This window comes from Lepisosteus platostomus, chromosome 7, assembly GCF_059453375.1.
Source record: "Lepisosteus platostomus isolate fLepPlt1 chromosome 7, fLepPlt1.hap1, whole genome shotgun sequence".
Taxonomy (NCBI): domain Eukaryota; kingdom Metazoa; phylum Chordata; class Actinopteri; order Semionotiformes; family Lepisosteidae; genus Lepisosteus; species Lepisosteus platostomus.
The window spans coordinates 57,126,753-57,198,841 of NC_142617.1; the positions used below are offsets into that span (position 1 = coordinate 57,126,753).

Consider the following 72,089-nt stretch of genomic DNA (forward strand, 5'->3'; position numbering starts at 1 on the left):
GTATTCATAGTCTTTAGAACTATCAGAGATGAAATGACACTGACGATTTACTGTGCTTAAAAGCGTGAATGTACTACCTGTCGGTAAAACATAACTACCCAGAAACTATTCTTTCCACAGATGACATCAAGTCCTGTAGTAGCAAATGGATCACATGATCTTCTGTAACCGTATTTTTTTTCAAATAACAGACTTTTATTTGTGAAGAAAACACAAAACGCTGTTTTTGAAACAGTTTTCTGAAACAGTGGTGTAATTTTTATAAATTGTTAATGTTAATACGTGGCTTTAGAACATTATAAATGTATCTGAACCGGATCATGTTTAAAAAAAACAAAACAAAAGCAAAACAATATAGACAAATATGTGCTTAAGATTCGGAAGAATCTAAACCGATGGGAATCAAAATCTGCTTAAATTATCCTCGAGAGTCAATATTCCGTCATGGGTCTTCTCTCTGTTTCCTGAATTAGCCTCATTAGAGCCGAAAGCCACAAACTATACCACTTCATTCCGTACCTACTTTGCAATAATTTATCTGCGCAGGTGCTTATTTGCTTTTGTTGATGGGAAGTGACAGCCCAGAAATGGACAGCTTTTAAAAGTAATAAATGAAGTCAGATGAGGTTTTAACCTGTACCACAGCAATAAATTAACTTAAGAAAAAAGCATAAAAAAATGAAAATTGGAGTTAGACCGCACGGAAGGAAGGGGGGGGGGGCTAATCGCCACTGGCAGTAATGAAGAGAGAAACTTAAAATGAAAGAAGTGGCGCAATAAAAACCGTTTTCGATAGATTTTGTAGCAGATAAGTAAGGGGCAATGGCTTAAAAATAAGATACAAGAGAAATATCGAAAATGCATTTTCCACGTAAGGTAAATCTTGACCATGCGGAGTCTTTCCGCGCTGTAATGTGGAGGTAAAGGGCGGGTTATTGTGAGCGTTTCAGCTGACGAATTGATACCACCGCGTGTGCGTCCACATTGCGCTGGACTCCACAAACTCCTGCTCGCCATGTTTCTTGTCTGCGGTGAGCCTTTCCGCCTTCTTCATGAGTTCCTCTTCCTAAACTGGTTAAAGGTATGGCATTTCCACTAGCTGAGATCAAATGAATTGAAGGTACACCTTCACCACAGGGCCCCTGCAATAATAAATCAAATCAGAGAGAATAACTCCCAGCTCTGCCCAGCGGTACCTGCCCCGACAGCCCCCCGTCCCCCGTGTGGTACTCTGCTCTGTATTGGCTTTGGAGTATCCGGCTTCACCGGCTGCTTCTTCAAAAGAGATTTTATTTAACGTAGACCTGTTCAGATAAAATCACGAATAAAATGAATTTTATTTGTTTGTTGTTTTTCTTTTCAGGTTTATAAACAAAAGAAGAATGGAAATCATTAAACAAACCTGATTATTATTATTATTATTATTATTATTACTACTACTACTAATGTTGTTGTTAAATTGCTCATTTATTGTGCGTGAATATTTTCAGATGAAAAGGACTTCAAATTAATTTTAAACGTTTCTCTGCTGTAGTATGTTTTCGTTTTAGTGTGACAATAAATGTGAAAACGACCACTTATTACAAAAAGAAGAACAACGCTATAACAAAAATCTGAGCACATGAGTTTTCTGTGGAATCAGATATTACACTGGCAGTGTTGATGTGAAGGAGGCGGGGATTTTTAGTTATTTTTTATAGGGAAATGAATGTTTTTTTTTTTGTTGCTCTCGAGTAAATTCATTACGCTTCAGAAACACAAGGCTTCAAACTTCTGCTTTTTTACATTTCAAATCAATCTTTTACCTTTCTTATTAAGCTTTGTTATTCTTAAAGTGTTTATCAACGTTCTGTACTTGTATGACGTATTATCATGTAGGCGTAATTCAAGGTAGCGCCTGGCACGTACTTTAACTTCTGATGTAATAGTACAAAATAAAGGCAGAGAACGAATATACCTCTATCTCTTTAAGTTTAAGGGTCTTTTTTCACTGACTTGAAGAAATTCCGTCTCCGAACAGTATGTTGTCCTAAACAAAAAATGGAAAAACCAACACACGGTGTGTGAAACACCTATCAGGGACCAAAACCATGTATATTTTAAGACTAGGCTCTCCTTAAATTATCGTTAAACGGGTTTTTATGCGGTCCCACTGTCAGATGTATTTATACAAAAATGTATAACGGTGTAAAACAAAATTAAATATCACATGATTATTAAATTAATGTAATTATTATTTAAAAATTTGCCAGTTTTGCGTCAATGGACTTTAGTGAGAAACGAAAAAAATCAGTATTTGATGGGATTAGAGACAATGAGGTGAGTAGGAGTGCACTGATAAAAAGAAAGCTGTTGAACATATGATAAGAGAGGTCTATTAAATACATAAAGAACGTTACAGAAACTCATTTTCTGCATATAAATGGACAAACCAGATACCTTGGGTATAAGGAAGGCGAAAAAAATGTTTCGAAGGGTTAGGCCTTTATTGTATTTATTAAAATAATCTTAATATCATTATTGTGTACACTGTTTATTTCTTTATAGTGATTAGGCCTACTGATCAGTAAGGGCTGAAGTGATTTTTTCAACCAGCGCTTAGCTGTTGATAGAAGCACAATACACTGCAATCAAAGCCAATATTGGCGACGCAAATGGAATTTGCTCGTCCCGTATAATAAACGTCTCTCATATACATTCACTTCCACTGAAATAAATCGATTGTTTTACTCAATGTTTACAATCTAGTCTCAGCCGAAGACTGATCTATAATAAATGCAATAATTTCTTGCAAATCCTTAAGTAAGTGATAGGCGACGAAACCAAAAGCTCTCCTTTCTTTGACCCTATATAGAACAATTTGAAGCTGTCAAAATCTATTACCGCAAACGGGCTCTGAATACAACTCAATCACTCTGCGAAACTTTGAGCAGCTTTCTCAATGAGATTCCCCGTGGATGTCAAAATATGGATTTTTTTTTTTTACCGGAGCATCGTTCTATACAGCAGTCCTTTTCATTTGCGATGCAATTTATTTTTAGTACAATTGCATGGTCATAAAACGTCTTAACAAGCTTCTACGCATAATTAATATTATAAACGCATAGATGCCAATCACCCACGCAGAAAAAAAACATATTGACTTTGTATCTAAAGCATTCTTACATTTCACTTTACCTCAGGATTCGATGCTCTGCTGCTGTTACTTCTATTGATACCATGAGCCACTCTTTCATTACAACTTGATATGAAATATGTAGTGCATATATTTCATATTTCGTATATATGAAACGTGCTATTTTAAAGAATATAGCCGGTACTTTCTACTAAATTAGACGGATTGCATTTTAAGTTAGAGCACACCTGTCTCCCCGTGCGTATTCCTTTATGACACAGTAACAGAAGCGCGCCTTTACTGCTGAATGATTGCAATTGAATGTTCTTCTACCTGTCTGCCCCAATGTTTATAGCAACTGTAAGTGACCTGTTCGAAGTAGCCGAAGTACCTGCAGCTTTATTTCCGTCAAGTTGAGGATGGGCGAACCTGAAGCTCTGTTATTTCAAAATTCGTGCGCGATGGTTATCTGCAGTTCTGTTTTTCCCTATTCTGTTGTGTTTAGTTTAGTGGCAGCGCGCACGTACACACACGCTCATATATATATAACATCGTACAATATATAAATGGGAAGTCACCTTACAGAAATAGAAATTAGCAATTCGAAGATAGTCATAAAAAGGCCCTATACAGTACTTTGAATAATTCATGTGGAGAGTCTGCAGGCCATGCGAGGATATTACCGTCCTATTTTTTATTAATGCATGTTATAACGTTACCAGTGCTGAGAGGAAATTAATATAATTCAGTGTTATTTATATATATATTATATAATTTGCTTTTCGCACTATATGCCTGTGGCTACACTTTATAGCTCAAGAGATAAGCCCATTTGGCAAATTGTAAGAGACACCCCCTCCCTTTATTAATATTATTATTTACTGTAGTGGCAGCGGTAGTAAAGTTGAGCATCTTTTTTGAGCAACACTTAGTATTGATTTCTACCGATAAATGAAATGTATTTTATTTCATCGCAGTAGCTTACATATTACTTGAGAAAGAAACGAGAACACTGATGAGCTTTTCTGAACACGAATTTCTCTCCTACTGTGCCGAGGCCGGTGCACAATGGACCGGCGACATTACTTTGAAGCCTCATTAGAGAGTAATACTACAGGTACTCACCACTTACATTAAGTACTCTGCTAAGGGTATTTCTCTGTAACACGTGACGTAGGTCAAAATGTGACACAGGTATCAAAGAGCCACACATCGCGGCATATTTTTAACAAACAAGTGTTAAAACAGAAAAGCCATGAAAGAGGCGAAGTTGTTTTAAGAAATTTCACCTGGAAATAAATGAAATTATATCAAAATTGTATTTAAAGTGTCGCATTATCGCTCTTGTCCGTTAACGACAGGCCCTCTGACGATGACGCCCTCCGTACGGGTGAAATCCTACACGCTTCGTTTCGTAAAGCAAATAAAATGAAGTTAAAAAATGGGAAAGGAAGGGAAAGACGCAATGTGTATTTGTACTGAATATGAGCTTGAATTTAAATCGATTTCAAAAGAAGTGTGGGAAAGGGCGAGGTACCAGAGAGGGGATAGGTTTGGAACCAGGGATTATGGCTTGAATTTCAAGAACCGGTGTCCAGCTCTGCTGACACTCACGAAAGAAGGTTCGTTCCCAATATGTTTAAAAAAGTAATTTATACCCCGAAATGGTTGTCCGAAGAGATTTGGATCATTTGGTGATGTGGATCACACTTATTAGTTTTTCTCAAAGACGTTGTTCAAAAAAGAGGGTATTTGTGCTAAATTGCTCAGTGGTGCTGTGATAACTGTCAAAAGTCTGACATCAAAGAGAGGACAGGCTAATATTATTCAGTTACCAGAGGAGCTGTCTGTCCAAATAAGAATATCTTAATTACTGAAACACAAAGGTAGAAAAGAAAACCCTGCACTGAAAAGCAGAGGAATTCAATCTATTCTTTTCGATGGGACGTTTTATTATGTTGAACTGCAGCTTCTAATCGCGTCCCCTAAAAAATCTCGGCCAGTCCTCTGAACTTTATAACTATATGTAAACAAGTTGTCAGTTTGAAAATAATCTTCTTTGCTTTTTACCAGAAAGAAAATTCAATCTCCCAGCCTTAGATTAGGCAGACTAGATTTTTTTTTCACTTGTCGTTGGTGGGGCTGGAGTTTGGTGGACAATAATGTAGCAATTGTTGATGGTTTGTGACCCATAAAATATGAGGGAGGCTATTCTAGCTTTGGTATGTAATTATGCAAAACACTTTCTATAAAGACTTGCCATCCGATCTAATGATAGAACCCGCGGTCTAATTTCAAAAGTGGGAGGGTCCTTGTACAGTCTCGGCAGAGGGAGGAGAAAGTGACATTAGTAAAATTCAAGACAAATAAACATGTCCGTCATTACATCATCGTCAGTGTGGGCCCGTAAAAATTCGTCATTCCCACAAAAAGCACAAATATCTACAATGTCACAAAACAAATATTTAAAAAATAACTCAAAATATAAAAAAATAACATGTTCTTCACTTGAGATACAGATATCGTCCTCGGAACTTATATAAATATCACTGATATTTTAATAATAATTGTAATAATGGCTACATATAGCGTAAAAAGAAAAATGTAGGGGTCAGTGATATTAAAATGTATTGTGTAGTTATTCCGAAGTGAGAAAACGTTAAGTATCCCGTGCTATTTAGGGAAACCGCGTTTTACTTCAACTGCTATTTTTGTGTTTTAATCGAGTAATTTTTCTATACAGACGCATTCAAACAGAAATGCTTTGATTTGGCTCCACTTTCGTTTTGTGTCTCTCTTCAATTACATATATCTGCCTTTGTAGACACTCAGCTGAAGGACACATCATATGATGAAAACTTCAAACGCCTCTGACAGATCTGGAAAATAAACTCAGGGTGGAGGTCAAGACTCGCAGGTCATGCGACCACTAGCCCCATGTTTTACATACATTGCCAAATTGCTTAATGAAAAAATAGCTACAAAAATGTTGCCAAGTGTGTAAATAAGATTTCGGTAACTGTCAATTAGGCATACCTAATTTGTTCAGAAAAATATACATATAATCATCTCTATAATGTGTAATGAAGTACAGGGCACTGCTACTATTAATAAAAGCTGTTTGATCGAGGAAGGGGTTAACAATTTCTCATCACAAACCTCTCTTGTTTGGTTTTCGCCAGCTCCTTGAGATTTGTCTCCTATGATTTGATTTCTATATATTGTCTGGGTTTGCAGGAGATTTGGAGGAGGATTAGAGGTAAAAACCGCCTAGGACAGGTGCAACGAGACCCCAGCACTCAATTAGATATGTCCAGAAAAGTTCTGACTATATTAAATCAAAGCTGAGGTACCTGCATTCAGATCATTTCGCCTTCTCTCAGTTTGACGCAGCAAAAAACGCTTCACCTTTTCCCTCTTTCCTTGGGGGTCTGGGGAGAGAGGAACCTGTTCCTTATAAACAGGCTACATCTAAAAGAGTGTTCATATGAGCACATGTACATTCTTGAAACTCTGCAGGTCCCCCGTTATTCTTCAGCTTCTCGAACTTGTCGGATCCTTGATATGGACATGCGCGCTGTGCTCCATCACAAAATGTCACAAGAGGATATTTAACACGAGAGTGAACCCCGCCACCCGTTTGTGCAAAGGCTGGTAACGCAGTCTGTTAAGACACTTTGAACATAATTTATCGAAATGAAACGTTAGAAATGCAAAAGCTTGGAGGAACACACAACAATTAAAAGACAACCGGACAGGGACAGACAGTTCTAAAAAGGCTGGCTTCGAATGAATACGTGTTTCTGTACTATGAGATATTTTGTCTATATGCACATAATAAACACTTGTGCTCTGAGGCAGAGGTGCGAATCTGAAAGATATTTTCACCAAATGAAGTGCCGGCAGAGAGAAAAATAAAGAGATCTGCAGCTGTCAGGGGTCAGGCAGACTGAGATTGCTTCCAGAGATCTTTTGAAAAATTCACACGTTTGAAGGCTTAGGGCTTTACTGCCTTCGCATTTCAAGCTCAGATCAGTGGAATCACAAATCAAAAAAAAAAAATAGAGGGGTTCGGGGAATTCTGATGCACGGATGGTCATTGGGTTGAATAGTTTCGGAAGACCGACACTCTGACATCGCTCTGATCCTTACAAAGAGTTGTCACACAAGACAGGCAGAATCGCATCTCCTCCTGTTATCTCCCAACAACACATACACAGGCGTATGTGTGTGTCTGGAAACATGTATTCATACCCCAAACCTTAACTTTTCATTCACTGTAATATCGTGGCTGCCACCTGATAGGATGAATCAATGTTCGATAAATCGAAGAGCAGCGTCAGTAGGTGCACCTGAATTAACCACATTCACAGCACTAAATTATTTAAGAACTGTTCCGTCTACGGTGCCGCATATACGAACCATACGCTTTTTTTCACCTTTGTTGACTAGAAACGGTTTAGACAGGAAAACAAAAAGGGACGGGCATGACAGCCGACAGACAGACAGACAGATTTAACTCTTTCGTTTTACTTCGGAACAACATTTCATCAAAACAATTCGACTCGGGAAAATCGACCGTCATTGTTTAAAATTGTTCACCGTTCGTCCTACAGTTTGAGTATGCTTTGGTAAGGCAGAGAATCCGGTAAAGAGGAAGAAGTATTAAAAACAGTGTAGCTATTCTTAATTAGCCGCACCTGCACGGAAGGTCAGCAAAGAACCTCCCAGGAGCAAAGTAACTATTAATCGACAGAAGGTCTTGTGTTTCAGAAGAATGATAAATGAATGAATGAACGAAGTCTGAGAAGTAAAACTTCTGACTTGAGGTTTATGAACTTATTGCATAAAATCATATAACCGCACAAATTGTACAAGGAATGGAACGAAACAATTTTGTTTTAATAAAACCTAGAATAGCAACACAACAATATTACTCCGTGCAAACAAATAAGCTACGCTGTCTCTGAACACACAAAATTCTGTTTTTTAACACGTTTGAATGCGTGAACCTAATTTACTGTACATTTAGCATGTCACATTCTGAAACAAATTACTTTTAATTCCTCCAAAGAATCACTAAAGACTGGTGTTAGATTCCCAAACGCGGGACAAAAAAAATGTCAATTTTGTATGATGCGATATTTTGCATTATTCGCAGAGTGAAGGGCTGAAATACAAAGGAATTGTTTTTTTTTTAATGCAGGCATACCGCACATTAAATTGATATTAAATATCACATACATACAAGAGGTTAATAGAAGAAAAATGTGTTTCAAAGGAGAAAAAAATGAAAGAACTGAAACAGAGGACGGGAGCAGAAAAGAAAACGCTGCCAACGGGGCGATCCCTGCAGGGAAATTGCATAAGAACAAGGAAAATTGAGAAGCGAGATAAAGAGACCAGAGGCAATGAATTAAAACCTCTTGGTTTGATTTATGACCGGTTTTCGTGGTTGACACTGCCATTACGGTCCCACCACATTTATTTGTGTTATCTGTAACAAACCCACGCGCCAAAACCAAACGGATTAATACAACTTGGTGCTTTCTCCCCAGCGCGCGCTGGATAGGTTGCTCAAAGGAAACGCACACCGCGGCGCCCGCATTAACACGGAAACAGCTGTAATTTATCACATTTTAATTATTCATTTAGTGAGCACCTGATCTTTTAAAGACTGTTTATTGCAGGCTTCTATAAATTCTTACACGAGGCTCAAGTTCTACAGAAATCACGTCTGAGATTAAACGAATTTACCCCCCCGCCCCTTTTGCCTATGAAGAAGAAAAGTTTATAGATCTTTTGTTCTCTAGTCATGTTTTCGAACTTAAGAGACATGGGGAGACTGTCCCCAAAGAAGTGGCGCACTTCGGGGAGCTCAATTTGTAAACTAATTACACATCATTTCGCAAAGGCAGCGGTTGTTGCCATTTTGAACATACTGTCAGTATTAGGATGATGGATCCCGCACCTGTTTACTTACATTAGTCTCACACGAATAAAAAAAAAAAGGACACTAGCTCGGATTGAGGATCTCACGGTCTGTGTAAAATCCGAACAAAGCTAGACAGTCTGAGATGTAACAGGGATGACGATAAATTAATAGGGCGAATATAGTATTAATCACTGAAAGGTGTTTTTTTTTTGTATTCGCCACCCACGTATTTTCCAGTCAACTAAAAATGTAAAACCCTAAATACATGCCAGAAACGTAACAGCTGGGAGATGTCTCTTTAAACTACTGACAGTTTTATGTTCTGTAAAGCAAGTAGTGGGGCTCTTGAAATTAACAGAAAATCCAGTTGGCACAAACAGATGAAAGCGCATTAATAGTAGCACTGAATAACCAAACTAATTACATAACATATAGTAGCGTTTTATCATCCGTCTGCATTTCCTACAATACAGCATACACAGTGTGTATATTTATAAAAAATGAAATTAGAGAACGCACAACTATGAACATCAGCGTGTGATGTTTATATTTTAAAATACACGCATGTTCCACAACGCATTGAAGTGCGCCTGTGTATTATATTGTTAAAGCTGTATCCCCCCTTCCTGAAGTGGAATCTGAACTAAATAAAGCGGGTTTATTTCACAACAGGCAGCTTATGATCCTCCTCATTCCTTAGCGAACCATGCTCAAAAAGACGCCCGTGACTACACCAAAACGGTACTAATAAGGTAGATCCGAAGGCCAACTATTAATGTCACTTCACAACAGCGAACAGTTTAGATATTTCCTCCTATATATTATGGTCTCGTAAGGTCCTGAGTATTAAACAAAATAGTATTCATAAGACCAAACACAAAGCAGCATTCTAACACTAAACCTAAAGAACTAAACAAGATGCACTTATCCTAACAAGTGTAATAATATGCATCATTTATAATCACACATATATAATGAAGACATTTAATCCTGATGGACACCTTGATCCACACAGGATTTTACTTTCTCGTGTTGTTGCTCTTTGCAGTGTTTAATCTGAAGATCTCCACCCACTGCAATGTTGCTGCATGCAAACTGAAAAAAGGTCTAAGTGCACGTGGTGATGCCGTCCCCGAGCCACTGTCTTTACTATTTGTGACATAACAGACGTCACCTTTTGGCATTGCTTTTTCGGCAGAGATGCAAAGTCAAAGTCAAGCAGACAGGCGTGTCAATAAAATGTCCCTGTCTCAGGGAAATCTCCGTTTACCTTCCCGGTTGGCTGGTAGTGATCTCTGTATCCTGTTGGGTTCTAGGGCATTAATCCTTACCTGCAGAGGAAAATTCACAGTTTCGAGGAAAATCATTAACTGCGTACTTACTGGAGTAAGTAAGAGCACTAAAGTCAACACATTATTTAATCCACAGTGAGGACTCGTAAAAAACAGAACAATTCGTGACGAAAACAGTTAAAACAAAACAGACGCAAATTTCGATAAACGTTCGCTTCGGGTCTTTTTTGGCAATAATAATAATAAAGGAGTCACACTATAAATGGTCACTGTATTATTCAGAGACAAACATTCAGCGGAAGGAGGGACTGATTTGAATAATATCACTTTTCGTGCATGGCCGTACAGTACCTCAGAATTCAGTCTGAACAAAGCCTAATTATATCTCTCAGGACAAAGGAGGACTTGAATCAAAATTGCCGCTTGTTCAAACTTTTGCGTCACTCATAAGTATGTTTTGTCAGATAGGCACAGTATCCTGAAGAGGTTTCAGTGATTCAGACACTTAAACCAGTTTCAAATTCTCCCACGCAATTTTTGTTTATGTTCATAAAAGGGGGGCAAGTCGCTACCTACGTGTGATTAACAACAGTGTAATATGTTCATGTTCCAAGCCACTGTCACGAAATCGAATAGGACAGTGTACAGCCTTAACGGGACATTGAACTCTACTCAGGATTGCAGCACAGTCCTTGGGCCAGAGTGAGACTCAAATGCGTCACTCTCTCGCGTCTTAAGTGAATCTCAGGTGTTTCCAACACGCAAAGGACAGCCTTACTGAGGTATATTGCTGAACGCTACGCACTACCCCCACTACAGCCCTGAAACTGATGTTTCAAGGATCCTGACCAAAATGAGCATAAAATTTAATAAAAAGCAGAACTGCTACACCATTATTTTACTGTAAGTTACCAACCGACTCAAAAAAAAAAACAGCAAAAAACACAAGTACACAAGAAAGGTTAAAGGCGACGGGAGACCATTCATCCTCCAAGAACGTATGGTTTCTATTAGCAAATGCTACACTAAAATAACGGACCATTTTAGCAATTTTAGGTCTGCATAATGGTCCTAGAGTCCATTATGCATTGCTATAATGCATCCTACAGTCTGTGCATCATTCAAGCAATTTCCATTAATATTCAATATTTTTACTTAAGAAGAAAGTTGGGGACAGAATTGGTCGCCCTTTATATAGAGCACGGAATATCACATTAACACATAATTAAATTCTGATGGGCTCAGTAAATGTGGCGGGTGCGATAGGTACCTCGCACTTACAAGACTTTCAAACCAGTTTGTCTCCTGAACTATGGCGAATACTATAATAGTTGCAGACACACACGGAAGAGTTGGTGGTTCCATATCCATCTTGGAAAAACACGGTGATACCCAAAAGGACATACAGCACTACATAGCAGTTCGTTTTATTTTGGTGAGGGCTTGAACTTTTAGATCGAAACGTGTATTGAATGCAACAGAAGCTGGTTTTAAGAGGTTTTTTTTTTCCAATGTTCCCGAGCTGGCACTTATCTTTCTGAACTGCTGTAAATATGAAGTGGTCTGTGTTGCTCATATTTTGTGTGAAGATGTGCTCTTTCCAATTTTAATGGCAGCAAGAGGCGCGCTATTCTGTCGGGTGACCTCGGGTTCATTGTTTAGTCCACTCGTCATTGCGCACGACAGTGGGACACCAACTCTCCACTGAGCGCCTCAGCATTTAATACTGTACTAGGCAGCCGCTCGCAAATTTTAACAACCTATAGAGTTTTGTATTCTTATATCAAAACAGTTACATAAGCAAGAAAGCGCTCGTCATACTACATATGTCCCAGTGGTCACTTACAGTAAGTCAACAGCAACTCATCTCGACAGCAACCTCTCTGAGCTACAGACTAATGTTCGTTTTGTCCTTAGATGACGTTTGTTTTTTAAAGCTAATGAAACAGCATTTTACTACACGTTTTTATGAATTGTTTTCTATTTCAAAGAAAACCACGCTACACGTGCACTGCATTTCCAACAGAGACTCAAGTCTGTCCAGAAGCTATGCGCGGCACTGTTACCTTAGAGCGCGGAGTGTAATTCGGAATCACCTCTCTTTCGCAACAGAATCGAAGACCCTCTCAAACATTTAATTCAACACGGCTACTCCTATCGAACACAAAGTTCAGGTCAGAGCCCTTGCACTCTCCCTATATCCTACTCTCACAAAGCCACCCCTCTCTTTACTCAAACTGAGGTCGACAGGCCATCACAGCGCAGTCTACGGAAAGCCCACTGTCCAAGCACATCGGCCAAGAGAAAAAGAGCGACTGAAATTGGAGCGGGCATTATTTTTTACAGCGCGGTTTTATGTTCTTTTGCATGTAAACGTACATACAAATCGCCAATTTATCATTAAATCAACAAGTCTGAATACTCCGATGTTTGTTAAGTGTTCAGGAAAATAATCTGTTTGCCATTCTACAGGAGTTTACCTTTAAGATTAAGTTCACAAGTATCTCTTTGCGTAAAACATTTCTGAAGAAAATAACCACGACGTACATTTTCTACCTTGCATTGCAATCGATTTTCATTTTTAAATCCGAGCTTTTTTCTTTTGTCTCAAAACCTTTATGGTACCTTAGATCACTTAGAACGTGGCGCATGCTATATTTCTGAAAACCTTTATTCGCTCGACACCTCAGTAGAAGTTTTCAGACTCCGAAAGAGTCTGCTACCCCCGTTGAGCAAGATTGTAACGTCCATGTGACTGTAACCTCAAGAATTCAAACGGCTGAAACCCTAAAGCTCTCCTTATCGCTGCAGTTAAGCATAAGGCAGATGGTGACGTCATGAAGACGGCACGGCTGTTTGGAGAACAAACAAGAAAACTTTCGATTTTCTTTTAAAAAATCCTCATAGATTTTGTAAGAACTCCAACACCTCCCTAGTTCTGTAGTAAAGACACAAGGAAGCCCAAAGCTTCCTGTTCTTAAGAGAAGTGGTGGCATCGTTTGACAAATCTATTAGCAGGATAACACGCCGAAGGCCCCATTCACACAAACTTCTGCTTAGACATATCCTGGCACATGTCAAGAAAGAGACATGGACTCTGATCTCTGTCCAAGTTTTCAAGATGCCTGCTTTGAGTCTGGTTACCCATGGCATTAGATTCCTTTGGTTAGCAAGTCTGATAACGCATCGCTGTGCATTTCTTTCTGAAGTGAAATAGACAGGATCCCTTTATTTTTTTAGAATATCTTTCTCCAAAAACCCTTTGCTCACATTTAAAAAGGGGAAGAAGACTTTAGTTAAGAGGTCTAAAACAGGATGAATATATGATATGCTATGGATGTGATGAGCTTAAACTGCAAACTGTACATTAGTGATCATTGGCTGCTATTACTGATTTCCTTAACCGTAATTCAATAGCATTGCCCTATAACTCAAAATGTGGGCTTTAAATCTCCCGATACTCTTTGGCAGGCACATTATGCCTGCCTGTGTTTTTGCACACTGTTTGTTACATTGTGTTTCTGCCTGCCCCTCACTGTCTTTCGTGGGAGAAGTACAACACATGAACTGCATCAGAATAATTTGGAAATAAGCAGTTTGGGATGTTAAAATTCATCTATTGGGTTATTAGTTTCTATATTTCTTGGCAGGAAAGCAACACAGGGAGTAGAAGTTATTTTTCAACATGACAAAAATACTTTTCTTTGCTTCTAGTTCAAAGAGCAGAAAGAGGACAGTGATGACATTGTAGATCACGAACAAATTGCAAGACGGGGAAGTTGCTTCATTTGACAGAGTCTGGAGCCAAAAAAGTGATAAGCTTAATATTTATTAGTAGCAATGGGAGTACTGGAAGGCTTTGTAGTGACAGCCACTCTGTTAATTTTTCACATTAAATTACAGGACCCAGGGCTGCAGAATGTTACATTAACAAGTTTGCACAAACAAACCAATGGAATGTACCACTCAGATTAATTGTACAGTTGAAAAGTTTTCCTGTGCTGTGGACTAAAAATAAAACTCTCCAAGAGATGCATGGCAAAAGGCCTTCTAGCTGAATTGAAAAAGTTTAAAGAATTATGAAGTCTCTGCTCTTTTCATTTCCTTAAGATTCTGACCTATCCCATACTCTCTTTGTGAAAGAAGCATGCACAAATCAAGACTGTCACATTGAAAGAACGAAAAAGAAGTGGGTGAAACAAACAAATGACACATTTAAGCATGGTAGCGCCGAGCATTCCTCATAAAAAGAATGACTATGATTCTGGGAAGAGTATGAAGAATTCCGGTAACTTTCTTCTAAGTTCAGATAATAGTCTCCAAGAGACAATGAACAGCTGAGACCGATGAAGAGGAACTGCTGTATGTCCAGGAATGCCACCAGGACCACTCACTCTACTCTTTGGTCAATAATCCAATCACACTGAAAATGTTTAATAGTGAAAAAATAAAAACAAATGGTCCAATCTATATGTGACGTGACACAAGCAAGAGTTTTTTTTTTTTGTATTGAGCTGCATGGCCTGTAGATTGGTCAGGCTAGTGTGCCAAGATAAGAGTAGTCTCCTCTTAAGCAACACACCCTCTAATTTCTGCCCTCACAGCAGAAAAAAAGAGCTAAGGAATCTTCAGTCTGGCACTCTTTCCCAATTGATGCACAGAGACCCTATATGTTTACTAGTGGGTCAGTGCCTTACTTTGTTCTTTCTCTAGGCAAGTATAAGTTCTGGAGCCAAAACACTGGGACCCTTGGAGACAGTCGGTGGCTTGGAGCTGTGATCTGTGCCATGACAGGGCACTCTAACAATATCAGTCTGTTGGACATGCTGGCTAGGCTGTCACTTTCAATTTGCACATGACCTCCTGGCCAAAAAATGGGAAAGAAGTGGCAGAACACGGAACTGAAAGCTGGTATTATTGGTTTGACAGCTTCACTCATCTGGAAGTAATGCAAAATGCAATTTATATTTATACTCTATGACCTTGTGCTCAGAGAGGGAAACTATCTAAAGACAGGCCACCAAGGCAAAAGATAGAAGCAGATTATTTTTCAGATGGAATTTGTCGGAATTCCTGTTCCTCAACAGTCTAATTACGCTTGCGATGCAAATTGAATGAGGAACATGAGGTAGTCTGCAGCTGATGGCTTCGGCTCCCCTCAAGTAGGTCAAGGCAGTCCTAACCGGGAGCATAAAAAGAGTTTGACATTGCTGCGATTGTGGAGCTCACAGGCATCGAGAGCGCTAGATCATATCATATCCTGGCACACTTGGGTGGATGCTCTGTGGTATCAAACAGTCAGGCATGGTTGGTAAAACACAATCAGCTTTTGCATGTCATTGCTGATGAAAATAGGGTCTGTAGCAGTTATCCCACATATATTTATAAACACAGAAATACATAGAATATAATATAGCATATATACTCGCACCTTGATCGTCTTTTGCTGCGTTTAACCTCACAATGAAAACCTTAGATTATATTATCTCCTGTTATTTGCTATTTCCTACAGTGCTTACCAGCTATGGTTTGCTTTTAACAAAGCTGGAACACAAAGAATGCCCTCACAGGAGCATGCCAATGTTATAGCAGGTAGATTGCACTCCCAGGCTTTGTTCCGTGAGCTGCGAGAAGTTATTACTTTATTTTCCTCCGTTGACAGAATTTGCTGCTTATGAAGCCTGCCACAGAAGAAACAACAATTCTACTTCTATGTTTATAGGCAGTGTAGAAGTTTCCCTTTGTCCTGGTTGATCACCCTGGGGCACATTGGAATATACATCCCAGGAAGCTTCCAAGACATTTGCCTGTGTCAACAGAGTATGAAATCCATTCATGAGGTTGATTGTTGTGTTCAAGAAGTAATGACAATAACCGTGTAAGTGTGATATTTCACAGAATTATACTCGAACTCTTTATACGTTCAAAAAGTGTTTTATTGGTAAGGCAAAGACTAAATATTGTTATATGAAACAGACTCAGCGCATGATAGCTAACCAGAAATACTGACTACAGCTACTGAAAATTAAACCTGGCTGAATCAAGAATGGATTTTCTGTCATGAAAACAAGACGCAAAGTCATCTGTAGTGAAATGTTCCTGGGTTTTTTTTAGTATGCGTTTGACAGGAAACATATGTGTGAATCTTTATTTCATAAACTAAAGCTGCACAATCACATGTAATACGAATAATATTTGTATTTAGCTAATATGTATTACAATCCCCATCCATGACTACTATCTGAATTTATTTGAAATATGCTAGCCCATGATTAGAACTATAGATTGTGTTTCAACCAAAAAGGCACGAGTATATGAAACATTTCTAAATCTTCACACATATGAAAGGTTTGGTCAGTTCTAACCCACTAAGGGCACATGGTTTTCACTCCATCTTATCTTTTAATTACCTAATTAAACATATAGTTTGATTAATCTGACCAATTCAGCTCTTTTTCTAGGTTCTTCTGCGGGTGTTAGAATAATGACTACATAAAAAACGTTAGATGGTGACCTAAACACCCCTCCTCTGGAACTTTTGAAACACGTTGGAGATCATCTTCGTCAAGACGAATTGTTCTGTGCACTTCTACAACACGATTGGTACTGTGGTGGGAACTGTAAACAGCTGAAATAGTGTTCCGTGATGCTGTTGTCCCTGGATGAGAGTAAAGGAGACTCACAAGTGCCAGCTCCTTGGTGGAGGAGCAGGTTAACTGGGGGAGAGAGGGAGGGCTGATGAAGATCTGGGACAACTGGATGGTTCTGCTAGAGCACAGGGCTGGGGTCTGCCTCCCACTAGGGGTCTGGAAGACTGCTGCCAAAGAGGGCTCCCTGAGACCACTGTCACTGTCTGAGAGGAGAACCCGAGTCCATCTGAGCTCTCCTCTCCCACACATTGCTTGCCACATTAAAAACTGGTGTGATGTGTCTGCTTTTTAAAAAAAAACATTCAGGCAGCTTGTATTTTTCAACAATCCCACAAACACAACAGTATTATGAGGGCATTATGAAGTGCTGTCAGATTTCACATGGAAATATACTGGAAAATAGGCATCATAGACAGTAAAATGATTTTATTCAGTTGAACCAGTAATGATGCAAACACAATAGATGAGTATAAATGATACTAAATGGATTAATATTATGCTGTTCATCTACAACATTACATATGCTCTTTCACATTCATGTTCATTTTAGTGAAAAATATTTTAGAAGATGCCCAAATTTTTTTTGTAAACCTACAAAATATTTCAGGTGGAACACACACTTCTAATGAAGTGAACTATTTTTAAAATTTAATTCATAAAGAACTCCATTGTAAATGAGGATGCACTTGAAAACCAATCGGAATTATGCACTCATTCAGGGGAAAATACTACTTCATTTGATTGATTTTTTTTCATGAGAACACCTTATTAATTAGCTATCTTATTTCCTGGTAAATACAAGGAAAGATCACTGAAGCAGCAAAAAGCTATCATTGGAAATTAGTGTTAATTTAAAACACGTTAACGCTGTGGAAACTAAAAAAAAGACATATAAAGATTTTTTATTCAGCCATAAACAATTGCATAATCGATCCATTCATAAATAATTAGGAAACACAGACACTTATTTTAAAACTATCCATGAGTAAACTGCCTATGAGGATTTGATCCCCATTATTTTGCAACCTCATTCATACTTTATGGCTGTGCATCTCTGAAGTCATAAAACAGTGAATATGCATCTGTACTCTATGTGTCGCAACAGGTTCTTTGTTCTGGCTATTTCATTCCCTTAATGTCACTGAGACCCATGCAAAAGTTCTCAGACACAAACGTTCACATGTACCGCGATATTTCATACATTAAATCATAACCAATGATGTTTGTGTGAGGGAAAAGAAGGAAGGCTGGGTGAAACTCAGGGATTAACGGTGACCCAATAGGATTCTCCACTGGTGCAGAAACAAGAGATGGGCTTGCTCAGCTCACTGTGCTACGTAACATGAAGAAAAACACAAACACAGAAGAGACATCTCTCCAGCGCATGCTTGTCAGCAGCCGGCCTGAAAGACTGATATATTTCACCAATGAAATTGTGTGAAAACTTCAACGCGCTGTATGAGTGCCGTTTGCAGTGATGTGAAATGATTAAAACAATAAAGAAGGTAACACATCCTATAGGCTTGCACTGTATTGTCTTACAAAGGGTTGGGGCCTGTCAGGAAGGAATAGGGAGTCCCAGCGATGCACTGCAGGATGTCTGCGCAAACTCTTTATTAGATAAATAATCAGACAAGGCGGCCCTCCAGGTTTGCCTACAGGGACCTTTAGTCACTGTTTCATATTGACTTGAACCATGGTAGCAATGGCCAGACCTCAGGAATCTTGGATGCCAGCCAAGCAAGTCTTGAATCCAGCCAAAATCAACACCTTATATGTTTGCTCTTTTGCACGCTAAGTATAATCTACAGGAAAAAAAATATATTATTGAGAAAACCTCTTAAGAGAGGCCTTCTAAATCCCTTGGCTGCTTTTGCTTGCAAGAGCAAAGCCAAAAAAATAAATAAATATGCGCACATATATGCTTTTCACTTAGCTCTCACACTGTAGCAGAAGTTTATTAAGTCCCACGTTGTTCGTTAAGCAGGGTCATGCTGTGTTAATGTGCATCCAGCTCCAGCCCCAGCGGTTCATTTGTGTTCTAAATTTCAAGGTTTTAAATGCTGTTGCCAGCTACATACAGTACATGGGGTTCACGTGGATATCCGCTGGCTGTGGTTAATGGGGAATCTATGAATGATCTACAAATAGCAAAAAGTTCTAGCTAAACGACAAAAATAAATGCAAATTTAAAACAAAATGCAGCCTTTTCATGTCAGTTTTATTTTCACAATGAATTGGTTAATTCTTAGCAGAAATCTAAACAGATATAGGGCTGTGAGGTCCCTGAATGTATGATTTAGATTTTGGTGAAGAGACTGGAAAGTGATGATTAAAAAACAATTCAACAAATGCATGTGAGTTACACCTGTAGATACCATGTTTCTATCAGTATTCTAACTGTATTCAATGCAACGGCTTATTACTAGATGAAAACTATAGTTAGAGGCACAGGTTGCCTCTGAGTCAATAAATTGCTCTTTTAACATTTCAGATCTTGTCTGCCTTTTAGAAAACTGAGAGGTTGATTTCAGCGGGAGTGCTCAATAAAACATGGCAGTTAACAAGGGTATGGTGTAATGTCCCTATTGAACATCCCAATGAACTCCATCCAAAATGAATGCAGATTTCATAGATTGACTGTTAAAAGCATTATGATGTGTACAATTGAAAAGTAGATACAGTCCTATGTGTGGCTTAAAAAAAAACTACAACCACAGGCAAGAGTGAATCAAAACACTGTAATAGCCACACATACTGGAAAAGCAATGTGTTGGATCATATGTATGTACATTATTGTTGTTTAACTGTATGATGTTATATGAACAAACTCCAATTTTGATATAAAAATAATTCCCCAACAAAATACATATGACAATTTTGTCAACATTATTTCTACAAACTCTTTAATTTAAATATTGTGAAAATCCTTGCAAGATACTGTGCTGAATTAATTTGTGAAGTGTGCCTCTCTTTTCACAAATATATAATGATTAATACCAGTGTCCCAGTTTACCATCTAGGAAACACATTCAGTTTGTGTGATTCTATAACAACCAGAAGTATGACCGATATATATGCTGTCATTAATTTTGTTTGAATCATTGGATATTTCTTGTGCTCTTACCTTACATTCTCCACTGTTCGCCATTGTTGCTGACATCTTCCCACACCACTTAGGCCTTCATGCTGCAGAGCATTGTGGGATATCTCAAAATGGGTGAATATCGCAGATGCCACTCGGTAGTATTTCCATATTAACCAAGTTGACTTTGATTGCACTAAGCATATTCTTGTTTAAAAAGAAAAGCACAAACTGAAAATGCAATTTCATAATTTTTTTAAGCTGAATGCAGCTGTACTCTGAATTGAATTTACTGGTGCTTGGTTTAGCATCACCTAAGTTATTGTAGTTTTGAATGAGAAGGAATGAATTAAATTGAGTCCAGATTAGTGCAAGAGATGTATAATTTTCGTAGATTTGTGCTGTGTTCTCTTTTCCCATCAAGCATTACAATAAACTGATACTAGATGCTGTATTCTACACAGGTTACCTAATTATAGGAGTACCCTGATACACAAAAAATAGTGTTTTGATGCAGCCAAAAAAAAACTTGAAATGGAGCAAACACTAACACATCACCATCTAGATGCTTGAATTTGTTTATAATGCATTTCCTGATGCCAGAAGTAACACAAAATGGAAAAAACCCTTTTATGACTCATTTACATATACAGGTCCCAGTGCATTTCAATGCGCAGTACATCTCCTAGCATTACTACTGGCATCAATATTATTATTGATCTCCAGTGAATCAGCACAGTCCACTGAATATGAACCTTTGCTATTTAATCCAGTCCTGTTCTCTAACACAGTAAAATGTTGAACTATCGCTGTCATTTGCTGTGATTAAACAGGGTTTAAAAATACTTGACATGCCTCTACTTTTTTATGTATAAGTTTGATAATTTAGGAACATGAAAAATTAATGTATGTGTAAAAAAGTGATCTCTAAAATATTACACTATTAAAATCCATTTAAATTACTTTGAGTTTTTAGTCTTTGATCAGGCGTTCTGAACTTCTTTTTCAGTCATGCTTTAAGGTTACTTTAATCAGCTCTCTTACATCAATGCTGTCAAAAAAATTAAATATTCCATCTGATCCTAATACGTTTCAATGAAACCTGCTGAGCACTCACCTAGCAGCAAAGGCTGCAGATGCAGAAAACTCTACATAGAGCTCTTCAAAAGTTGTGCTATGAAAACAACTCCATTGTCTTTATTGTTTTTCACCACACAGTCGGGTAGACAACTGCACTATACAAAGACCCTTGCAGAATATTACAAGACAGTAGTACGCAGATCCGCTCTTACTTCTAAATATTTTTACAACATATAGGTGTAAATGCACGAGTGCTGGATTTTGAACATTATTTTCTTGTGAGCTACCCAGTTAGTGACCTGATGTGCACATGTACTCAGAGGGCTGAACTAAGATCAGCTTTGCATTTTGAGGCTTACAGAAGTTCTGGTCATACTTGAATCCTGTAGAGATTTTATGTTGTGTGCCCTGTTTCCTACCTTATCGGACAGGTCTTCCTCCCAGGAACTGTTTTCCTACTTGAAAAGAAGCTCGATGTTGTAAATGAAAGATTGATGACTAGTTAAAAGATGAGAAAGCCTTTTTTTTATTTTGCAACACTTGGATACATACCTTATGCATAGCAAACATAATGCTTCCAATACGCATTGTATAGAAGACAGTTTTCTTTTTTTTTAAAAAATCCCAGCCCTTGTCCCCTGCATGCCCTTATAATCCTCTGGCATGTGTTAGTGACATCACATGGCTGCGGGCTCCGAGTCCCCGTCCCCTGCAACTGTCATTAACCACTGCGAGCAAATGAAAAATGACTGAGAGACTCACTGGCTCCCACCACTGACCTTGTGTATTATTAGAATGACCTCCCTTTGGCTTGACCAGAAAACCCTTTTGATATTATTGCTGGGAGTAAGCACGAGAAAGATAGCTTGTCTACCCGTGTGGAAGAAACGCATTGCTCAGAGGGCGCTTAAGCGGCAGTATAACCGATGTTATGTAAACCTATAGCCTGCCCATATTGCTCGCTTATAAATACTTAATTAGGAGACACAACTTGAACTTTCTTGCTCGTGAGATTCTTGACCCTCTTTAGCGACAGTGAACAATATTTTGGTTCTATGTTCTGAGTGGTCTGGCGGAAATGTTACTCCGGGCTGTCTTATTGCCGGCGATCTGGGAATTGTCACTGACAGGAATGTAGGAGTCTGCCGGGGAGGGAAGGAGTCAGTGGGCGTGGCTGCAGGAAGGTCCTGTTTAAAGGCGCAGCTCCGCATTTTGGCGACTCTCCCCGCGAGACAAGGTGGGGGCCGCGCGGCGAGTGACAACAAAGCGGAAGGCTCTCCCTGAGGCTGGGCCTGCTGTATTGTAACGAATACGCCCCTGCGCAGAACAGGGATCTTGGCCGCCCGGGCGCAGGGAGGTCTTCTTTAGCTCAGCCAGCAAGACCCCTGTCGGAGACCCGGGTTCGAGCCCAGGCGGTGTAGGAGGAGCGGGGGCGGGGGTTTTGAGGTCACGAACCCGAATTCGCTACAGTATTAAGCCCACTGTGTCTGCCAGCTTCTCTTGCCCGTGCAGTCTAAATTAGTGCATCATGACAAAGCCGAATGGCCACCGAGTGTAACCCGAGTACCGTACACGCGGGATTGAAAGTGATTTATTGTTCATTGTGGTTGGTTCCGCATCTTTCCCGTCTACATTCAATGCTGTAGGTGCTTAGGGCTCAGGCCTTCTGATTCACGCCTGCGCACTGCACACTCGCACCTCTGTCCATTCCCCTCCACCGCCTCCAGGGTTCCCCATTCCGTCATGTGGCCCCGGGTCTCCTGCGGCGCGACTGGCGGTTCCCGGATCCCATCTGCCAGCAGCACTCCTGCACCCTGCCTCCGCCCCTTCGCCACGCGTGACTCGGCCGCTGGCGCCCTCTCTCACGGGTTACAGCAACTCGTCCGACCTCGCCCTGGCCCTGGGATCCACTCCTCAGGAAACAGAAGAACGATGACCGCACCTTACGCATCAATTACCCAGACGTTAGGAAGAGACACTCATGTTTCTGATTTCTATGAACAATATCAACTTATTTTTGTCTCCCTGTACCCTAGGATATTGTCTTTCATAATCTTTGCATTTGTATTGGTAAACTACAAATAAAACATTTCACATTGAATGATCTTGGGAATGCAACACTTTTCGTTACAATAAAAATTAAACACAATTGCAATTTACAATTGTTTCATATGGGTTTGTAGTTCAGTGATTCTACGCGTTTATGGCTTCATCGTTTTTACGTTAAACAGGCTTATGTAGGTTACTTCCCTCAAAGGAGGTAGCTAAAGTTACTTTGCTAATCTGCCACCTTTAACGTTTACACGTTTTGTAAATTATTACAGGGAAACATCCAGCATCCCTCTGCAGCAGCCATTCCTAAGAAAACAGGGGAATGTTTAAAGACAGTGCCCGGTATTCCTAGTCTCCGAGTTAGCGCAACCCTAGAAATGACCGCACCTCGCCTACTCCAGACATTACAGTCATAGTTACAAAGGCCAAGGGCACAGGAAATACAAACACGTGACAGAAGACAGGTGGGTTAAAATTAAAGTGGAGCACGCTTTCTGTTTTGGAAGAAAATGCGTGTTACTGTTGCAGAGAGCGCGGGTTGAACAGGAGAAGGAAACGGATAGGCTCGTGTTCATCTTTACAATGGTGCATGTGAACAGTTACACGGTCATTGTCCTGACTGTTTTGAAAGACAGATAAGCCCGAGGGAGGATAAATTCAGTCTTCGTTGTGTAGTAAAGGACTTTGCATAGACCCGATAATTTTGGACAATTAGGTGTATATAAAGTGAAAACACCTAAATATTACTCTGGAAGTTACACCGCGTTCTTCGGATGAAATAAATCAATCCCCATTATTAAGGCGGTTATCACACCTACATGAAAACCTCCCGGAGAGAAAAGCGGTTGCTTTTTCTCGGGCTCACAGGCTGAATACCTGCCCCTGCGGTGGTAACCGGTTACTAACACGTACGGCGATACAATACAAATAGTTGCAAAAAGTTTATTGGGTTTCTAGCGTCTAGTCTGTTCTGATTCTTTAATAACGTATTTGCAGTACACCCCATTAAGGCCTCTAGCTTCAAGTAAATTGACTCTGTTCGGCTTTTCTGTTTCGTGAAGACGGAAGAGTTAAGTAAAACATTTTGTTTTTTAGCTGTCCATCTTAGATTTGTCTTTTGTCCTTACTTTTCCCTTACTTTGGCCATATATCTATCCAATGATTTTTTTTTTAAGTGCATCTTTGGAGTTAATTTCCCGTGCTAGAGGTGACAAAAGTATTTTGCGCTGATTTTAAAATGAGTTTGAACACTGCAAGGGACGGGGCCTCAGTACTCTTTCTCCCGTGGAAGCAATAAAAGAGATTTTATTACCGCTCTCTATTACCGCTGTATCAGTTAAAAGTGTTTCTTTGCCATCTGCTCAGGTGACTGCTGGCAGCCGACCACCTGTCTGGGCAGACGCTGCCGTGACGTCACACTGGAAGCCGCCGGCACATCCAGGACTATCTGCACAGGCATTTCTGAAAAAATACGACTCTGGCAACTGTCCATAACATATGAGCACTTCACAGTTTTTAGATTTATGGCCATTTATTTCCATCACCACAAAGCGTGCTTGCAATTCCGCCACGCCGCCATGTCTTTCGCATGTTTTCAGCGCAGCCAGGTGAATGAATAGTGTCGATGTCAAAAGGCTCAAAACGTTTTTCCTTACGTGTTTTCACTTACGTGTTAGTCCCAAGAACGGAGCGCTTGTTATTCAGTAAATTGGGTAGTATTCGATGGCTAAGTAGGGGTAATGGGCTTCATTCTGTTAAAAAAATAGCTAGGGAAGAAGGGCACCTTTGGATTAAAAAACCGAGGACTCGGTTTTCGTTTGATAGTGTTTTTTTCTCCACTCTAGCTTAAGGTACTCTTTCCTCAAAACTACCGACTTTCCCTTTTATAGAGCTCCGTTAGAGTTTCACTCCTTGCACTTTGGGTCAGCTTGCCAAAATACCTACTTTATAGTACTTAAATGGTCATATTGAGGGCCCTTGTTTTTCCGTGGGTTTATGTTGAAATCATATTCTCTGATTTAGGTTCTTCTTAGACTTTAAAATTAGTTCTACCACTCACAGAGTATTAAAAAATAAACTTTTTCTGAGCTTGCCTGGTTTAAACTGGCTAATACTCATAAAAGTATCCAAGGAAATCATGTGAGTGTTCAGTCATTCCGGTCTGTTATAGGTCAACAGAGACTGAGAAAGAGTTGCAGTTGTAAATTGAGTTCAATGCCAGATGGGATGCATTTTCTCACCGATGTATCTTGTTAAAGTTGTAACAGAGTGAGTGTAGTCAGTCACCATTCTTGTGTGGAGAACGTTCTGTTGCTTAATTTCAATTATTTGTTATTATTGTTTTTGTATTCGAGAAAGTAATAGGTGTAAATAAAATTACCAAACAGAAACAATAAAAATAAAGTTTCACATAATGTATGTCGGACAGACCCAAAGGAGTTAAGTGGTAAACACCAGCGGAAGCTCACAGCCACGACGATGACTTCCTTTCAGAAGTATCAAGGAGACATCACATCCATCTTCGTGAAGAGTCAGCCCCGCCCAGTGACAGCATCTTCAACAGGCTTGCCCGGAGAGAACTGGTACAGCTCTCTACATCTCTGCAGGAGAGGAGCACGGCAGCCCTCGGGCGATAAGGCAGCCTGAAGGAGCAACAAGCCGGTGGATTTGTAGTTATAACACCAAGTACAACAACAATAAAAATAACAATAACAATAATAATGCATTTAAAAAACAACCACATGCAACCAGTTTGGCACCGAAGCTGTGCCTTTAATGGTTAAAATAAACGTCTAGAGAGAAAGAGAGAGAGAGACAGAAGGAGTCGGAAAGGTTGTCCCGTTTCTTCTTCTTCTGTCAGTTGGAAATAGATCTGATGCCCTCTGGACTTTAACTCCTGACAAAAAGGGCTTTTTATTACAGGTTATGACAAGCTGCCGAGAGACACGAGGTGCACGGGAAAGAAACGGCAGGTGGAATCGAAATGCTCTAGATGTTTTGAAGACAGACCAAAGAGGACTGGAGATTACTGCAAATGATAGGTGTAAGAAGGGGATTCCTTGATATCATCGGTAATCTCAGTCAGAGGTTTGCAGCAGTGCGACTGGGGGGTAAAAACAGAATAGTATCACAGGTTTGAGGAGCTGGTGCTTCTCCGAGCTCGATACCTGCTCCCCCCAAACTCTGCGTTTCATTATCAGGGAACCCGCGCGCTCACCAGCGCATAGGTATGTTTTAATGCACACTCATTGCAAACGGGCACACGTTTAAGGCACCGAAGTCAAGAGGTTATATAAAAGGTCTTTCACCCCAGCCATTTTTGTTGGTTTAATTCAAGAGGGAGCAGGGTGTCTGAGAGAGGCAATTAATCCACCATTTACGGCTATTTAAAGTACCAATTAGCGGTTTAGTTTTAGCCCCTCGAACGCCCTTTGACACCAGGATACACTTTTTTTTTCTTTCAGAAAAAAAAGTGGCCCAGTGACCGTGGCTACGCAGTTTTAAGTTACGTAACTACAATAATAATTTATCTGGTAATATATGAACATAGGTGCATGTGTTTGCAACACATGGAACTCAATGCTGTGTGAAATATTAGTTGTAATAATGCTGTATAACATTTGTAATAAAAATAAAAATAATATAATTATTGTAACTATATAATATTGACAATCGTATTACGAAATACGATGTACAGTAAAGCTTCTGCAATGAAGACCTGCTTTTATAATTTGACTTTACCATCTATATGTGCACTAGATTTCTATTAATGAACACTGATAAGTATATTTAAACGAAAGCATTTCCGTGTCGTTTTGAGTTTGTCGGTATGAATGCACTGCTCGCAAACCCAGCCCAGTATCGTAGCCGCCCTTATCGGCCGTGTCGCTGGCAAGACGAGCTGTCAGCGCGAGCGGGTTGGCGGGTCTTTCTCGGCGGGACAGGCAATTAGGCAGGTCACGAGCTGCCAGGCTCGCGGGCCAGGTGAGCCTCACCTGGCGGGACCAGCGCTGGACGTGCGGCGCGTCAGTGGGGTGGGACAGGGGATTCTGCAAGGCAGTATGTTCCCTGATACACTGGGCAGGTTTACAATTATTTCAAAATAATGACACGTATTTTGTATTTAAGAACACCGCTTGATTGATTTTTAACTATCCCTAATTTTAAGCCACGCTGTTTGAAAAATAGTCATTAAACAGGCATTTCATAGACTTTAAAAAAATAAATATAGAAATGGAAGAATAATGGTTTGCGTTGCTATAAAACGCAAAATCACCAACAGGTCTTCTTAAAACATACGACAGGTCTGTTTTTGTTGTTCAGGAGGGCAAAACGATCTATCACATGACAGGCTGGACGTTTTTCCACCTCTTTTCCTTCCTGTTTCGTTTCTTTCATCATCACCAATTTGTCCTTTAATAAACCTTTGTCTTGTGTGTATCTGCTCCCAGTTAATTAAAATTTGAAGGGGTCACTGTACTGACTTCAGGCTGCTTGCCACAGAGTGCAGTTCTCTCCCCAGCAGTTTCCACATTAGCAAACTTCACAGGTGTAATACTGAGCCCAACAGCTGTTCGGGGACCCTTAAACCATCTGATGGAACAAGAAAGTTGCGCGGAGGCTTCCTTCTGGCTGCCAGTCTTTCAGCTGCCCGGCTCCTCTCTACTTTTCCTACACTATTGTTTTGTAAATTGTTCTATTGTTCTGCGACAGTTCTTTTTTTTCCCCTCCAACGTAAAACGCACATTGGCGGTGGCGGTGAGTTAGTTTATGAAGTAATCGTCGGCATGAAAAAAAATGGAGCATCTTGCTAAGAACTGTCGTCTGAGCCATTTGAAGTCATAGGTTCTCTTGGCCACCGAGAAGAGTCGTCCCACACACAGTACGAATGTGTTTGCTCGTGTTTACTTGAATTTGATGCAATGTCTTTAAACACAAAATGAATCTCACCCTCTAATATTATATGTTCTCATCAAGAGACAGACTTACGGTCTAATTTATCTTTTTAAAATCACATTATGTTGGCTGAAATAAAATTCTCCTAACCAATCCTTATGTTAAAAACACCCATACGTATTTTTACGAACTACAATGCTTATAGTTATATTGCTGCCTTTTCTGTTGATCTTACATTTTTTTTCGATTAAGTAGAGGAATTTTAATGTGTTGAATTCTGTGTCCTGGTGCAAAAACCGATAATAATAATAATAATAATAATAATAATAATAATAATAATAATAATAATAATAATAATAATAATAATAACTTAAAATCGAACAGAAAATATATACATAACAAAGTAAACTGTAGAATTTTGAATATTAAAATAATAATAATATCAATAACCGGTTAAGAAAACTGTGGACGACTGTAGCAGTTTAGATTAAAGTATCATTTAAAATACATTTACACATTTCCTATTATAAATGGAAAACCTTTAAAGGGCTAGAAAATAATACGCGTGTTTTTGATAACAAATGCTTTCGAAAGTAACATAAAAGTGTTCTAAATTACGCTCAAATCTAGCAAACAATGCCTCATTTAATGTATCGCATCTGGAAAATATCAAACCCCACAACACAGATATGATAGTGAACAGAAAACGACACTGTAGTAATACACACTAAGTATCGTATTTTTTTTAACTGGTTTAATGTTCGTCTTTCGTATAATTCGTGTTATTTCTTGTGTTACTTAAAATACAGTGAATTCTTCGGGGACAAAGAAAAAAACACACCGAATAGTGATGGATGAGAGAGAAGTATTAATTTCTACGTGGTTTTCAATGTTTGTATGCGCGGGGCGGAAGAATGACAGTTTCTCTACTGAATCAAGACCTGCATTTACAGGCGGCCTGCTCTCTGAAATTCGCTGACCTCCTGGTTGGCGACCATGATCAAGTTTATAGCGTCTTCCGCTCAGAACCTTCCGTCATCCTTAGCTAGACTTGACAGAGTGGAAGAAATATGACATGTGCATTATTAAAGAGGAGTCATTTGACTTTTCGTCCCGCGCCTTTTCTCTAAGCACCATCGTTTCCTGGGGAGATATCTGGGCAGAGAGGGCTTGCAAGAGAGAAAAACGATATTCTCAGCAAAGGCTGCGAGCAGAGGAAGAAAATAATACAGCAATTTCTCAAGCTAGAGATTAATCAATACGATATAAATGATAGTAAAAGCTGATACGTGAATCCAGAGTTCTGATTATTATTATGGCACTAACAGTAAGTCTTTTGCCGTGATCAAACCTCCGCCTATGTATAGTGCTTAGATTGGGTTTCAAATGCACTTAATGCATACAAGCACATGCATCTTGTGTAATAAACACTTCTGCGCTTCAAATAAAGGTACTTATAGTAATAATGCAACAGCTAATGATATGTTTTAATATATAAATGAAGTTTGATTCATTGCTTCAATTTTATTTCCTCCTCCTAAGATTCAGCAAGTGTCAAGTTCTCGGATTTAACCCGCAGCTCGCTAGTCTCACCACTGTTCTGCCCCATGTCGGCTACAGTGCATATGAATTATCTCCCAGCTGATAAACTACAATGCACCATTCTTATGATTTTAAGTCGTTTCTTTCTGAATAAGCTGGTGGGCTCAGCTAAGACAGAGATGGTTAAAAGGCTCTAAGCTCCCATGGAGTTGGAATTATTGTGTAATGCTGCCAAACTGAAGATAGTAATTGAATCATCCCCCAATTCTGCTTGATAGAGCAGTCAGAAATGGCTTGGATGACAGGAGAGCTATGAAGGTAGTGATGGATACTATTGTCCAAATTTGACCCTCTATTAACACCGCTTTTCAGCATCTGGATTCTGTCACCAATTCCCACTTTGGAGGCAGAAGGGGCGACTCTCATTTTCTGAACATACCGAGACCCTCTATTCTGAGTGCAACCCTATCTCAACTAAATGGGCGGAGAAGACGACCTGATCCTTGCTCTCTTTATCTCACTTTGCCTTATTAGCTCCCTCACAACCCCATTGTTTTGCAGGTGCCTGCAATTTGCTTCTTATCTTTCGCCGTTTGCTGCAGACCACTCTCCCTTATTTACCATTAATACTGTCGACCAAAAAAAAAATGTTATTAATATTAATTAAAAATAAAACAAAACAAAATCGTTTCTCCTTCTCTCCCAAACCCCACCAAATAAATAACGGACTCATCTTTTAATTGGAGTTGAAGGCAATGAAAAAAAAAAATAGGGAACTCAAAAGAAAGATGACCTACTGGGTGACAGGCACAGGTTGGAGGGTGACATTTTATTGTGTGTTTCCCGGTGAAAAGGAAGAAAGGAAAAAGGACCAGTCAATTTAATGCAAGGACCAAGAGTGCAAGAGTGTTGCTAAGAGACAGGGATGCTGCAGAACTTCTATCAGAACCTCAGCTCTGACCTTATGCAAATGGAGCCTTCCAACTCTTTTGTGAAAAAGGCAGAGAATTCCACCCCCTGTGTCACCAATACCTGGCATAGAGCCTTTTATTCAGAATGTTCTTTAAAAAAAAAAAATAGACCCGGACGAAGAGGAAGATGAAAACGAAGAAGATGAGAGGAGCCACGCTCACAGCGTAGAGGAGAGCACAACACTTTTCAGGCTTGTGAAGAGAGGCGAAACAGACGATGGCACATGCAGTGGAGAAAGCAAGAAATCAGCCTCTCTGCCATCCAAATGTCAGCCATCCATACCTCCACTGATCGACACAGACGTACTAAAAGCAATCCCCCACCCAGCCCTCTCCACATTAAATTCCTAAATTGCTTCTCTTCAAAAGCCCTAAAAGCTCTATTAAGGCACATTAATGTAACCAAGCAATCAAGTCTTTGCGGAGCTAAGGGAGGCAATGCAATAATTTGTGGCATCTTTTTAGATCATATCAGGATCGAGAAGGGAGAAAATTCAAACTATTTACTCCTTTAATTACCCTTAACAAACTCAAGCACAGTTTCCACTAGATACTTGGAATGCATTTTGTAAAGGACAGAAGCATTTGAATTCATTACAGCCTACCCAGACATAGCAGGCTTGTCATTACCTAAGCTATAAAACACAGTCATTCTTTTTTCTATATATTAATGAAGACTGCAGGAGATATGGAAGCTGGCATAACATAAAATGCACAGACAAGATGCATTATTAAACTATGCACCTTTCTTTTCAAATAAAATACATATATTGTGTGGTTTAGACTTTGAATAGTCCAGTTTTCATTTTTTAGAGAAACAACATACATTATTTTTTTAGATGCATGAATGTTAGTAAATGCTATGAATAAAAAGCATTTACGATCTATGCTGGCATTGTTATTGCACCAATATTTCAAAAGATATTTTTAATTTGTTGATCATACAAATTAAATTGGTCTATGTACTTCTGTAGTCAACTGTTTCTAAGGCAGTCCGTATTAAGTAAAGGGGTTGCTAAGAAATGTTTTGCATATATTTGCATCCTGAACAACAGTAATAAAGTCTTGCATACAAAACAGGAATTATCTTAATTATCATTATTGTTATTTGTAAACCACAAAATATTTATAGAGGAATAATATTTAAACATTACTCATTATCATTGCTTTAGATAAAAGCTACATATATTATTAGTTTTTTCTTCTTTACTGTATAATTTATCTAAAAGATTAAATATTTTCAATTATTATGTATTCTGTGGATAGGTATGCCCTACTATGCATACTATGATAAAGTACAAATTTCTACCACAATATGTATATATTTTTTTAAAAATGTGCTTATATAACTCAAACACCTATGTACATTTCCTTTAAAAATGTAATAACACCTCATGCAATTAATATGAACAAACATTAATATTGGAAGAAACTAAGAATGTAATTACATATGTAATATGTTATTAAACAATACTAAACAATTTACTCTGTCACTTATTTCAACACCCATAGGTTGACTTAATTGTATTTCCTACTGGAAAATATTTCTGGAAATGGACCTAAAATAAATCATATCATTGACCCTGTTGCTTTTCCACAAAACTATACACTCTTAAAGTTACACTTAAATAACAATGAACCTTTATTTCTTTGTATAAAAGACAGAATGAGAGATCAATATTCCCTTTCCTTCTAAAGGATTTGTGTCCTGCAGCACAAACAGCAGACTTTGTGAATGTACAAACTTCATAGGCGCTGTAAATATTCATGGTATCTGACATGAAGAAACAGCCCCTGATGTTTGGTTCTGACAGTAACACATAGCGAACATGTGCTGGCCCCCAGGCCAAAGAATCCTTTATCTCTTGTCTCCCTCACTTTATTACATTATCCATGGACCCAGAGCTACAATCTGAGCTGTGGAACTGTAGTTCACAGGTCAGTCCTGTTAAGTGTCCCCATGTCTAGCCAAATAAGACAGCCACTCCCCGACTGCAACAACACCCTGGCCTTCCTTCTGCAAAACAAGACCCTAGAGAGAACTCTACTGCAGGTAAGGCTCTTCAGAACTTCTAAATACATCAGCAGCTGGAGATAAAGAAGAGGGCTGGAAGGGGGGGGGGGAGTGAATTAAATTAACCCCTTCATTCAAATGGATGTGTAAAGTATGGCAGAACCAAGGCAGAGGGAGCAAGAGGGCTGAGCTGGCAGAGAGCATGTTAAATAATAAAGACGAGAGGGGGATTAAAGGTTACAACCTACTGAAAAGGCTGTATTGGGTTGTATCAGGTTATCTGCGGTGGTCACTGTTAATAGCCTTTCACACATGCCATGTTTGATCCCTTTCTGAGGCTGAGAAGCTGAGCTAATCAATACCATGAGTGGATCAAGGCTATGAGGTTACTGTACTGCAAGCAGCTCCCCTAGACCGGCAAGGCTCGCTAATTGAGTTCTGTCATTTCACCAGGTCAACTTGAAAATAGAGTATCCATCTATCAACCTATCTGAAGCCAAGTGCAATCTCTATATGACACTCCTCCCAAGTCTTTGTATAGGTCACTGAGGTGTCACAGGAAAGATCCCACATAGCCAAGGTCAGTCTAAGTGGTACTGATCAGTTCTGTGGTTATCAGTTAGCTGCACCTGTTAATTGAGAGCTTTATTAATGTTGTATTTCACATTTTTCACATATTTTCTGCAAGAAACAAGTAATCATCTGTTTACATTTTTAGATAAATTATAAGGCACGTCTTTCACTGCCTCTTACTGTTGTGTATTGATAATTGATAACTGACCAGTTTAGAGAGTCTTCCTCATATTTACTCTTCACAGCATCCCTCAAGCACTACGTGAAAACAATTTGTTGCTCTTATTTGGTTTTGTTTCCATTAACGTTCTGTAGTGTTGAATTGTGAGCCAAGAAAAAAAAAAACATGTTATTTAGATTCATTTTAATCTCATTATATTCCTTTCAAATTTACTTTTCAAATTTCTTCCACAATTTGTAACCTATACCACCACAGATAATTGAGGGAGCCACATACATAAATTCCTGTGCTAGTACACAGAGACCTACCTTTGTAAAGCTCTGAATTAGGTTAAAACGTTCTTCAGGGTGAATTAAATTAGGTTATCGTTGATAAAGTGGCTAGTCATGCTGTTGCTAATATATCCACATCTGTTGCTGTTTTGATTTTCCTAAGAGAAATAATTTCCTTTGTCAAAGAGCATTTGTTTTTTAATAACTGTTAATTTTTGTTGTCTAAATTATCTGTTGAGAAATTATTGTCAAAAGCCTTTGTAACCAAAGAGAGCATATTTCAGAGAGCACGCTATGAGGAAAGAAAATGTAGAAGCACACCGCAAAAAAATATCAATGATATTTTTTTATCTAAGGTACCAGGTTCATCTGCAGTAAATTAGCTTAAATAGGTGAGGAATAATGGCTTGAAATAATTAAATATTCCTGCTGCAATGAAATGCAATAAATGCAATAAAATTATAATGTTGTGATAGTTGTGAATTACTACAGAAAAAGATTGGATTGTCACAATGAAGTTCACATTTTATTAACTTTTTACCAATGTATCCTAGTATTGTTTCACATTAAATATAATAGAAAACATTACTTAAACACAAAACCTAAATGAAGTGTCTTAAAATAAAAGGATCTCTAATTCAAATTCCCTAGTGGACCTCGTTTTGTTCCATTCCAGTTCTCAGTTACAGAGCTGGTCTAATTATTTAACTAACCCCACTATTTTAAAACTTTTAATCAGGCTCCAGGGTATTTTACAGGTAACTGTGCCTATTAGGAAGTTCATTTTTAAGCTATTAACTGTAAAAGACCTTCAGAAAATGACATACAGTACTATATATGTTTAGCTAAGAAAATAATTAGGTTTATTGTTTAGAGCTAGTTGACAAGACTGTACAAAAGATGCTAAACACTGCAGAAACTGAGTTTGAGACCCTGATGTAAATACACTGTGTAATAAAATGTTATGTAAGGATGAGCTGCTCAGCTTCTGAGTCCTTCCACGATTTGCGTCTCTTTGTGTCCGAATACTTCATCATGTGGCTGCCTGAGGAATTTAATTCCAGATGTCTAGAAGCCTGTTCCACAGGTCCGTTACAGTACCTTTGTTGGATTCCTCTTATTTTCCTGTGTTCCCTGTGTTTTCTGTCAGGACTTTTTTCTAGCACACTTAGTACATCAGCTTCAATACTGGATCCTAAGTATTTTTTAACTACATTAGAACAAAGCTTTGAATTGTCAATCAATGTGTTTGATTAGGTTAAGCTATCTTCCTGGAAAAAACTCAGTCTAAATACGTAAAACTAAGTCCTGCAGCATATCTTGAGTGCCAATAGATGTATTTTTCAAGAAGTTGTGAGCAATTTTGTTTTTTATAATTGTATTCCTACTTGAAAGAATAAAAATTGTTAGCAGACTTTTTCCCTAGAGTAAGATTTACAATATTTCTTGTAAAAGAAAAAAAAAGACAGAGGGAACTTACATTTATTTGTAGCCTTTTTCTTTTTCTGTAATGACTTTCTGAGGTCTGGTAAAACCATCCTTACTCTTGTAATGAAATGGGGAATCATTTTAGATAGCTTTTCTCTTGCCAATCAACGCTTTTATCATGAACATTTGACCCTCCCTGTTGACCTTTCTGGCTCTGTACCCAGGAGTCTTCCTTACACATCAAATGATCTGGTTTAAATTGTGTTTTCTGATAATGGCTAATATTCCGCTTGGAACACTTTGTTTTTACTAAAATAATAACAACTTAAAAGGAACATTTCCCCCATTGCAATACTCCAGCTGTGCTGTCCTCTCCTTTGTTCTCTACCTAAAAGGAAGGCTTTACATATTGAACTATACTGTATAACGGACGTATACAAAGGGAATGCCTAAAAAAACAAGTTTCATATACAGGTATCTGTTTATTTATTATAATAACTAAAATTTAATACTTCATTTTCTGCTGTAACTGATGTTATTTTTTTATGAAGAATTAGCCACTGAACACTGAATGCAAATGTTTTTTATACACAACCTGAAAGAAAATTTCAAAAGGTCAAGGGAAGGGAAAAAAAGAGCATTCAATTAAAATGTGTCCTCAAATTTCAATATTTCATTGTGACCCTGGTCAAAGTTGCCTGAGGGTCAAATAACAATATCCTTCAAGAAGAATCACGTTAATCACCTGCAGGAAGACTGGCATCAGGTGTTCTATTGCTGGGAAAAGTATTTGAAAAGTTGCAGATGTCTACACCCAAGTTTCATAAGCAGACTGAGTGGGCTTTGACATTTTCATGGCTGACTATGGTGCAGATAGTCTTAATAGATGTTTACGACAGTGTACCCACTACATTGCAGACTATAGACAGGTTTTGTGCTCATGCAAGTTACAAATGCACGTTTTGCATATGAATTTCATTTAGTTCTTGTCCATTACTTAAAGTATCTAGGCCTTTCCCTCATTTCACAGTATGAGGCGTTAGTCACACTGACTAATATTGCTAATAAGACTACTTATGTATTAGTCTTATTAAATCTGCTTTAATGCAGTGTGAACTATTTCTGACAGATAAAAAACCTTATAGCAGAATGAAGAGAAAGCCCCTCTATTTTAAAACTTTTTATTATGGATAAGATGATCTCCAATTAGGATACAAACTACAGATACAGAAAAAAAATACTTTTTTTTTTCTTTTAGAAAGTATTTTCCTGAGTGTTAGTTCTCAGAATAATATAAAAAAAATCAAGAAAGATTTAACATGTTGGTTTGCCATACAGCCTGCTTTGTCCATCTGGTTACTAGTCGATAATTTAGCCAAGAGCCTTATCAAGCTGTTTCTTGAAAAAAAAAGCAAGTGAAAAGACTTTCAGGGTATGCCTCAGTAATTTCTTCAGTACACCTTTTTGGAAAGACTTGCTCCCTACCCACAAGGTAGCTCTGCCATTTTAAAATGAGCATCACTATCGTCTTGGCTTGGGTTGCATGTGCTCAATGGGTTTGATACGGTGCTTGTGCAGAAGTCTTTGAGAAATCCGGGCACCACTTCCCTGAATTTGAGGTTTTGCATGGAGGCAGAGCTCTGGTCTTGAACCTAATCGACTGTGGCAGTGACTTCTGACCAAATGCAGGTAAAGAAGCCTATTAAATAAAACTCAATTTTCTGAGCTTGTTACCACTGGATATCTGACCTGGTCAGGAAAATATGCTTTTTCCTGAGCCCCATTTCACTGAAACACTGAGCTTCCTTGTATTTGGTATTTCATGTTTTATGAAGTTACTGCGTTTATCAGTACTACAGTCAAAGACATCATGGATACTTCTCAGATCTCATGAGGTCTGTGTTAGTCTGCATAGGAAGACTAAGTTGCTTCAAGCGTATGTACTGACTTTTCACATATTTTACCCCATTTCCACAGTGTTCATACTGCAGGAAACACTACATAATACAAACAGACTGCTCACAGAAATGTATTTTTCTCTCTCTCCAGCTAATTGAAACTCGGCTCTTAAGGAGGCGCTGTGGATACCTTGATCACACCAGTGTCTGTACCCCCTGGCACGCACTTCAGAATGGTGGCACTGACACAAAACAGCATGTCAGACAGGAGGCGGGCACTTGCTTGTTATCCAGTTAACATGTTTTACATTTGCATTGCGCTGACGTTACAGAAAAGGACAGGAAACGAGGGAGGGAGTGCACCAGACAGAGAGAGAGAGACATAAAACTAATACATCACAGCCATGTTCAAAGCAAACCTTGTCAAATACTGCTCACAGTAGGCAAGGCGGTATAATAGTACTTTACTGATTCGACCGCACATTGATATCATGTAATCCAGTGGGTCTGGTTCTAGCATCATATTTATTTAACCTGCTGAGGGGACAGTGCTGGGGGACAGTGTTCCCGCTGATAGGAGCAGACACATTACACACTACCCCAGGTATTCTTATTGATTACTCCCACCCTGCAGTCCACAGACCATAATTTAACTCAGCAGGTTCTAGAGTTAATACTGGAATTCAAACATTGCTATCTGCACTTCAAGAGGCAGAAAACAATTGGCACTTATAAAAGTGCAGCGCCTTCAGTAATGGAAACCGAAAGGGAGGACTTTCCTTTTTTTTCCCCCAGCCTCGGCTTTTTCCCTTTTGCCTGTTTGCCCAAGATGTCAATTCCATAGAAAGCAACTACAAGATTAAAAGATTTGAAGTTAAAGTGTCTTGATCATCATCATCATAATCACCATGCAGAAAACCTCAGAGATCTAAATCCGAAAGATAAGACACTGCTTTATGTCAGATTTGAACAGCGGTTGCAAAAGACAACTCAAGGAAATTTAAACCTCCCAGGGCATGAAAAACTTTTTTCCATGGATACAGCAGGAAAAGTTAAATCAGTTCAAACTCTTGATGCTGAAACTAATGTTTCCCTTACTGAACTTGGATCGTCCTAAAATGAAGTCACTTCATGTGTGTCTGCAGTCATTCACTAGTTGGAACCTCTTTAAACTTCTTTTGACTTGCCTTCCAGATGTGTGTGTGTGATTGTCACAGTCTGTGGACACTTTATGGCAATAAATTGGTTTCTAAACATGGCTTTGTCTAGACTGCATCAGTGCCATAAAGGTAATATTTAGGCTGTGTTCATTGTTTGATTTTTAGTTTTCTTTATTTGTGATGTGATGTAATGTGTTGTGATAATAACTTTTATTATAACTCTTTATAATAAATTTCAGGGTAAGTACAAAGTTACTTCATGCGTTTAATTGTTTAAAGCTCCGAACTCAAAAGAATATGCCAGTGGAATTTAGAGTGTACACACATGGGATTATGCTGATAGTATTCCCAGACTTAACATTTTCTTAATGGGGAGCTCTGTAATGTGTCCTTGGACATCTCCTCTTCATGAAAATACTGTCTTTTCAGATGTTGTTAGCTTGCCCATAGAAATGCTGAAGTGCTTCTCTCTAGAATCGCCCAGGTGTTTCTTTTTACATAGCAAACAAATAAAATAAACCTGCAAAGCCTGAATGGCATTGATGTGGTCTCACAGCTCTGCGAATGAATGTGTTATTGTAAGGGAGTTCTAAGAGAAAATAAATATATGAAATTATATTATGATTGGCCTGCGTGCAAATCTCATATATTATATTGTATTATGTAATCATACTTTCTGTTACTTTTTCTCTCACTCTTTAATACTTTAATAATTCTGTATTTTTATGATTGTAAACATGTCCTTGGGTTTTGAATTATTCAAAGAAATTCAGCACCATCAATAAATATGCAGTGTTGTTTTAGAATATAAGAACCTTTGTTGCCGTTTAATGGACAAAAGCTTTCCACTGCAGAGCCCTGGTCTAATTTTGGAGCTTTCAAAAAGATTCTCCATCTCGGAAGGGGAAACATTTGTATTTTAACGCGGCTCTAACCAAATGTTTGCCTTCTGCAGGTTTCTCTGTGATGAAGCGGCATGCTTTCCTTTTAAATGCACTTTCTTACTTCCACTTATATTGAGGTTTGTCCTTCAGGTTTGTTTTTTCTTGCTTCCCCTTTTAGCTCTGATGATAAAATCATTTGCAAGGCTCCAGGAGGTCCATCTCTGTGACTCAGAAAACAATGGCTATCAGTAAATGTACACAAGACCCAGAAGTGGAAGGGCATGCTGGCACAGCCAATATTTACCCATGACTCGGTGGCGGGACTGGGTGCAAAGTGGTACCAAGGTGAGAAAGAGGGCACTTAACCTAGCTGATTTATAGATCTGCCAAAGTCACCAGGGCTGACATTGTTAAATGCTGATCGATAATGTCAAGTGTTCCTGTCTCCATAAGGAGCTGGTAATGCTTTTTAATCCAGTCCACAGATCTTAACACTGCTGAGACCATATAGAACACAAAGAGAGCAGGCTGCAGTTAAGGACTGAATTTGTGCTGAAATTCATGGCTAATGATACTTTAGAAAAATATATATATATTAGTTACAAGCCTTTTTTATTTACCACAATAATTTCAGAATAGTTTGTTCTGCTTTGCCTTCATGGAGATGATAATTGAGGAGCAAGTATAACACTTACAGATATTATATATATATGCAATTAAACATATTTTCAGGTCACGCAGGCCATTTTATTGAATGCACATAGTTTTATTTTAGTGTTTCCATCATGATGCTTATTTCACAAGCTCAATGGACATGATCTGTCCACTCCAGTTTTCTGTGCAGTGCTGAGCCTTGAAAACAGAATTGTGAGACGATGTTTTTCTTTTTATATTCAAAAACATGCATCAGGTCATCAAATAAAAGCAAACTATTAATTTAGAAATTCCTATTTTTCTTTTTTTAAATTGAGTAAAGTAAAAATTGAATTAAAATTTTCATAGAGAAAGACTGATTCCTATTCATAAAGTATTCCAAATGCTGAAATTAAATTACTTTTACTTTTTTTATTTCATTTAAATACAGAAGAATTTTGAAAATGTTATTGGTACACCTGCCAAAGGCAGACATAATGTTTTCATTTTCACTTTTTGGTGTGCAACAAACTTGTACCTGTTCCTTTGTCGCTCACATGCCAACACATGTCTTTACTCCAACCTCTTCATAATATATTGAACATAACAATGGATAAAAGTATTAAAACAAATGACCTTGTGGTTCCACTTTCCGAACACTAGTTAGATAATGACTAGGCAATATTGACACAAAGCGTTAATTATCCTAGATGCTGTTATATGAACAAAGAAAATTGTCATGAAGTTCAGTTTGAAGAGAACAAGGCAGCGTGGATGCATCAGTGCAAAAAACATCAGGCAATGATTCAGACAAAAAAGAAGAATATTCAACAAAACTCAAGTAACAGAGTTACACAGATACATTTATTCAAAAAAAGCAACAAACTGAAATATTGATTCTTTCTTGAGTGCTACAAGTGAAGAGATACAGTGCAATGAGAATTCTACCCTATAAAGAATCTGTGAAACCATGAGATTGCTTCATGAGCTCTGAGTAGACCCTGCACCAAAGAGTGATTTAGCAGGGTCTGAAGCAATTTATACGACTGACCAAGGAAACAATGAATGTAGGTCAAGGTGTAAGCCTCATCTGATGAAACCTCACAAATCTAAATGCATACTGTATGGCAGAACTTACTGAAACAAGACAAGGCCTTCAGCATTATTCAATGGTCTTCGTAACCATTTGGAAGTAAAGTTGGGACTAAGGTTCATATGAAAAGAGAAAAAGTTCATCTGGCCTCTTGTGAGGCATAGGGGCAGTTCCATAGTGGAGAGGGTCTGCTTTAGCTCTTTACAGAATGGGTCATTCTTTCAGAGACCTCTAGAGAATACACCACAGAGTAAGACAAGGGGTCGATGGAAGTGATATGTGGTAGTCCTGAGATCACTGGAAGTCAGTGGACCTTGATTTACTTCAGGGACCATTTCAATTACCTGCACCCAAAGTAGCAGGTGAATCTGAATGAGTCTGTGACTGACCATCTACATGCAACGATGTTGATGACATCAACAAACGGAGAAACGTTTTACAGGGCCAGATGCTGATTTCTCATGTAAAGCTTGAGCAAACATTTACTCACTGTAACCCAAGCCAAAGGAAAGTATGGTAAATTGGAACATTGAGTTTGAGAACACCTCTGATAATGTTTAATATGTTAATGTTTTTGAATCCCTTCGTATTATATTATTTTGTTATGTTTTTATACACTAAAGCTATAACACTACAGTGCTACAGTTTTAGATTATACTGACTGATATTGATGGCTTTATCCTTATACCTCACAAAAGTAATGTGATGTTTCCAAGTTGCTGCAACTCATAATGGTTTGATACTTCTTTGGTTTTTCATATTTGCTATGTTCCTTATGACTTACTTGGTACAGAATTAGTATTGATCAAATATCTTCAGCAGTCGAGGCTGTAAATTACTATATGAAAAAGGTCTAGCCATCCCATACAATGAACAGACTCATTTAATCTTGTCTGAATTACATAAAAACACTTCAGCCAAACGATAAGCCTTAGACCTTTGGTAACTTGATTGGCACAAGGCTAACACCTGTTCATCTTATTTTCATTTAAAAACTTTCATCTTAGGAGCAGAGTTAGTAAGATCAAAATTCATACAAATCCTTATGCTGACAGGAAGAGAAACACAGCAAAATGAAATCAGTGAAATGAAATCATTTGTTTTCTATTTTTGCTTTGAAAGCCATGTGATTAAGAACAACCCTTGAACTGATCCTGCATTTGTTATTGAAACAGTCACAGCCGCTAAAGTAGAGTGTATTTTGTTTTTCTTATCATTCTCAACAAACTGACCCTGTGATATGGCACAACTGTGGAAAGTGAACATTCTTTGAAAATCTGCTCTTGGATAAGTACACTGTGAACTGTTTTTCTTTCTATTAAGACGCCAGTACTGTGCTCCCTTTTCACAGGCTTCCTATCAAGTGGTAGATAACTACACAAGAGACTGGTCGCAATCAGCACTTTAGCACAGTTTAAAGAGTATCAAAGCTGTTTAAAGGGAGCTCTGGTCATGTTTGCTTTCTGGCACCACTATTTGCCTTTGTATATTATGATTGAGAGTAATGTGTTGGAAAGAGAGAGAGAGTACTAGTGAAAAAACTGTCAAGGGCACAAAGGATAAAACCTGACACCTCCAGTCACCCCATATATACACACACAAAAACGAAAACAAAAACAATACAAAGTATTAAAAATATAGCCACCACAGTTTTCAGTGCAGTTCTGCAGGGGAGCAGGGATGGGGGAAACAGATCTCACAGAAATTGTGTTTGAAAACTCCAAACTAGCCGAAATAACTTTTGGCTTGGCCCACTTGGTTGAGGGCCAACCCTTTGGCCAAAGAAGGAGGAGGATGGGACCCCCATACTCAGTGAAGCATTAACCCAGGGACATCTGCAAAAGGGGAGATAGGATAGCAGAGCAATGCATGAGACATTTTTTGTGTGTGAGGGATTTATATAGCTAGAATCAGGAATGATTATGACTTAGAACAGTTGGGGGAAATTGGCAACCAAATGAAGCTAGTTGACAGTTGCCAATACTGTTTAGATTTGTGAACTTCTACACAGCAGATAAGCCATTCTTTCCAATATCTTCAGGGCAGCTGGTTGTGCAGCTAAGTAATTTTGTAGTCATTGCATTAGAATTAAATTTCCCCTAGAGTTCAATTGTATGTGTTTTATACGGATTGTAAGAATGATGACCTCATGATGTGTACGATTTCCATTGCAGTGGTAAAATGGCAAACATAAAAGAGAGATGGAATAAATTAGACACTGATGTCCAAACAACCGAGGACAGAAAATATGATGTAACACACATCACATAAAATTCATTGGAGTCAGTAATGTTTCCCACTAGTCCCTAAAGTAATCCAATCAAATGAAATATGTCTAACATTGGGAAAAACAAAAGTTTGAAATGTTGATATAGTAACTAGAGAGTAGGCTAAAATCCAACACAAAAATGCTTATTCTGCTCACAGGCATTGTAGGATCTTACATCAAAACATAAGACGGACAGCAAAGAGTCATTCAGCCCCTCCAACACATTTGGTTTTGTCTGGTAAATTGCTCTGAGGATCTCATCTTGCTGGTTCTTACACAGCTTCAACAAACATGGCTGAGTAGCTTGTTCCCTTTGTGTTATGAAGGCCTCCTGTTCAGAGTTCTGAATGCACTTCCAAGTAGCTGCTATTTATGTCTTCTGATTCATGTTCATTCATACCATGGTCACACATATCAATAACAGATGAATGAAAGTACATGACAAAGCATGAACATTTCCTCTGATACATCCATTTAACATTTAGTTAAATAATCTTCCTAAATCATGTTTAACATCTGACAGGACAAGTAATGTTTACCAGTGTAATACAAACACTACATGTGTATAGATTGTAATAAACACCATATACCGTATGTGTTAGGGGTGTAATAAACACCCTACATGTGTTACAGATGTAAGAAACACCCTATATCTGTATCAGGTGTAATAAATGAACACTGCACGATTGTCATCAACTATAAACAGGGATGAGTAGAAAACTGAATTTTAATCTTTTGATTATTGGTCATAAAATGTGAGGAAAATACAGGACATAAACTATACAAATTAACTTTTCTAAAGTCTTCTTTCATTTATTCTATTTATAAGGTAATTCTGAAATATTGTGGCATAATGCCTTAGCCCGTATGATCACATTCCCAAACATATATATCCAGTTCATTTAAAAGCATCAGAAGCTTTAGGGAATTGATTTCTTTTCAAATATTTAAGATCTACTGGCAGGAGAACTGGTTGAACTATAATAATCCCTCTCTCTTACCCTTTTTTTTGCATAAAAATCATGTATGCTATTCAATATTTGTCCTAGAGGTAAAAAGAACGTCTTATGTTATCTTGCTCCATTTGTGGTCATATATAGAAGGTAGGGACTGCGTTTAATCAAGCAAGGAGGATGAGCGATATGTTTCATATGACAACCCCTGCATGTACCAGACAAGAATCCAGGCTGTAATCAGACTTGGAGGTTTGAGACTGAAACGATTTTGAAGTTAGACCAGCCCCGCTATCAATGTTGGTTTTTTAAAAGCTAAAATGAGCATCAGTGAGGATTAATATGCATTAATTAAATTGACTGTGTTTCCTTTAATGAGGAGAAAAGGATTTGATGTTAATGCTGGTGATCTTATGAAGGCTTCAATCCACTTAATTAACTGTATTTTCTCAACAAACTAAAATAATCTATGAAAAAAGACATTTTATTACCAGTGGTTATTACTATAAACCTAAGAGCCACTAGTAATTAAAATAATATGTTGTTAAAAAGAGCAGTCAAGTAATTAAAATTACTTTGCTAAGTAAGCATTTACATTCCCTTTCAAGCTCACATCAATATGAACCTTGATTGGCTTTTTTTGTAACTCTGAATGACTTTGTCTTGGCATTTGTGGATGAAGTAACAACTCACTTCTGTCAGCCCACAAAACCCTCAGTTTTGTTAGTTATTTCCCTCAGCTGTGACTCCTCACGCACCTAAAGGCTTTAGGGCCGTTTCTGCAGGTGTGTGTGTGTGTGTGTTTTTTAATTGTGACCTGGCTGGTGTTGGGTGCACCTCTAAACATGTGCGTTTTCAGGCTGACCTGAATTAATTTGGGTTGAGTGGAAATACCTCACCAGACATGTCAATCAAAATAGCAACATTTCATTTTACGGCTGTGGTGAGTACAAGGTGAAAATAATAAAGGACAGCCATTTTCATTCCAGCACAATGTTAAAAAATGGGAAAATAGGGAATGGGGTTACATGGAATCAGAATAAACTGTCCTAGTTTGTAACAGACATACAATAAGACCATGACTTACACACTGCAGTACTTATCATATCATAGAATACAAAGGAGGGAGGGAGCATTTCACCAATGTGCATCTTTTAATTTATTATGCTTCTAAAATTACAGCATAATCTGACAAATAAGCTGACAAACAAAAATCACAACCAGAAATATGTCTATTTAATCTATACAGCTTCATTAAAGCATGTTTATACTCATATATTAAAATTCCCTTTCATGAACAAGTTATATTAATAATGTTTTAAGCAAAGTAAAAAGCTACAGAGCATTGCACATAGATCAATAACACAAATTATGCTTTTCCATACATTAAATGGATATCGCCAGTCATGCTTCTAGCATATTTTCATTATATTAATGAGAGACAACAGATACCACAATTTTAAAGTTATTGCAGCATTTCGCTGTATACGTTTACAGATGTATTCATTAACCATAGTTTTTGTTCTTCCTATTGGGTTGCAAATGGTTTTGAAAAAAAAAACTGCATTTTTCTCAACATATGTAAGATACTTTAACGGTTTCTCACATGATGGTTCATGGAACCTGAAGTCACATGGAAAAAAATCCTTTTTTTACTAGCTTATATTTTGAGAACACTCAAGTCTGCTGTCCATTGACATGTTAGAATTTATTGACCAATATGGCTACCAACAAATTAGGGATGATACATTTTATAAACATGAATTAATAATAACACATTAATTCATTAATATGCTGCTCTATGGTAGAAAGATTATTAATTAACCAACGCAACGTACTCAGGAAGAGTAAGTATTATTCCTAATGTATTTGTCACTAAATCACAATCATTTAGTTGAACTAAGTGAGTTTTGTCTTGACATTTGCACTATCAGTTGTTATCAATGCAAACGATCCAGAAACTGACTTGTTGTTACAATTTTTAAAAGATGTCTTTCCTAATCCATTTCAAAAGAACACAATATCTCACTAAGAATCCTAAATTTCTGAAAATCACATTGTACGAGGAATGTTCAAAATATTTTATAAGAGGCATGAATGAAATCTACTTTGTTTCATATTTGTACATTAAAAAGAAATATTACTCTACAGTTTGTGGACACTCAGTTCCTCTGCTCATAAGCTTCCAGTTACAGTTAAATAATATATAATATTTCTTATTGATGCTGAATTAATGCAATTTTTGTTTCTTATTAATTTTCTCTTGTTTGTTTAATGCTCTGTAACTTTCTGTCTGGCACCCAATAAGCAGAAAAGTAAGTAATGGTCCATTAGTTGTCATTAGAGGGACAACTGTAGAGTGTAATTTACTGCTCCAAGACTTGCACTGTGGTTGAATTCATATTAAATCTTACAAGCTTTAATATGGAATTCCTACTTTCTCATTTATATCCATTCTGGTTTGACCACATTCGATCCCAAAACGACAAAAAGAGGTTTCATAGAAACACAACCTGTATGTGAAAAGGAAAGGACTGTTCACAGCTTGGTTGTGGTAGACCTTCTTTTAAAGCTAGTTTCTAGGTGGCAGCCTCTTTAAACTGAATTGACATATACTGCCCATAGCTTTGGCATTATTCAGATTGACATAGAGGACACAGAGTCTAATAAGTAAAGGCTAGAGCCTTCACTTTGTGTCTTTCTGCCCGCACATCTTATACATACATCAGGACTTTAAATGCTTTCTGTAATCCAGATCAAACCTGTTAGCTGGAGAAAGACACTTGTCTTCCAGACAACACTGAGAGTAGTCGATGCTATATGTGCCTGGCTTTTATTGATTTTGAGCTCAACTGCTGCACCCTGAAGGCTTTAAACCTGGCAGCAGACTAAACAGCTTTTGTGGAGTAACAATAACTGATGGACATTTCCTCAGTTCTTTGAGGAAACAGTTCCAGAACCTAAATATGTAGCTGCTTTGTAATTATACAAAGTAAATTAAACTCCTTCCACCCCCTCAGAAAAATTTTGGAACCCTCCAATTATATTACGAAACACCAGTGCCTGAAGTGTTACACGTTTTCTTGTTTTGTCACTTTAAAAGAATTGCTCGTTATAATATGACCATCTATCTACATTGGCACATAACACAAATATGCAATACAGAAAACACATGTATGCCGATGTATCCTCTCTCTCAAATTCTCTCTCACTAGATTAAAAGGCTTTTCTGTAAACTGGATCACATGCTTAAATTCTACCTCCGTCAGGTCTGGCTGAAACAAAGGAATGGAAAAACAAAAGCAGAGGGACAGTCACCATTCATTTAACCATTCACTGAGGAAGGCAGTGTCAAGTACTGTGGTAAGACGGACGTCTCATTCTAATTGGCACTAAAAAAATACTAATAACTATGTAATAAAGCATCGTGCGCAGTCTTCTACAAACACGTTTTTTTATTGCTAATGCTTTCACTTCAGCGCCCATTGAAGCTCATTTGCCAGCGCGTCTTTCTCTTTATTTTGTCATATGTTCCAGTGATTGAGGTCCTCTGAGTGCTGAGTGCTACTGTTGGATGTGAAATACTGCACCTGTGTGCTGTAAAGAGATAGGACAGCAGAGGACTAGCAACAGAGACTCAGGAAAACTCATCCGTCTCAATTTGAAGCTGCAGCTGACACCTTACAAAGAGGAACAATTAATAAGGACATTATCCCTGCAGACAACAATGGAGTCCTGACGAAGAGGCACTAGGCCCAAAGGCCCTGGGAGAGAGGGAGAGGGAAAACCTTTTGAGCAGGCCTCATTATGACCCATTTCTCCTTGTAATGAAATACTAGCCCTTAATAGGCCGCTCTTTTAAAGCTATTATCAGGTGCTTTGTTTAGATTGAGTCATTTTTCGGGAGCCAGTTTTACATGGGTCCAAAACTGATTGGAGCATTTTCTCTCTCGTTCTATCTCTTTCTTGCTGATTTTCTCTCTGTAACCCTTCGGCAAATGTCAAGTTATTGACTTTTTAAAAAAATATATAAATACATATATTTAAAAATAGATAAATATATATAGGTTTCGGCTCTCCCTGCAAATCTATATTGGATAAAGTAGTTGGAAAATGGACAGAAGGATAAAAACATACCATATATTTTGTGAATACATTTATTTTTGTATTTTTTTAGCTAACTTGAGTGGTAAATCTATCACTACATACTATGAGATCAATGACAATGGACATGGAGATTGACAAGAGCCTCAAAATTTCTTCTTCCTGTTCCAAGAAACACTAAACTTTGACCTGGAATGGTGACGAACCATGTGCTTTCATCACTCCTAAAGGAGAAGAATTAATTCCATTAAAACAAAGTAATTTTTTATTTTCATTGAAACAAGAGATAAAAATTGAGAATATAAAGGCAATTGTGCCTGTCTCGGAAGGCCACCTGTGCCCTAATAGTGTGGGCTGAGTGCTGCTGTGTGTGTTAGCCCAGCTCACTGGGGACTGTTCTGAAGTATTCTCTGCTGCAGTGACTTTTCCAGCTGTCAGAAAGCTTTTGGTGGTCACTGAGTTGAATCTGACCTGTCAAACTCCAGGTTACAGGCTACTGCTAAATTCTACCTACAGAAGGAGGTAACTTGAAGTAAATATAAAGAAGCCTTTCAAAATATATTTCAGGTACATATTTTCCAGCCAATGCACAAAAACACTGTTGTCTCCAGTCAGAGATTTTCAGTGTCCTTCTTTATCAAGAAACACAGTTCTATGCCGATCTTCTGCTTAAATCTTAGCCGTTTTGTTTGGTTCTAGCAGTTAATCATAGCAGTTTTTCATTTTCATATGTACAGAGGAACAAATAATGTACTGTAAATGACAAAGGTCACCTGACAGGAGTAAATGAATGAGCAACGTCAACACTTCATATTGGTTGCTCATGGCCGTAGAGTACAGTGAGTGGCTGAGATCACATTTGTGAAGATGCTGGTCATTATGAATTAGAGATCTCTTTTTACCCAGTCTAAGCCTTTTTATATAACAGTCAAGTTTGTTCTAATACTGGATGTTTTTATTAAATTGATGATGCGCATAACACAAGTATTTCCGATCCCAATTGTCTCTGCCACTTATACTTCAGTTTGTGTTCACAAAAATAAGATTGTGCTGTAATTACAAATCATATTTCAATCAATTCAATAAATTCCAGAGCAAACAATGGCTTAATAAATTCTCAAATGAAATATAAAGAAAAAGCCATTTATTAACATTTGTACTTGATTATAATTTGACTGCCACATGAGGAACATACTCCATGTCACCTTGAGTGTTCATGAATTGACAGAGAAACAGCTGTAAATGTCCTTTGAGCTTCATTAAAACTATTGCTTTTATATTTGCCACAAAACTGCAGACAGAAAAGTAAGTGGGCTGATAGATAAGAAAACCAGAAAGTAAACAGTCATGTCGAAACCTGTTGAGAAAGCATATTACATTAAAGCAGCCCAGGTCAGATTTAATATACAGATGGAGAAAATGGAGCATTACAAATTAGAACATTCAAAATTAATTATTCTGCAAGATTATACTGCATTAAGGCCCCAGCTAGAATGTTGCTAGTTAACGAAACAAAGTGTGCTTAGTAAAGTTTAAAATCATTATCAAATAATATTATGGTTGATAAAAATTTAAAAAAAGGTTAAGGACTTCTTGCTAGCTCACTGAGAAGGCGCCTGAACAAAACAACTACATAGAACATATTATTCCAAATCCAGAGTATAAGCACATGATAATGTTTGCACAAACTTGAATTTAATAACATCCGGCAGGATGTCTGGGCATGTGATTATTTAGCATATGTACTGTAATGGTTAGTGTAGCACATTTTCTGTCAAAAACAACTGCATGTGCATGTGTGTGAGATTGTTTATTGATCACTCAGTTTGAACATATGAAGGAAAGGTTTTACAATTGTAGCTATTCGCTAGGAAGTCAGTCAGTGCCGAGGTTTGGAAGGTATTTTAGATGGCAAAAAGCCCTTCCCTGCTCCAATCCCTCATACTCTCACACAAGTCAAGAGTGCTTGCGTATTATCTTCTGTTTTTCTGCTTGTTCCACAAGGGAGGGGATGAGACTGGTTATGGATTAACACGGTGATCAATAGGAAGATAGCAATCTCATTCTCTCAGCTGGGCAAAATGAACTCAGAAGGCAGTCAAACCTATATCGACCAGGAGATAGGTCTCACTTTCATTACCTCTGTCAGGTGATAACCCACCAATACTGAGATGAGTAGCTAATCTCTCATTTTAAACCGAACCTTCACTCTCTTCCTCTTCTGCAAAGCTTGAATGTTATTTGTTGTTTTCTGCCTATGATTCTGCAATTTATTCTCTTGTGCAATTTCATTTTTTTAAACTTCCTTTCAATCTTTTCTTGATATGTTTCTTTTTTTAAATGTTGCAGTGCTGCTTTTGTGCCTGGAAATTCTGACCATTTTTTTCCGTTCTCAAATGGAATGATTTCTTTGTGTTCAAAGCCACAGCTTCCAAGATACTTCCTGAGAAGCACGCGGCCAAGTGTTTGAGCTTTTCAATGAGATACAGAGTCAGTCGCTCCTAGGCCTTGCCCTGGTGTGCCTGCTTTCTGCTTGTGTTTCTTGTCAAAGCAGTTTCAATTAAAAGGGAAGACCAACCTTAATTAATACGAAGGTCTATTTCAATTCCAATACAAAAACCTCCAGTTTCCAATTATATTCAACAGAAAGAATGACTGGATGTCAGGTGATCTGGATTTTACTCCCAGGTCTCTTGATGTTTTAAAAAATAACAAATGTATTGTACATAAAAATTATTATTTTTCTATAATTATGAAATGCAAGAGGTTTTTGTCCTGCAAACGGACACCCTCCTTTCATACAGTTGAGTAAACACATCTTTTCAAAGAAACATTACAAGTACAAAATAATGCAACATATGAAATATGAATGTGTGTATACATAAGTAATGGAATTTTTTGTCTCCTCTGCCTTTTTCTATGTAACCAAGCTAAAAAATAAGGATAATACCATTGCTGTTGGTGAGGAAAAAAAAGCCTCTCTTTTCATTGTTGGCATGTACCAATCTATCCTTATGCAGTTCTCCTCAATATTCCAACTAATTACAGAGTTTGGTGGAAAATCACCTTCACATTCTTTAAAATGCCATTTAATTATTTTCACTACCCTCTTTTTTACCTCCTTAACCTGTACATTTAACATAACCTTAGTATTTTCCTTACACCCTTAAAATTATAGGCTGAAAAAGAGGCAAGGCAATTCCACAGTATTCATTTCATATTTAATTTAATGCAGGATACACCACCCCTGTCCACCACCTCTCTTAAGTATTTTGGAGGTGAGGTGATTAAAAGCCCATATAATTACATGAAACAATGGAAGATAATCACTCACAGAGACTTAAGAAGAAAAAGAAAGAAAGCGTTCTTTACAGAGTGGAAATATGCGAATAATGTAATAACAGCTCTGTGACTTTTATTGGGAACAGATATCCCTTTAGGTTTATTAAATGCTATAAAACAATATTGTGTTTGTACTTATGTTATGGAGCTCTGTGTTCAAGAATTAGTCTTGCATAAATTTTTCATGCTCAGTTATTGAGAATAATTTAAAGACGCATGTAGGTAATGTACTTACATTGGTCATAGTGTTGCCTTAAACTAGGAATCAATCTTAGAAATCAGAGCATTAACAAATACAAAAATCAGCCTTCAAATATTACATTCCTTAACATAATGCAGTGAACTGAAAAATTCTGTCTGTGACAGAACAACCTGAACAATAATATACCTAACAAAGACAATTTAGAGGAAAACAAACAGAAGACAAAAGTGATTGCTTAGAAAACACGGTCATCTGTATTATTGCTCAGGGGTCACAAAATCCTGTTCTCAGAATTCACCATACAGATTCCAAAATCAACTCTTATTTTTCATCTATCTCTTATACTTGCCAAGCCACTTCAGACTGAAGGTCTTCCACAGCAGATCTGAGGTCAGCATTCAGAAGGCTGATACACCACAGAGTGGTTATTTGATCTGCCCGTATCAGTTAATATAACCCCTACTCCAGGCTTTAACATGTGAGGTTGGGTGATCCATGCTCTGGTCTCTGGCCTTGTGATGCATAAAAGGCAGATTTCTGGATACAAGATCATCCATCACACTGGGAGGAAACAAACCGTATTCATCTCTGTAATATAAGAACTCGTGCGTGTGGTGTAAGTGACTGATTATATTGGTCCCTTTGTGTTCCTTTCAAAAGGAGAGCCGCATTTTGTCAATAAACCTTGTCATTCACCAGTGTAAGAAATCCGCTGCCGTTTGAGGTTTTTATCAGAGTTACAACAAATCAGGTTAATTGGTGATCAACAGAGTGTTTCTGACTTTAATGAGGCCTTGTTGCCCAAGGCAAGGCCTAGTTCAGGATAAGGGACTTTCCTTTGCCTTTCTGGGCTCCTTTGATCACGTTTTCTTTTTAACCAAGGCAGCGACTGCTGGGATTGTCATTGTTTTTTTTCTAATTGCCTCACCACCAAATGGTATAGATAAAAGATAGGTGTCTCTAATTAATAAAATTAACATAAATTAGCATCACTAACGAGTCTCATTAGGAGCCAGTGGCTTTTGTTTTGACAAAGTCTCATGTCTTCTTTTTTACAGTTCCAAAGGAGAGCGAACGGCATGAGAAGAGAAAACAAAATCACTTGATATTCTCCATATTTTCTGGTAATCAAATTTCACTATACATAATTAAATACACCATACATTTCAATAATTAGGGTCAATCTGTGTTTTATTGTGGGAATAGACTCACTGCTTTATTATCATATAATAAAATTACAAACTGTATTTAATTAGTCATTGCAGAGAAGCACTTAGTCATATTGAGCATACAGTTTCACTCAGGCAAAAGAAATGATCAAAATGATCTAAGGCTTTGCATTTGCTGTTTGAAATAAGGGTCAGGGCAATGAATTGGTCTCTGGGTTTTATATAATAGACTCTTAGATGGACTTGCCAGTTTGGTCTTTTGATTTTGTTCAACGTAGTAATGAAACGTGGAAATTTCTTCCCATTACAATCAATAATTCTCTCGCACCAATAAAAGAAAGGAGACACAAATCAAAACGCCTCCTTTCAAAAAATTCTGTCACCCTGACAATGACATAAGAAAACCTCTAGATTTGTCTTTGGGGCAATACAATTCATGTCTAAAACGGCAAATTGCTTTCTCGTCAAACTTTGAGGCAGACTTACGGTGTATTGCAATTGGGAAATTAACTGCGTAACGCCCATTAAACTTTCTGTTCTAGGTATTTTTAGAAGCAATAGAACACATGGAAATGTGAAGTGCAGTCACATAAGAGTGTTTGTGGATGTGGGTAAACATGAAAAATGAAATACATATAAAAAAGTAGCATTATATGTTGATGTTCCCCATAGGTGTGTAGTTATATAATACCATCATGTCTTACATGTAAACATCTACAGCTGGAAAATAAAAAAAGCATACCAATTAATGTGTACAGCTCAAAACCATTAACTTTCTTTGTGTCCTGAAAGCTTTAAATAAATGTATATGTGCTAAACATGGCAGCAAAGTGCCCAAATTCATTTTTCATCTTCATTCTGAACTATTTTGCAATTATTTTGCACCTCAAGTCTTTCATCTTTAAGTTACCTTTGAAATTTGTGTTTTGTGTATCATTTAGCTTGAGATCTAAACAGTAGCCTCTGGATGTCAATGTAACTAATTTGTGGTATCATATTTAGGCTTTATTCTATGAATATGTCCATATTAAAAACACTTGACAAAACAGTAAAGAGGCATCCATATTAAAATGAATAATTTTAGAAATGATAAAATAATTACTTTCATACTGCACTTTTAAGCTAAATTACTGAGAGGGAAATTGAGTTGTTTTACTGACTTCAATAGATTCCTCAATAGCTTCAACTATCAGTCATCAATGCTTGCTTCTTTAGAAGAGGATATGTCATAACTTTAACTGGAGTACTATTACAATTTCTATAGTTACATACCCAGACAACAATGTCAATTAATGTTTAAGGGTTCTGGACTCTTTACTGATGAGTTGTAGGTTCACCTTCTGTGTGGGATAGAGGCACTTTTGTAGCCCTGGGTAAATGTTTTACTCTGATTTCAACAGTAAATACCCTACTGCATAAAAAGCTACTCTCCAGGGTGTAATAAGAGAGAATGGCTTATTTGGTTAAATGTTTAAGTGGTGAACAGTATTATCTGAAGCTTTCTGTACTTTATCCAGACAAAATGTGTATCAAGCATGACTAAACAAAATAAAGTATTATAAGATTATGACTTTACGGAGAGTATTATGGCTTGCTTTTACTTGTTCATTATTTTCTGACATAACAGTGTTAAAATGTTCTATAACATTTGAGGTTTGATGTTTATTGGAGAAAGTTGTATGTTTCAGAGCTTTTAAGACCCTCAGTGTTATGAAGTGCAGCTGTGATAATATTCAGCTCTGCTGACATTTTTAAAGAAATCATTTTTTCATGTCCATATAGATTCACTTTCTATTAGTACTGTAAAGTCGTCAGCATTCTTATGTTTTCTGTCATTTATTTGGCAGCAAAATACACTATATTAACTGCACTTGCTCTATCAAAATCGGTCTGTTTAAGGTTAAGTCTCAAGTTATTAATCTTACTTCCAAGCTCTGAAGTTAAGCTTTAAAGGTGCCAGAGAATTTTTTTTAGCTTTATTGAGTTTGTAGATTTGGCCTTATAATAACGGCACATTTGCAAGAACACATTTTAATCAAAACTTAATCTTGGTATTGCTTATAGCAGTATTTGCTTATACAAAGCAAAATTATGCTTATGGCTATTTTTAGTGAAGGAAAAGTCCTTGATGTAAGAGATCGCTATTGCTTAAATGCATAGTACTATAATCTGCCTTCAGAAGGACATCCTATCATTAAATGGAAGCACAGTAATAGGCTGACATGGATGCTACAGCAAGCAAGTGGTTTTACCATTTTTTTCTGTCTCTTCAGAGCCCAGAGAGATGTCAGTCAGATGGGTAGTGTCTTTGCTTAATTATTAGGAGAAGTGCCCTAGTTTTCCAACACAGCGTCATCGTAAGTGACAGCATTAAGGCATAACAATATCAGCTTGTCTCCTCACAGACCATGACTGAACCTAACTAAGTGGATGGGATTCCTGCTGTGCTGTCTTTGCTTTATTCTGTCTTCTGTGAAGTTTCCCTGGGTTAAGGAGAATTTCTCTGAGAACCCTTCACCTCTCCCTCTGCAGTCTTTGCCAACTGAAACTTCTTATGTAATATGCTAATAAGCCAGGGTTATCTTACTGCATTCCTTGATTTATTCTTTGCCCAACATTTTTCCTTTTAAGGGATTTGTTGCTTATTGCATTGCAAATAAGCTGAGCAGATATTATGCTTTTCGTTGTTCTCTGCCTTTTTGGGGTTTTAATGGGAACTATAGCACCATCCATGTACTTGTCCAGTGTCTTTGTTGTTGGCTATATTTTTGTCTGGAATAGGCCAAAAGGCCATATGAACTTTTTCCTGGTTTTGATGGACAAGACCTCCTTTCATTCATTGCACTGTACAGAACATTTTTGTCAGGGAAGCAGCACACACTACACATACACTACCTTCGCATTTAATAGTCCTATACTGTGCCTACAGCAGGTCTAATCAAGTGCTCCATCTTTGCAGGTGCTTGAGCCTTTAATAGTTTTTTTTTTCAATTCACCTAAAATTACTGAGTTTCACACAAATAAGCCTTCCCATTTCTTCTTATACTTTAGCATAAAAGATTTTGAAACATAAAAGGAAAATGCCTTGATAAAATAATTAAATGAAACATACTCCTGTCTGGAATAGCTGTAGGTCCAAAGAACAATGTTCTGTTATTTGTGCATGTGTTTAATTTTGTTTTCGCATTTGATTTGCAGGTTTCACGACTGCTATCAAGCACGTTCTTTAAATCACCAAAACCAAAAGTGTATCTGCCTGTGTAAATCAATAATCAAATGAACTTTGATGGCTGTAGCAATGTCTTTCCAGTGTCTTTTCTTCTTTCTTGGTGCATGTGTATTTCTGTTTCAGCATAAAATCGGCGGGTTCTTGATTTCATTCTGGAGCATCAGAAAAATTGCAGTTCATGTGGGTCTTTTTACTCTTTGGGGTGAGGTGGGGTAGAGGACCTTGTTCACAGAATGGATTTAAGTCCCACACCTGCCGCTGTCAAGGGTCAGGGGGGAATTGGGATGGAGACAGCCTTGCGTACGGCAGAAGCAGAGGTCAAAGACACATCTCACTGCCACCCAACAGCCTCAACACCCCCCCGTTCCAGCTACCTCGCATTTCAAGACAGCAACACCCCAAGGTTGAAGTTCATCAGGGCTTTTCATAAATACGATGGTTAGCATCACAAAAAAGATTAAAGGAAGGGGTGTCGTGTCTCGCCTGGACCATATGAAAATATCAGCCGCTAAGCTCCTTCTGCAAACGGAGCAGACAGGTAGCTAATATCAGAGAACAACAGGCCTAGTTAGAAGCGACTGCCTGCTGCTTTCCGAGTATTCAGTGAAGGTCACAAGGCTGAGCTATCTGTGGCACTGCTTTATTGGCAAAGATATTACAGCCTCCTGAGCTGTCTTATTAGGAGGTGGGTGTGCTTTAAGCAGGAAAATAAAACTCCTGACACCTTATTCCTTTAGAAAAAAAAGCATTCCGGCTAACACTAAAAAGTTATCCGCACGGCGGATTAATGAAGTGCCACTTTGATGAGCAGCCTTTAAGACAATTTTTTTTAATCTTGTTAACTTAGGGCCCTTATTTCTACAAGGTCCTATCATTTAGGTAATAATAGTCTGTATGAACCATATTCTCATTTTTAAGGCTTAAAAAAGTTGATTTTTGCAAGTTTTCTTTGTTATTCCAATTTTTGCATTAATGATTTAAGGAGTCCATTGTAACAGAACAATATAGGTGAAACTGAATAATAAATATTATGCACAGTATGTAATATTACTAGTATTATAATAATTAATTGTCCCACAGTAAATCATAGCATTGTATGGAGACCAAATTGGGATTTATTCTTTGAAGACTGCACCCTTGTTTTTGAGAAATACAGGAAAGTGTACCTACTAGTCTGTCTTAGATACATGTAATCATTAAGGTGTTTTGTGAATTTAGAACACCCACACCTGATACCTTCACCTTATCTTGTCTGCTGCAAATTTGGACAAAAAAAATACAATTCTTTGCAGAGATAGTTTTAATAAATGTAAGTATGCTAATGATGAGTTTTAAGAAAGAAATACAAATATGATGTATCCACATACAATTCTGCATAATTGCATATAAACATATCTCACAGATTTTAAGGGTTGAAAGCCTACTTTCTGGAAGCATTTCTTCTAAGCTCATCAAGCTTTTTCACTGCTACTTGTTTCAATTACAAGCCTCTGTCTCCCTTCACACTGCTGCAATTGCTTATTAATGCTGAACAGATGCCGCATGGACATTCTTGAATGTCTGAATTAACTGCCTCCATGCTGGGAGTTGATAGTGAAGACTGAAAATAGCTACCAGAGAGGGCATTTTAAGCTCATTAATAACACACCAGGTCATCTCTGCAAATGAAACCCACTGTCCAGGTTAATATGTATAAATATGGGTGTATGGTTTTACTTCAAGAGAAATGACTAATGCGTTGAAGTTGCAGTGCAGAGTACCAATGGGGTTGAGTACAAAATGACTTACTAAAATGCCTGCTGGGAGTCTTTTTGCAAAATTGTTATAAATGTGATGTATCGTCTTGAGTTTCTCTCTCTCTTTTTATTTCTTTTTGTTTCACAGCACTCACCAAAGAGACTTATTCCACTGGCATAAAGTCTTTATCTCAACACTGTCTTGTCTAAGCTGTCTCATTCAGTATGGAAATAAAGAAAGATGATACAGTTAAAGGTGATAGTTACTGTATGTGAACTTAACATCAGTGAAACAATGGTTGCAAAGCCATCCTTTGTTTTCTGTAAGTTATATAGTAACAACAACACATTCTGCCATACCAAATACCATTGGAAAATGTTTCAGCAGGCCACCCTTTTAATTGTTTTTTTAAATTGTTTTCATGAAAAGTTCTACTTCTTTTAAAATCTAAAGAGAATAAATGAAGGAGACCCTCCCAATTGAACCATTTTTCTCATGCAAAAGGTATACGGGCGAATTGAACATCAAGGAACTAGAATCAGAAATTCTACCTCACCTGTATCAACTTGAAACATTAGTTGTAAGGATTAGTTGAAGAAACATAAGAAATTCTAATGCTTTCATGAGTGAACTGTCAGGATTTTTTTTAAAACAGTGTTTGAGAAAAATCTTAATGCTTTATACAAAAATATCCTGACAATTTTTATATACAGTATATGTAAGATTCCTAAAAACAAAGGGAGCATATATATGCATTTCAATTTTTTAACATCACCGACCACAATTTCATGCTGTCAAATCACAGCAAAGGACAAGCAAGGTTCTGTAAAGGGAAAAGCCTAACCGTCGCCTACATAAACATGAAATTGTTACATATGTTCAACTTGTAAATGGAGCTTAGAGGGCCACCAAGTTTGTTTCCCAGAACATCTGTTACACACTGGAGATGTGTCAAAATCTGGGCATCACTTGACAACTTATCATGTGAAGCTTATGCGATTTACAGCATCCAGCTTCCAGCCGACACCAGAAAAGTTTTGTACTGCGGCAGAAAAAATAAAACATTAAAGGGCAGGGCTGCACACAGCTGACTTCACACCATTTGAGAAATAAATAAAAAGGGATCAAAGGTGAGCTGTTCCTTTTGGACCGTTTTGGTGCGCATCGAGTCCATCAGTTCACAAAGCGATGAAGAGATGAAGACAACGTACGAGTGCTAAACTGTTGCCACAAATCAGAAACAGTTAAAGGGAAACTGAAAAATTCCCAAATTAGCATGTCATGTAATATCACATTGCTGACACCAACCCACACATACGCACACCCTACTTGCCTACAGTGCTGTGAAAAAAAAACAGCCTGGCAATACAAAACTGAGGCAGGATAACAAATCCCTTTGTGCTTTCTAATCTGGTCCAGGCCTCAGATATCACACTGTCCACACCAGATGTTGCTGCTATCTGGTCAGCCACGTGCTAGAGTCAGATTACTGAAAACCTGTTTAATGAATACTAGGGTGAACAGTCCAAGAAACCGACCACATGATTTACATTTACCTGACTGGGAGACTAGGAGTGACAAGACTTAAGAGGAATATATCACAGCTGTCAAAAATAAGAAGAAGACTGCACACTGTTTCTCACTCACAGTAATGTTATTCTAGTTTAACTTGCTTCACCTTGCCAGCAGCTACTAAGTAGCACTGGTGTGCCGCTCAATTCATTTTCCTTGATGATATTCTCGTGGAGCTTTCTCTAGACCATGGGTCTCCAACCCCAGCTCTAGAGAATACCACATCTAGCGTGGTGCATAGATAACCATGAAACCATCAATTTCTAAAGAACTGGAACAACTGAACTGTGATGATTTGTTAAAATAAAACAATTTGCAGCACATTTAAAACAAACATCATAATACTCGTCAGTTCTTAAGAACCAGTGCTCCAATAATTGACCAAATCACTTAATCAATTATGTTCCAGCAATAACGATCAATAATCATTGTGCCTGAAAACAGCTGATTTATGGTGGACGATAAGATTAACTGGACTGGGCCCTCCAAAGTCACAGTCAATTTTATTTCCAAATCAACCCTTTAGATTATTAGTAAATTGAGGAGATACAAAAAAGACAGGTAGAGAAAGAAAAATCACAAATAACATGCACAAATAATGTACAAAATACAATATGGCTGGAGACTCCTGTTCTAGATTGTGTTATCAGTTTGTTGTTTTTCCTTTCATAGTGAAACATTAAGTATTGTTGTTTCATCTGGTTTGACAAAACCTACGAAATGAGAAAAGCAGACAGACACTGGGACACTTAGCTCAAACAGCCTAAACAAGACAGGGTGAGACTCACATAGTGACAGTTTCATGGGACTACAAAGCAAAAGTGAGACTTGCACGCTTCATTTAAGAACATTGCAGATGTTTTTTAATGATTACATTTCAAGAATATAAAAAAACAAAGTTTGGGACTCGAACCCACGTCCTATCAGTGATTAATCCAAAGGCTCACCCACTACCCTCTGCTGCAACCCAAGTTTAAATGAATACTCATGCAAAAGAAAGTCGTTCCAGGTGAGAACATGTTTGTGAAGCTCCAGCTGTCAGAGACACCTGGGCCTGCAAGGATCACACAAGAGACTCAAATGTCCTCAAACTGCTGCGTATTGCTCAAATGCAGTGTCACACCGAAGATTACGCCTTGAATTTAATGTCACTGAGGTTAGTTTTTGGCTCTGTTTCATATTAAAAGGGTTGTTTGTTGAGGGTGTATGCCACTTTTTATACTAGGTCCAACTGTACGTCTCAAGGTTTTCTGTGTAGTCATCTTAAGTTAAAGACTTTCTGTTCATAAAAAGGCTTAACACTGTCCAGGGAAAGAGGTTTTCATTAAGATAAATTATCTATACCACATGGAATATACTCAGATCTACAGCTACTTAGACCAAACAGCCACCTGTGTCTCGTTTCCCCCTCCTAGCTAGAGACCCTGTTCTGAATAACTTTGCAATTTTAGCAAAGCTCACAAAAAAGAATAACTACTGTATATGCTGTGGCTTAATGAGCTCAAAAAAGCACTCCAGTGATAGTGGGAGAAGCCATCTTATAGCAGAATGATTACTTGCCTCTCCTTTCCTTGTACAGAGACACAAGGCCAATGTTTCAGCTCTTTAAGAAGCTTGGGAAGCTCACTCCCACAACACATCAGCTGAGAACTATTCAGACAGACGTGAAAAGAGAAAAAAAAAACATAGACCAATCTGAGTTTTTCTGATGGAAGTTTGTCACAGTTGCTTAAATTGAATCCCTCGATCCATTAACGTAAGAGTCCATTCGTCTGCATTGAGAGTTCACAATTCAAGCCTTGATCAGAATAAAATTTGTTTAGAAAAACAGATGAAGTGACTTATTTTCTAAACTGGGCACCACATCAAATAAAAGGGATTGCACTGTAGTAAAGTACAGCTATTGCTATACCGTTCAATATGGAGCAATACATAGTTACAGTCATTAACAGTAAAAAATACAACCAAGTTAAAGCAGCAAAATTTGAATGTAGATACCTTGTTCAACTATACAATTGAAACATACATTTCTGATCTGATTAAGTTATGTAAAGTATGCAGTCATTTATTTAAGATGGAAAGTGTTCAATGGTGACAAATACCACTGTAATCAGAAAAAGATAAATACTTATTTTTAGAAATGTTCTCTCAAATTCAAACTGACAGACTCTGTAAGTTCCTGGATTCACGGAACTTACTTATGAAGAATTTATACACGTTTTAAAATCATTCGGAATTATAAGAGCAAACATTCACATTCAGATCTGTGGCCTCATTTCTGCCTGCCTGGCAAGGATTCAAAGAGTTGAGATAAAATCTGGCCATGTGCAGATAAAGTAATTGTTAATGGATTGGGAAGGATGGCTTGTGGACATCTTACTCACAGTATTTTAAATGGGGGAAGAATTAATCCCCCAAGCTTCTCAACATCTAGTCCAAAACTTTATTCTGTAATTTAAGAGGGGCAGAAAAGCAGAATTCCACACAAACTGTAAATAACGTACATAAAGAGAGGACTTTCTTTTAGCTGGAAAAAAACAATTTGGCACTTTTCACTGATATAAGAAGCAGTAAAAATAATTAAAATACGAAAAAATTTAAATAATTCCCTCTAAATATTAATAGTATGGACAACATGGCAGTTAATGCTGATATCTCACATCTAATGGGCCCTGGGATCGATTCCAGACTGGGGTCTCTTCTGTATGCATTTTGCTTTTTCCCCCATGTTAATATGAGGTTTTTGGGGTGCTTCCTCAGGTCATGCTGACTGAATTTGACTGTCTGTTTTAGATTTGTCCTTTTCTTCAGCCCTACCATACATCTTAAGAAGAAAGGATAAGAATATGGGATTGATTGGTCAAACATGTTATAATAATTCATTGCATTTAAATAGCACTTTTCTCCCCAGAGGATCTCAAATCTCTTTACATAGAAAACACTCATACAGCTTTTGAGTAAATTGTTGATCTCAATAAAATGATAAATATTGTAACTCCTGATTGTCTCTAAAATGTCTACGACTTTAGTACAGCAGTGTACTATATATTTGTATATTTTATAAAGACTGTGTGACAGTGGGATACTGTATATCATGTAATGATATTGCTTTTTCTGTATCTTGAGTTAATTAGCTACTACTGTATATTTCCTCTCCACATGAACGTGACCATAACTGACCATAGTTCAGTTAGGATAGTCAGTTAATTTTACTTACTGTACAATGACAATTCATTAAAGTTTTCACAATACATAAAATTAAAACAATGTTATCCATCTTATATGCTACAGGAACCTAAGAAAAAATATGTAATATTGACAATAATTATTTCATATAACTAAGGAATATCATCTAATCAGGAACATGATTTTTAAATTTTCAGCAGCATTAGCAATGCGTATTCAGAGTGCCATTTAAAGGACGGACTGCATTAACAGACTGGATTGAAAACACGTCTTTTCCAACACTAGAGAAGCTGGTCAGTCAATGGTGTCTTTACTAACCGACAGAAATGTTATTAAACGTGCTGTTTGTGATGAGCTCACCAATAGGAGTAATGTTGCACAGAATACAGTATTCAGTATAAATCACCTTATCAAATACCTACAAAGCACATCCATTAAGCTCTATGGGTAGACTGTCTTGCAACCATATATAGGGCAAGCTTATCTGTGCTTTACATATTCAGTATATGTCCATATTGACAGAGTTTCTGCATGGGCGACATGGAACAAATTTAGACTTGAAACACCTCGAGCAATACTCCTGCTGCAGCAGATGATAACATTTGCGTCCAGAATCAGAACACATTTAACTTTCTCCTCCTTTCATTGTGATACTTGTTTTATTTGTTGATTGCTGAATTTTCAATATGATATGTGGGCTATTAAGGCAGCATTGTCAATGCCATTTTCTCTGAATTGTGTTACAGTTTACTAAAATCCCCTGCTTTGTTCTCATGTAGGAACGCATTCTTGTTTTTTACTTCTGTTTCTTTTATCCTATTCAGTTTTTCAGAGTGAAGTAGCTCCCAGTGAAGATCTGAGTTCGGTCTGCAGGTTGTAGGCAATTTTTGTGTCAGTTTTTAAACTCATTAAAACCTCATTAGAGTTTATGTAAAATGTCAAGGAGGTACACCAATACTATTTTTGAAAGGTATTTTGCAATTTATATAAGGATATTTTCATTCATCAAATAATTACATACTTATTTAAGTCTTGTCTGTGCATATACTGTATATGGAGCTGTATGGGTCAGAAGTTTTAACTAGAGTAATCCTGAAGTTCATGGTCAACACGTTAACACTGCTGGTAAGCCCTACTCCAAACCTGTTCATGAATTAATTGTATATTTGATATTACAAATGCTCAACTCAGACAAAAAAAATAAAATAAAATGTGATACAGCAGTGCACTCTGCAACACAAAAGCAATCTCAGCACAGTTGCATGCTGACTGGCTGCCGGTTTAAAACAAATCTTCAACACAGAAGTGCATAAGCATGTCAAAGGGGAACAGATGCCTGAAATAGATCTGTTTATGATGAACTTCTGAAGTGTAAAATCTGCAGGTCCTAATCTGCCTGCTAGGAAAGAGCACATTTCCACTACAATATCTGGAAGATGTCCAGAAGCATGCTGACAGGAACACTGTGCAAAAGGCAATGTGCTCAAGTCGCATTAAGAGTGTTGAGGTTGGAAGTTTAAAACGTTGCCTGCCCCTTACATTTTAATTACGAGGTTTGTAGCAGGCTCTCCGTTATGCAGTTCTGTAAGTAGGCACTGCACACACTCTAATCATGCTGTTTGAGAAAGCTGGTGGCTGTTCTGAAATACAGACTATAGCTGTTGTAGCCATCTTCATGTGGACCTGAAGATAACAGAGAGAGGTAGCACAAGATGGATGGATTTATAAAACATAATAACTGCATGAATGAATTGTGGCAGAAAACAGCACCACCGTCCACTCCATTCAGAGGATGAATGAAAACAAAACGAAATATATAATCATTCAGCTGTTCACTTGAACCACTCCCTTCCTTCCCACACCACAGTGGTGACACATCTGAGTTCAGGACAACCATCCCTGTCCATAGCCCTCCACACACCATCGCATACATACACCTCAGGCCCAGCGCCTCTTCCTTTTCACAGCGGAAAACTATATTCAGAGCAAGAATCTCCATTCCTGTTCTTCTCATTAACAAGCCCAGTGGTACTGATGGAGGTGCTTCCAACAGTAGAATAATACTAACAGTGATTTTAGTTAGACTATAAAAGAACAGGAATAGGTTTCAAACTGGTCAGCTTATATCTTTTTCTTCTATTACTACTATTACTACGATTTATTACTGCGGTTGCTGCTCATTACTACCCATTGTTGCTTTTATTGCTTTTATTGTAGTATTTTTTTAAAAGGTAGGTTATTATTTTGCATACGTGTAATTTTAATTATCTTAAAGCAAATGAAACAGATTTACAGTTTAAATCGTTTCTTAAATGTTCGTTTAAAAATGTCAGAAATATTTTTTCTAATGTATTTTTTCTTCAGAAAGCCATGAATGCCACATATAACAAGACATAAATCAATGTCTATTTTCCAGCTGCTTCAGAAATTGTACGATAGCACTACTGCTTAATAATAGTGTTTAATAAAATAAACATTACTACTGTAATAATAATTCATAGAAGTGTATTTATATAACGAAGTTGTAAATAAAGACTAATTTAACGAATACACGGCGTATTTAGCGTGTGGTGCGGTTTTTGGTTACGTACAGTGACGTTCAGAAGTTTGTCCAACGTTTGACGCATCTTTAGGAACACTATTGCTCAGAACCTTGGAACAATTTTATTTAAAAAATCCTTGGTTGCAAGTCATAATATAACAATAACAGATAATATAATAGTTTACTCTTAGCAGGGAACCTTCTTGCTTTTTTTATTGTTTTTTTGCGGGCGGCAGACGAACCCTTGAAACTTTCAATAGTATTAAAATCAGTGGACTTTTACAAAGCAGGATTTTATAAATCAAAGAAATAAAAGCAGCGACATGAACAGGGATGCTGCGATTGCAACTGCGGCTCACGGTATCCAGGTATGAACTCTGGAGCCTGCAGTTATTGTAATTTCTGCTTTCAGACGCAGTTGCCGGTGACCGTACAGATTATGGCAATCGGGAATGACTAAAACCAGACCACTCAAACTTGTGGTTTTTGTAGCCACGGGAATGGAGAGATGCCCCAGTTTAGCTCAGCTCGTCAGATTGCGGTTATCTTAAACTCCTGATCCGCTCAGCAAGAGCCGCCACTCATCTCCGATGTAACTTAGCTAGCAGCTTCGAGCAGGTGCAGTGACAGAATGTCATTCGACTCCGATGGCTTTGCTTGGATTGGGCCTTTTTATTCTATTTTAAGTGACTCTCAGAAGACGGTAGGGTATCGAAATGTACCACAAATGAAGCCTGACTTTTGTCAGTAAACATCTTCTTCTTGGATGTTTTAGCTTTAATCGTTTGTCTTATTAAAATACGTGAGAGTTATTCGATTTGCGAGTTTCTAAAAAAAAAGGCCAATTTCCAATACAACTAACACTTGCCGTAATATAAATTGCTAATGTTTCCCTACACAGCCATCACGTTCTACAAACAGCAATGCACGAAAGCATTTCAAGAACAATTTATTGATTTTATATATTACACTTAACTGAGGAAAATTACATATTAGTGAACTCCAACTAAAATATAGCTTACATACTCGTGTGTATATATATAGCTTCTATATTGCTTATACACGCATATAAATGCAAATATATTGCATGCAGAGATATGGCAGAACTGGTCAAAGCTGTGATGAAAATGTGGCAGCCTGCACTATCAAAAAGGGTGTTATGAAACTTTTTTTTCTTTCATTGAAATCATTCCTGCACTTTGTGAATCCCCGAGGACATTGCTTGCAAGAAATTCTATTTAAATGCATATTTACTTTATTCCGGGATTTAGTATAACAGCTCTTTTCATGAATATTAATATCAGATTCTAAAAATGATTTACACTTACGGACGACCACTAAACCGTAGTCGCAAATGGATTGGACCCTTCACTCGTCTGCTTCATTAACTTATAATACATATTGGCTATTTAATAATTTATAAATGCAATCTAAATTAATTTCAATTATATACAAGCTAATTGCTCTTTTATTATTCGGAGTTAAATAGGTGTAGGAACACTTCATCACTCAGATTTTCAAACAGTAAAGGCTAATAATCGTGCTTTTCAAAATTTCGAATTCCTTTTAATAACAGTCCATGACAAAACGAATCCGTGCTCGTGTTACTTGTAAATACTATGTAGCTTTTTTCTTTTTTATCCAAATTAATCAAATTGGGCATAAATAAAGAACATGATGTTGCCAGTGTTGCAAATTCAGTATCAGTCCTACTGTTTTGCTATGAACTGCGCGCACCTCCCGTGTGCTTCAGAAAACATATTTTATTACGTGAAAAATCAACGTCTTTGCTTCTTTCCTTCTTTTTTGAAGTAGTAACAAAACATGTAGAATAACAAAATCTAAAAGTATTAGTAGATGATGGTGATGATGATGATAAACTTTTAAGAAGCAGAAAAAGAAAATATTGGAGTGGGGACCTGCGTCAGTGTGCAGAAATGAAAAGGATCAAGAAGAGGTTAATTCCACGCTAAAAAGCAGAAAGAAGAAAAAAAAACAGTTTCGACTTTGAAGACTCTTCAGGTGTGTCTATAATAATAGTTTCACCACATCGCTTGGAAGAAAAATATCTGGTTTTACTAAACGGATTCTTCTGAAAGAGCTATTTGTGTGCCCCTCTTTTGTTGGAAACATTCACGTCCAAAACACAAAACTAATTGATTACTATCAACTACTCATCGTTTAAGTGAGAACTTGGGAAAAAACGTGTTCATCTATCTCTGTTTTGTTGCCTACAAAAGGCATTGTAAATTATAAATCTTCAGCAGGTAAATACCTAATTAAATTGATTTTCTGTGTGATAAATAACGCTTTTGCCACTGGACCAAAACTTAAAAAAAAAACAGCGACAGTGATGCTCTGATTGCTGAAACTCTGGCGCTAAAAAAAAACATTTTTCTCATACCTGTTGAGAACTCATTCATCCTTAATGGGCTCATTAGACAGATCATTAATTGAGTGCCAATTGGGGCAACACGAAAGGAAATATAATATGTTTACATCTACGAACAACAAACACCTCCGTGCAGCAAAAACAGGCTCAACGCTGTACTGATATTGCTTCTGTTGGTGAAGGCAGTTTACTTTAGACTACAGGGTTATTCCTGTCAGTACAACTGCTTGGAGAATTGATTACACATGACAGCTAAAGTCTTCCACCACCAGTATGTCTAATTCAGCTTTTTAAAATAAATAAAATGATGATTGCTATTTTATCTGTAGAGGATATAAGTATCACGATTTTTTTTCTTCTGTTTTCGAACATACAAATTGGAGTGAATTGCATATCATTTACTCTCCAGAGGAGCAAACCCAAGCTTACACAGTAGGACACTCACTCCCCATTCCTGATAATGTGAATAGATGTGAGGAACACTGAAACTGAATTCTTTGAACAAATCATTTGATTTGACAGCTTATTTTGCATTGAGACCAAGTAGTTTTTATTATAATACAATATATAAAGGATCATTATGAGTGCAATAAACAGAGCAGTGTATGAAAAATATACTGTTGAGGAAACAGAAATTATGATGTTTGGCATAAAGTAAATGCATTGAGATTTCTAAAATGTTGAAATAATAACAATGTTGTTCCAGGAAGTTAGGAAGAAAGTATTTGAAATTAGTTAAAAAGTTATTATTATACTGGAAAAGACTGCCTTTTGTGGGTTCATTTCTAAAACAAAAACATCAACAATAATAATGTATAAATAGTATAGATGTTAGGAGCAGGAATTTCCTAAAAAAATGTAAAATGGATTAAATTGTTATACTGGGGGAGAGGAACAGGACTAGTGTTAATTTGCTTAATGTAACCCATCTACATAAAAATACCATTTATAAAATTGGTAAAAATAATGATGATGATAATAAAACTGTACCGAGGAGAATAAAAATGGGAGAACATGAGGAGGAGCAAATCTGTTCTTAAACGGTTAATAAAGTAATAATAATGAATGGTAAAAGGGAGTTTTTTCATTAATAATTATTATTTTAAATGTTCCTTATGCAGCAGGTGCTGGTGGATTCCTCATCTCTCTGGGCATTATTTCTGTTGAACAATAGCTTGCTGATTTGAGATAACAGATTCACCATTTCTCCCAATAGATGGCCGTTGAAGGTCCCCAGTTTTTGTGTAAAAGTATCAGAGACACCTTTCAGATTAGAGCTATTCAGCTCCGTCCTGACACACACTTTAGTGTGTGCTAATGGAGCTGTAGCCCCTGTGTCCTTTCTTTTCAAAATTTTCCAATGGTGAGACTCTGTGCTCCTGGAACTGCTATAACCCCCACACACACACACACACAACCCCCCCCCCCCCAGCATTTCTGTCTGTAGTGTTCTAGAACTTATATTAAAAAGAAAATATACATTTAATCATCAGCAGCTAATAAGTGCATAATCTACTTTCCCACGTTTCATTTAAAAAAGCAGTCAGATAATGATACATTTCTACTTTCACTACTGCTAGTAAAGCTGTTCACAGCAACAATAATTATAATTTTGATTTTAAAACAATTAATATGGTTAACTGCATTAATCCTGGATAGTGTTATTGCTTCATTTCATTTTTTTACTCGTTTCAACGTGACATACCAAAAACACAAATATTGAGCCACCTTAATACAATTGAGTACTGTGGACGTTTGCTGTTATCCCATAGGATGGAATATTAGCTGTTAAGGGCATTTGAAAATTGGTGCTAACTTACTCAGAATTAAATGCATCACTGCTTTTTGAGAAATAATAAACTACCCATTACAAAAAGCAAAGACTCATGCTCTGATACAGTATATGGTGAAGATAAGTAATGATCTGGCCCAGCCAATGAAGTTGTTTTCTCCTTCAAAAGACTAAGCAGAACTCTGCAGAACAAAATGCTGCTGCAAATGAATATTTTTATTAATAATCCTGTGATGTAAAAGGTGAACAAATTTAAAAAGTGTGTCATAACATTAAAATAATAATTACAATATTTCAGGAACTTAAAAATAGCTGTTGAATCACAGTTGTGTATTATGATTCATTGCTGCTTATTACAAACCCCAAGAATGTTTGCTTTTTAGTTTTGGAAAACAAATACCTTATGAACACACCAACCTATTTGAGCAAGGAAGGCTAATTATCATTAGTTGTTGCTGTGTGAAACTTTGATCAAACTCAGACCCTATGAACCTAATGCCTGTGGTGAAAAATAGTTTTTTTTTACTTCCCATGGGAAATGGAGTTTATTTTGTGTTAAACAGAACCAAGGTAAAAGTTAATTTGTTTTGCCTTGTTGCCAAAGCAAAATATATTTTTTCCAAATGCTACTGAACTAAATCTATAATTAATATGCTAGTGATACACAACCAAACCTACTGCTGTTTGCTGTTTCAAAATATATCACCTACTACGCTAATATTAATATTCTGTGTTGTCTAACAATAAATAGCAGTACATACTGATAAGCTTTTTTCCTCCTGCAAAAGCATAACATATTAATTAGGTTCAGGATAACAATAGAAAAAATGTAGCTTTTATTTGTACAAAATCCCAATATTTTTCCTCCGCACTCTATATTCTATGTAAAAGAGACTAATATATATTTCAGCTTCAAAAATATTTTTCTAATTAAATTATAACACGTTTACATCTTTTTAATGATAAATGTTGTGAACAGTTTTTTTAGTTGTTAGTTTCAGTACTCACTTTTACAACAGTACCTGTCTATTTTGAAATGCACATATTTTTTTTTTTATCTTAGGCTATTGATTTAAAAAGCATGCCATTTGAATACTCACTTTACTTCATTTTTTTATTTAAGGCATAAGTGAAATTATTGCTATGTATTAATACTAAGTTTGGAGTTTTTCATTTTTGCCTATATTTAAAACCAAGCTCAATGCATTTAGAATATGTATACTTAAATTCTCATTTATATATACCTGGGACTTTCACAAATACATGAAAAGAATGTGTAACAGAGTTGTAATTTTTGAAAAAAGTATTATTTCCTTTTTACTTTTTCAGGCCCTTTCAAATTATTTATTACTTTAAATTTGTTACAGAAGTTTTTTCAATCTTTAAGATGCAACACCGTAACATTTCTGAGAGAGGAGACAGTAATAGCAGCTCATAAATACAGGAAAGATTGTATTTGGTATGGAGTGATGAACTAAGCCATTCAAATACATTTATTTAGAGCACACATAATTAGTTTTCACTAATTACAAAGATTTAGAACATAGCTACGAAAAGACTCAGGGGGGTCAAGGATAAAACATTTGAAAAGCAACCAAAAAGAAGAAAATGAAATGGATGGAATTGGGGAAGTTTAAAGCACAGCCAACAGCAATGACTGTACAACGGAAAGGAAAATAAAAATTGAAAGTTGCAACTAAGGAAACAGAATAAAATCCTTTATTGTGCAAAAGCTGTATATATATTCAGTTTCCAAGCAATAAATATGCCAAAATATAACCCATGTTTAAGTCAAATTAAACTGTAAATACTGTAGCAATATATTCACTGTACAGTGTTTACTGTAATATTGAGAGACTTTTCTGCCTCAAGTAATTTATCTTGCTTTTTCAGTTTATTCTGTTGCATACACATTTTGGTAGTTCTGCTAAATTCCATTAATTCCTTAATTCCAAACTAATGTAAAATGGTGAAGTAAGCTTTCTTGGGTTAGGGTATTTACGTAATTTATTTCTATCAAAAGTATTTTTTTCCCCTCAAGGAAATCCTGATTTTTTATTGAAGCACAATAAAAAAGCTAAACACAAGCTAAAACATGCACTAGTTTTCGGACTCAAATAATTTTATGTGAGACATAATCACAACTAAAATTTGTAATTTCAAGAAAGCATAAACTGAAAAAGCTATACAATTCTAATATGTTTTATTTGTCTCCATAAATATTGTCAGCAATATTTTCTGTTTCATGCAGCTTGCAAACATCTCAGCAAATGCTATTTATAATGGTTCTGGAAATATTACAAATTGAGAGATACAGGAAGAGTTGCATATCTGAAAAATATACGAAAGTATTTCTTTGATTTTAAATCCTGTTATTAGTTACACAGATCAAATCTTGAATCCTGAACACTGTAATGTTCTAAAACCCCTCTCTGCCCCATGTATTAAGAGCTTTTTTACTTTTCTACATTTTAAACCAATCTTGGGATTTTTAGAGGTTAAGAATGGACTCCGAGACTTGGAGGTATTATAACGAGAGAGATGGACAAGCTTTAGAGTGGATCTGACAGGACAGAATTAAGCAGATCCTCCTTCTGCTATTCTGCTAAAACATGTCTTGATATTTACTAAATAGCTATTATACACTATTTATATATATATTACAGATATTGTAAATATCAGGTTAAATTTTAAACATTTCAGAAAATTGCCCAAATAAAATACCCAAATAACAGCCAAATCCAAACTCTAAAATTAATCATATGATGTGACAGCTACTGTATTTCGGGCTATCATTACCTGCTGGCATAAACAGCTTCTTGGAAAGGTAGAAATTCCCTTTATGA

General features: G+C 37.3%; 2 long non-coding RNA genes across 4 annotated transcripts; both read left to right on the top strand.

The window, feature by feature from the left end:
- The first annotated feature begins 15,917 nt into the window (after positions 1-15,917).
- On the top strand, positions 15,918-18,510 carry LOC148659296 (uncharacterized). Its single transcript, XR_015940407.1, has 2 exons — positions 15,918-16,220; positions 16,804-18,510. It is a non-coding gene; the product is annotated as an uncharacterized LOC148659296 (long non-coding RNA).
- Positions 18,511-32,575: 14,065 nt separating this feature from the next.
- On the top strand, positions 32,576-58,013 carry LOC148659297 (uncharacterized). 3 transcript variants are annotated; one of them, XR_015940410.1, is made up of 6 exons: positions 32,576-32,671; positions 39,207-39,373; positions 47,246-47,339; positions 52,683-52,748; positions 55,067-55,150; positions 55,992-58,013. It is a non-coding gene; the product is annotated as an uncharacterized LOC148659297 (long non-coding RNA). The 3 variants fall into 3 exon arrangements; XR_015940409.1 differs by lacking the exon at positions 32,576-32,671 and adding an exon at positions 37,407-38,273 and having other exon boundaries at positions 57,907-58,013; XR_015940408.1 differs by lacking the exon at positions 32,576-32,671 and adding an exon at positions 37,408-38,273.
- Positions 58,014-72,089: the final 14,076 nt, after the last annotated feature.